Source organism: Coregonus clupeaformis, chromosome 8, assembly GCF_020615455.1.
Source record: "Coregonus clupeaformis isolate EN_2021a chromosome 8, ASM2061545v1, whole genome shotgun sequence".
Lineage (NCBI taxonomy): Eukaryota > Metazoa > Chordata > Actinopteri > Salmoniformes > Salmonidae > Coregonus > Coregonus clupeaformis.
In genome coordinates, this window is record NC_059199.1 from 43299529 (window position 1) to 43371617 (window position 72089).

The following is a 72089-nucleotide window of genomic DNA, read 5'->3' on the forward strand; positions in this document are numbered from 1 at the left end:
TCGTAGGCTCTTAAGTCTGCACGAACCTTACTGATCATTCCGTACCACACAAATTGATTTAATTATCTATTTACTAACTAATTAAAAATGATAACACAAGATACAAACACGTACACGGCATAGGTAGGGATTAGAAATGTAATACAATGAAAACGTTCCCTAGCGGACTAACACAATATGACACTTGTTACAAAAGATGGCGAGTTAAAGAGAGAGAGAGAAAACACTTGGATACACATGGACCTATGCTCACAGTAATCCTAATACTTTGCCCGGAACTGCCGCCCGTATGGGAAGAAAAGCAATGCATGTATTTACGTGTTGGAGGTCTTCGTCGTGTATCTCTGTTGGACCCAGGCCTTAATGGGAAGGGGTCGATTGGGCCTTCTCTTTCGGATGGCCTTTTAGATGTAAGGCTCAGATTGTCCACGAGGTCACAATGTCCTTCTTCTTAGTTGTCTGTTTACTTTCATTCGTTCTGGAAGTGGTCTTCTGAGGACGGCTAATAAAGCTGTGTCGATGATCCCCTGTGGGGTGATGAGAGCCGTGTAGTAGTCGATGGTTTGAAGAGAGTAACAGGATGGTCCCACTTAAATTCACCTTCTTAGATACAGTACTTAGAACAGCTACTCAGCCGTAACATTGATTGTTAGTGGAGGCAACTTTGTCGTCGTGTTGATTTATTATGCACTCTGGTAAAGTGGTGCGTTTCCGTCATACTGACACGCTCTTTGAGTATTATCATCACTATGATTTTGTTAGAAAGCTAAAATCACATTCCTATCTTCACGAAAACATTGTCTTCCTCCTTGATATTTTCCTGTGTTAGCTGTGGTGGATGTTACAGCCTACTGTAGGCCTGTGTTAGCTGTGGTGGATGCTACATTTGTAAACAGACATCTGTATTCATGTACTTGTAGGGCTATTTGATTCCTAAACTATTGAAAAAAGGTGTTTGGTTTACTTATAGAAAATAGGTAATGATGATTAAAGAAGTTACTTGCATACTGGCAGAGTCTTTGTATCCTCCTCCTGGTCGTGAAGATGATATGTGGAAGGAAGAGTTAAGTGCTCTCTATTTCACCAAAAACACAAAACAATCTTTCAACTCCAACCTCATTTAATAATATCATCATCATAAAACATGAAAGCACTTTAGTCATTAAATGGTGTCGTTTTGGAACATTGGACATGCTTTATTTCAGAACTTTCACAATTTATTTAAACATCTCACATATACAAAATAGGTACAATAAACTTTGTGGTTTCGTTTGAGAGAGAGAGAGGCTGCCTAAAATCCATTAAAAATGGATGAAATAATGTGCTGTCAGCATGAACACTGCATTAATGGGGGGAATTGAAGGAGTAAAATGTCTGAACAAAAATAAAACAAAACTTCTAGACCAAACAAAATTATTTAAAATAACAAAGTCAAAACCAGACAAACATCAGACCAGATTTAGGAAAATTCCACCTGCTTAAAATGGGGTTTATCAAGGGGACCTGTGCAAGACTCGTCAAAGTCAATACAAAGTAACACAGTGAGAATGAGAGTGGTTTCCTGCTCTTCCACAGCTGCATGTTTAGCACCATAGATCTCTGCTTCAAGTAATTCAGCACCTTTGATACAGGACAGATCTTGAAGCCTTAGAACTCGTAACATCTACGTTGTGGATCAGACAGGTTCTCAATAGTATTTTCTAAAACACAGGCATGAGGTAGCTTCAACCTTCTTTTTTTTTTTATGAAAAAAAAAAATTGTGGTTTTAAACCTCCTCTTTGGAAGATATACAAAGACCACAAAGTGATGCATACTTTCAGCGTTTTTATTACACTTATTAGATTTTTTACAAAATGATGACATGTCCCACAACATGGTGTTTTCCCGCGTCTCTTTGGGCTGCTGTATTAATTTGCATTGCACAACGCTCCGTTCAGTCCATTGGTCCTCTCCGATAGAGCCCAGCTTAAGCAAGTGGATGCGCAGAGGAAATGAGCATTCAGTATAAAAAAAACCACACAAAGAAGGGCAGAGATGTTCTCTTTTTTTCTTTCTTTCTCTCTTTTTTTAATTTATCATGAGTCTATTTATTTGAAACAGACTGGGCCAATGTCCAAACCAAACTCTTGATCAGCTCCACCAATGTCCAAAGGTGCAATGTCGAGGATGGGCAGGCGAGATGGTTTATTTGTTCTGTATTCAATGACTGTCTTGCTCCACTGGCCAGTGTGTCTCTGCAGAGGTAGGACAAAAGGAGAAACCATGTATCAGAATAGTGCACTCAGTATATCATATCTTGAAAACGTACAATAATACCCTACAGTAGTAGCCTATGATACTTTAAATAAAGAGTCAGGTTCCCAAACTCTTTCACTAACCAGGAAGTTACAGAAAACTTCCCTGAGCCTGAGTTCACCCTTCCACCATGCACTGCATCTACTTGTGGGAGTGAACACAGAGAGAGAACGAACAAAGCTATTGTTCCAGACATTGCGGTGTAAATAAAAAGGGGACTTACAGTGCAGCCATCCTCCAGAACGTTGAAAGTGAAGCGGCTGTTGCCCTCGGCCCTCAGCTCCACGTCGTTGGAACCCTGCAGGAGCACAGCCTTCTTCAGGTTGCCGTTCTCTCCGTCCATGTACGCCACGCTGTTCTTGCAGTGGTACGTGATGTTCTGGGTGGCCTGGTTGGCCAGGAGACGCATGAAGGCCAGCTGAGTGGCCATGCTCTGAGGGCTCAGGGTCTCGTCGTTGTAAGCAAACTGTGAAACAACATAGGAGGAATTAAGACAGGATCAGTGTCAAGATGCAGTCTCAAGCATTTAGAGAAAAACCTTGGTGAAGAATTGGATAGATAGATATCTGATGATCTCTTTCAAATGGAACCAATACATTCAGGTTTAGGGTGCTTGAGATGAATGTAAGCCAATAACATGGGCCTATACTATACTACTAAAATATGCCTAGAATCAAACTGGTGTGCCAATCAAATCAATATATCTTCCTCTAAGATGTTCAAACTGTCCGCTCTTGTCATTAGAATCAGTACAGTTTAAGTCTGCTCACCTCAGTTCCACCGTTGATGGTCTCTCCAAACCAGACATGCTTCTTGTTCTCAGAGCTCCTGTACCAGTTTTTGCGGGCGATGCTCTCGGGGTGAGGGTGGATGCAGGTGTGTCCGGTGGAGAAGTCGCAGTAGGCCTTGATGGCGTCAGCGATGCAGCCCTGGTTAGGGTCGATCCAGTAGAAACCTGCAGGGGAGGACAAGAAAGAATGACATTGATTAGAACTGATAATGTTGTTATCACTATTATTAATACTTCACTGGGGTTTTGCTGTGTTTAGGTGTTGTTTACGTTTTGAGTTTCAGGTTATTATTACTATTCAACATAATACTGTCTATTGTATGGGGTTGATCGCTCAATGAGTGTATTGATAGTGAAATGTAGGGCAATAGATAAAGAGATGGAAAGTTACAGTTAGTCTGTGTTGAGACTAGAATGAACTAGAGATTTTAGTGGTTAAGAGTTTTCTAAGAGAGTGTAAGGGTTCTAAGGCACCTCAGTGACCTGAAACCAATCAATAAAGAGAGACAGAGATGTTTCTGTGCCACCAACTAACCGCTGCTCCATTCGGGGTGGCTGAGTCTGATGTCTCTGCAGGTACGGGCAGGGTTCTTCTTGGAGCCCTCGGGGGTGAGCAGGTTCTCGATCTGGGAGTTCAGGGACTTGATGGTGGCGTCCACCTCATAGTCCTTGGCCCTGAGAGAGGGCTGGTCGGCTCTGTACTCATCGTAACCACCAGACTGGTCGTATCCACCACCAGCGGGACCTGCGGGTCCGGGAAGACCAGGAGAGCCGGGGGGACCCTGTGGGCGAGAGAAGAGAGTTAACAACCTCAACCTTAGTAAGGTGGGTCACTGCTGCTGCTGCTGTAGAGAAGCATCTCATTCGCACTTTCTCATGCTAAAGGTTTAACTTGTATCAGTGAAGTTATTTTTAAGCAAATGATATGTCAACTTAGATCCATTATGTGTTGCTAGTGTCTGCCTTCACACCTTAAACAATCAGCCCCCTTTGTCACCAATACTGTGGCATTTGGCTGACTGACTGACTGGCTGACTGACTGAGTGGCTGCCTGACTGACTGACTGACTGGCTACCTGACTGGCTGACTGAGTGGCTGCCTCACTGACTGACTGACTGATTGAGGCGGGTATGTGAGTACTAGATATACTCACAGCAGGTCCAAGATGTCCAGGGGGACCACGGTGTCCAACAGGTCCGATAGCACCATGACCTCCAGCTCTACCATCCTTACCAGGGGGACCATGGGGTCCGGCGGGACCCTAGAGACAAGGAGAGGGATAGGACAAGGACAGGTGTCAAATACATTTATCTGTCTAGTTAGAGGAAGATACAATGGAGGGAGCGTTTGATGTGGATAGTAATAGTTACTTACTCTGGGTCCAGCAGGTCCAGAGATACCAGCAGAGCCAGTCTCACCAGATGGTCCCTGTAGGGGAGAGATATGGTTAGACAGGAGAGCTCAGGGGAAGCTAAAGTTGGTCCCTGAAGGGGAGAGATATGGTTAGCTCAGGAGTAGCTACAGCATAAGAACATTGTCATACTGTAAATTATTCTGATATTTACGTGAAGTGGCTATAAGGTGTCTATAAATGAATTGGGGAAGCTAATACAAACTTGGGTATATGGGATGGGATATTTCAGGATATGAGATTAGATCATATTGAATGGATCTTGATGGATCTTGATGGATGGTCAGAGCAGTGTTGGTCACAGCAGTCATCATGACTTACGTTAGGTCCGGGCATTCCCTGGAGACCACCATGTCCACGTAGACCCTTCATGCCTCTGTCTCCCTTCTCTCCAGCCACACCCTTCTCTCCACGGGGACCAGCGGGGCCCTACAACACAAGGAGACACAGAACCATTACAGAGGTGCGTTATTTCACATATAGACCTACAGTATAGGCACAACTAGGCTACGGCGATGCATTATGATAGTTGAAATGATTAGTGGAGTTTTAATTCAGCAGTCCGAGTCAAGATGAGGTTAGATAGGGTACTCACGGGGGCACCACGTGCACCAGCAGCACCGACGGGACCACCATTTCCAGTGGGGCCCTAGAGAGGCAGAGAGGGAGAAGATATATACACATCATCACGCAAGAGATAGAACCACAGGAACCATTATTCTGTGTAGAGTAGAAGTTATGTTTCTGTTTCATGTGAATGCTTTTTTTCTATAAGTATTGTAGTATTTATTCCATCCTTATTTTACCAGGTAAGTTGCTGAGAACACATTCTCATTTACATTTACAGCTACGACCTGGGGAATAGTTACAGGGGTTATATGGGTATATGAAGTAGGAGCCTCCCATGGGAAAGCTAGGGGAAATACTGTAACCATGCCATTGCTAACGTGGACTCTACCGTCCTCCTTCTAGAAACCAGGTAAAACGTGCCCTTCGTCACCCCTGTTCAGGGGGTCCAATTTGGGAAGGGGGGGGGGCACTTACAGACTCGCCACGGTTTCCAGGTCTGCCAGCGGCGCCGGAGGGTCCGTTGGGTCCAGGTTGACCAGAGCTTCCAAGGGCTCCAGGAGAACCAGGCTCACCACGGTCACCCTGTGAGGGGGCAAAGTTCAAGGTTCAAAGTTGAAAGTTCAAGACATTATAGTTTCAACTGATATGAAGGTCAGTTCAAATGAATATAATATGTTCCTGAGATGAAGCCTGTAAAATGGAAGCCAAGTGGAACATTTCCACTCCACTACAAGATGGATTTATCCCCATTGGTTTCCATTTTAGACCTGAATTCAGCTCAGGTGAATGGTGTCGTCAGTACTGTGAGGTATAAACTACGCTCCAGGGTGAAGTTTCCCCTAGGTAAAGGTCTAGGATCAGCTTCCCATCCACCAATTGTAACCTTAACCATTCGTGGGGGAAATGCTAAACTGACCCCAGATCAGCGTCTAGGGGCAACTTCCCCCTACAGCATAATTGACAGAGAGGACTGTACCTTGAAGCCAGCAGCTCCGGGACGGCCGGGAGGTCCATCGTTGCCAGGGCTACCCTGTGGGGTGACACAATAGCATGTTAATTGTGTTGCCATGGGAACTGTGGGTGAACTGAAATGTAGAAATTGGGCCATGTGTCTAGAATACAGGCTCTGAGTACTTGTTTAACACATCAATCAATCAATCCTTACCTCACGTCCAGCTTCTCCCTGAGTACCAGTCATGCCGGGCATGCCAATGTTACCAGCGGGACCACGGGGTCCAGAGGCACCAGCAGGTCCAAGTCTACCAGGCTCACCCTGAATGGCACAGAGTATCACAGGGTCAACACAGTACAAACACATACCATAGTAAGCAACTATGTACTGTATCCATAACTCATCAATGGATTGCAGCGCAAACAAATATAGTTGTCTGGGCTCCACTTGTCTGGAATAGCCTATCATTTTCAAGAACTGTGATTTGGCCCATTTGATCAACATCATTTCCATATAATATGACAAATAGCTATTTTTTCTCAGCTTTTTTATTTGTTCTGTGGTCGGATGTGTCTGCTAGGGCAGTTTGAATAATGTTTTGAAATAACAGAAGGTGTGATGTTCTCACCACAGCACCAGGACCGCCAGGAAGACCCTTGTCACCACGGGAACCAGGCAGACCAACGAAGCCAGAGGATCCGAGCACACCTTGAGGTCCAGGGGTACCAGGAGCACCCTGAACAGGGACAGGAGATCAGGATTTGAGAGTGGAGAAAAGCAGAGGACAGAGAAAGAAACACAATCACTTTTCCCCCATCGCCATTAGTGGTGAATGGGGGTGTTTTGTTACGCACCCCAAACAATGTAAAACTCTTTGACACCTAATGAAAAGCTAGCCTGGTCCCAGATTGGTTCTGTGCTGTGCTCTTTTGCCAGCTCCTATGGTCCTATGGCAAAACAGCACAAACAGATCTGGGACCAGGCTAGTGAAAGCCAAAGCATAAATATTTATTGAGAAGAAGCTTACTGAGAGGCCTCAATGGGAGTTATGATGACTTACGGGAGGACCGCTCTCGCCACTGGATCCCTTGTCTCCAGCGATACCAGCAGGTCCAACATGTCCCTGCTCTCCCTGAGATCCAGGGGGGCCAGGATCACCACGGAGACCACGAGGGCCATCCTTGCCAGCGGGACCGGCGGAGCCAGGGGGCCCAGCAATACCCTGTGCGTAGGGAAGAGGAAGGGACAGGTGGTTATTGAGGATAAAAAGTGGGAGGTGTGTCTGTGTATTTGGGTATGTTTGTTCAGTATCAGCCAGGATGTTGTTATCTCTGATAAGAGACTGACAGGAGTGAAATATGAACACAAGGTGGTTTGAATAACTACATGATGTCTAGCCAGCATTATATTGCTTCTAAGTACAGATGTAGGATCTTAATTCGAGCCAATTTGCTACAGCAGGAAAATAATCCTGCAGCAACAGGAAATGTGAATTATTATGTGGATTTTTATGAATGGACATTTTTGTGTAAAGTGTACATTTCAAAGTGTAAATTACAAACTTAAGAAGCCTTTTTAAACCTCAAACACACTACACGTTTTAAATGTGTAAAAGTTATCCTGCAACAGGGTAATCAAATTAAAATCCTACATCTGTACAAAATGGCACCTCAGTGTGTTTGTGTGTGTTGTAGTGTACGTTAACACTACTGCCACACTTACAGCGGGACCGGGGCCTCCAACTCTACCGGCAGCACCAGGGAAACCGGTCAGACCCTGAAGAGAAAGAACACACACAAAGGTCAAAGGTTAGAAAGCAGCCAAGGTCACTGGGACACAGAGAGATGGGGTGTCGTTGTGTGTGTGTGATATCAGTGACAGTACTTACAGAAGGTCCAGCATCACCACGACCACCAGGAGGGCCAGCGGGTCCGCTAGCACCCTAGACAAGCACAGGAAGGAAGACAAGAAAAGTCTACATTATCATCTTCACAAGTAGAGGATTTAATTCCCAGTGAGGATGTACATCATGTAATATATGCCATTTAGCAGACGCTTTTATCCAAAGCGACTTAGTCATGCCTGCATACATTTTACATATGGGTGGCCCCGGGTATCAAACCCACAACCCTGGCGTTACAAGCACCATTCTCTACCACCTGAACCATACAGGACCATGTACTGCACATAACTCTCTGTGTGAATTATTCAGTGGATTCCCATTGAAGTAGGTGGTAAGAATGTGCCTTATGTTGCACATTGGAATTAAGAGAACCAACTAAGTAAGTGACTTACAGAAGGTCCAGATTGGCCAGCAGGTCCAGCAGGGCCGGCGGGGCCGACGTCTCCCTTTCCACCAGCGGGTCCCTTGTCTCCTCTAGGGCCAGTCTGACCATCAGAACCCTGCATGGGATGCACACACACAGGTCAGAACAGAACCCACAGAACAAAGGCTGCAGAAACACAAGGTAGTGTGTTTGTTTGTGTGTGTATGTGTGTAAAGGTCTGTATGTATGAGTCTGTCAGTCAGTGAATTAGTTTGTGTGTGTGTTTCCATGCATCGGTCAGTGAATGAGTAAGTTTGTGTGTATATGTCTCCATGTTAAAGAACATCACTATATTTTGATGCATACATGTATGTGACGTGTTAGTGTGGGGTTTCAGGGTATCAACCGAATGAGTACTTACAGGGGGTCCGGCGAAGCCGGGAGGTCCAGCAGGTCCACCCTCTCCACGCTCTCCCTAAATCAGAGCAGGAACACAGGGACAAATGGTCAGAGGAGCCCCTCCATGTAGAGTAGAGATATACACATTTACATTTTACATTTTAGTCATTTAGCAGACGCTCTTATCCAGAGCGATTTACAGTTAGTGAGTGCATACATTTTCACACATCCACCCAACCATCCAACCAGACAGATAATCAAGCATCAACTAACCACTGATATAACATGACATTGTTGGATTCTATCTTAAAATATACTTATTCCTGTCACCATATAAGAACTTATTGATTACTTTACATCTATAAGAAATGTATATGTTGGAGTCAATGAAGGGTGAATAGAAACTCTGTGTACGGAAAGTTACTGTGTGAGACAAGGAGCAGTACAGGACATTTCTGTCTGTTCAAACATGTTATTGCTGAATATGAATATTTCTACAGAAGGAGGTAAAGAGCAACAGTCTAGTCTCAGTTCCTGATAAGGCAGACCAGTTGCTGTAGAACTAGGACAAGGAGGGATGTGGAACTCAACTTGAGATAAGGTCAACAGCTGAAGAGAGAAGAAACCTCTGGGAGGGGGGGCCAAATGGGCCCACCCCGAAGACCACCTAACTACAGTCCTATCTCTCACACACACACACACACACACACTTCCACGCCTATGAAGATTCTAGACTCATGCAGGGCCATGACAACACCAGTAAGAGGAACAGGCTGAGTTCCTGCCTAGCAACAGAGACAGATTGTTTATCTTAGACATACTAGGAGGTGACTCCACCTAGTCAGAAGGTATGAATATATGCTTGTGTGGCTTTTTCTAGTCGTCCGTTTGAGTTTTTACTCTGTTTGTTTAGAACCTAACAACATGATAGTGTTGACTGACATAACTACTATATTGACATTTTGAAAACTAGATAATGTTAGTCCTTCATTCCTTTGATGAGGGGTGATGAGTAGACATGTTATAATGTGTTATAATGTGTTGTATGTCTTATAGATGCGTTATATGTGTTATTGTAGGTACTTACATTGGGTCCACGAAGACCAGCAGGTCCGGCAGGGCCGAAGGAGCCAGACTCACCCTGAAAGAGAGCAAAGATGAGAATGTGTGGGCTGAATCAATCCAAAATATCAATCCAGTCTGCATAACTTTGATCAGTCAACCCTAGCCCTTCAAGTTCCACAGGATGTCCAGTATTTAAGTTGAAGCGTATTGACTATTTGTTTCCAAAAAAAGGCAAAATAGTTATTACTATGACTACCATCATCAACTGCCATATGCTGGTAGATGAGTTTGAAGTGTGATGGAATATAATGGAGCAGGTGTCCAGGCAGTGTGGTTTCTGCCAGGTTCATGTCCAGTAGACACAGCGTTTGGAGAAAATGTTTTGAAACAGGGTGGTGCTTGTCCAATTAGAAAAGCTACTTTCTGTTTTCCGATGCAAAATGTATAAAGAATATGGGTGCTATGGTGTACCCTCCTGAACATGACCCTGGTTTTCATCCTTTGGAGATGACATCAGCTGTTGTGACTTCGGCAGTGTGCATCTGCAAACTGCCCAGCAGATGGCGAGGTTGAGATTCTAGCTTCACAAGCTGTGGCAGGTGGTGTGCTCATAGTCCTTCTCTCTGGTCTGGAGTAGACAGGCATTTGTTGTTGTCCAAATATTAAGAATGACCACACTCAACAATATGGTCCAGTCCAGATCTTGATCACTTGTGGAGAGCCAAAGAGTCTTGAAATGGCCATTGACGTCATTGCTCCTCTGTAGGTCAATGAACATTAGGCCTACTCCATCTTGGATTTCTTGGATATGCATAATCGTTGACAAATGTTCCCTAAGTGAGCCCCACAATATTTCTCATCATCTGAACCAACGTATTTCCTTAATCCTTAGATATCCTTTCATGTGTTGAGGCCAAGGGAGCCGATATTCAGGCTGTTTACCTTTTCACCATTAGCACCGGAAGGTCCAGGGGGTCCACTTGGTCCGGGGGCACCCTAGAATGAGACACAAGGCACAAAGTCAGACTAAATCACAATAGAGACAGAATAACAATTCATTGGATGTTGTTTTCACTGTGAAAGTGACCAAATGAGATGGGAGAGGAACTTACACGGGCGCCATCTCTTCCCATGTTACCCTCAAGTCCTCTGTGTCCACCCTCACCCTAGATTGGAAAGGGGAAAAATACATGTTACAGTCACTCATTTAAAATAGCCATTATATACAGTTGTTTTTAGTCTAGGTCTATCTGATCAAATCTATCAGTATTTCACATTCTCCCAATGTTTGTACTGTAGGACAACTTTACCAAGCACTGCATTTCACATCAGCATATCAGAAATGATCACTGACATCAATTACAGTGTTTATGCAACTTTCACATGATTTCAGTTTTTCTTGTGAAATTGAACTTTTTTATATGTTTACAGGCGGCATATTCTGGGGGGACTTACCTTCTCACCCTTGGGTCCAGAAGTACCACTGGCACCGCGCTCACCGGGCATACCACCGGGTCCTTGGTGTCCGGCGGCACCAGCAATGCCGACAGAACCAGGCTCTCCCTGAAACAGAGACATTGGTGAAGAATGGTTCCACCTATAAGCTATCCAACTCATGGAGCAAGCCCATGAGTGGTTAAGAGCTTCATCTGATTACAGTGCTTAAATGAACAGTGGTGTATTTCTCATACAGAATACACCAGTACTATCAGATCTATCGTTCATATATTTTGGTTTTACCTACTGTAGGGCCAGGAGGATTTCCAGACCACATGACCTGACCAGGTGACCAGGAAAAACTCTGGGCCTTGTTTATAACGATAATATGGTTCAAAGCCCTTCATAGAGCTGTGCTCACCTTGCCACCATCGGGGCCAGGAGTTCCAGCGGGTCCACGAGCACCAATGGCTCCCTGAGATCCGGCAGAGCCAGCAGGACCGGGGTTTCCACGCTCTCCCTAGGAACAGATAGAGAGAGAGGGTGACTGTCAGCACCAGGGCTCTGTCATGGGCACACCACAGTATGTATACATTACAGGTGTGTGGATGTGAGATGTATATAAAGATAGGGTCTAGTTAAGGCCTATATAGGGCCTTCGTCCTACTTAAGAGTACAGGTAAATGGGTGAACAGCAACATGTGTATGGTTGACCAGCTGTCAGAAGATCATACTTAATGTTCTGTGAGAGGGATTCGTGAGTGGACATACCTTGACACCAGCGGGTCCTGGGAGTCCCTGGTCTCCAGGCATACCCTGTTGAGAGATTAATGCTTTGTTAGTGCAAAATATTACAAAGCAATACTTTGTTAGTGCAAAATATTACATAGTGAGAATACTATTAAAATAAAATATACTGAAATGAACAGTAAGAGGTAACATTTCTATGAACAAAAATATATTTTGCAGTTAGTGTTTTTGGGAAAATGTTGGTTTGTTATGGCTTTGCGGATGTAGGTTTGTTCTAGGTTTGTGGATGTACACTGGGTTTGTGTTACAGGTCAAGGTTCTAGGTTTGTGGATGTACAATGGGTTTGTGTTACAGGTCAAGGTTCTAGGTTTGTGGATGTACACTGGGTTTGTGTTACAGGTCAAGGTTCTAGGTTTGTGTATGTACACTGGGTTTGTGTTACAGGTCAAGGTTCTAGGTTTGTGGATGTACACTGGGTTTGTGTTACAGGTCAAGGTTCTAGGTTTGTGGATGTACAATGGGTTTGTGTTACAGGTCAAGGTTCTAGGTTTGTGGATGTACACTGGGTTTGTGTTACAGGTCAAGGTTCTAGGTTTGTGGATGTACACTGGGTTTGTGTTACAGGTCAAGGTTCTAGGTTTGTGGATGTACACTGGGTTTGTGTTACAGGTCAAGGTTCTAGGTTTGTGGATGTACACTGGGTTTGTGTTACAGGTCAAAGGTTTAAGGTTTGGTTACTCACATGGTTGCCAGCTTTGCCAGCCTCACCAGCAGGTCCAGCGGGGCCGGGCAGACCCTGGAAACCAGGAGCACCAGAGGGTCCCTGCTCTCCCTTCTCACCAGTGTTTCCCTGTAGAAGAGGAGAGCATCAAGTTCAATCAAATCAAATACAGTTCACTGTAAGATAAGATTCTAGTTATTACATGTGTGTATTTAAAGGAAATAGGGTAGACTACTTACAACAACTCCAGCCGGGCCGGTGGCTCCATTGTTGCCATCGGCACCGGGGCTGCCCTAAGCAGAGACAGGGAGAGAGAGGTAGGTGAATGATCAACGATCCATGATAGTTCTGTCCGAGTTTATCCTGGAACTCATGATTTGAGGAAACACAACTCTATTGTAATGAATGACTATACGTCTAGAGTAATTAATACATTTGTTTTGACTGTTTGGCTCTGTCCTGTCAGTCATACGAGGTCACAGATTCAGGATACTCAGCTTTACCAACTGCCAATTGGAGAGATATCTACCATAATAGTAAATTAATTTCCTTTAACAGTAGAGAGTTGATCATGTAATGAATGTTGTCTGATGCGGGGGTACTTACTCTCAGACCAGTTGCACCAGTAGGTCCCTTATCACCACCCTTGCCAGCCTCACCCTGGAGGGAGAGAAGGAAGAAGAGACCATGGAAACGTCAGATGATCATAATTTCATGTTGATGGACAGACCATCATCAAGATAAAATCACATTCTGTCCATATTTGATCCTTCAATATCACTTCCTTTTTACTCTTTTGATCATAATCTGTCCATAGCAAATTGCAACAAGACCCCAGCTGTCTCTCTCACGGTCCAATCTCATGCTATCAGGTCATCCTCTAGCAGATCTCCTTCCTGGTTTTACTTCCTGGTTCTACTTCCTGTTTCTACTTACTCCAGGTCCCTTGGGGCCGGGGAATCCGATGTTACCGGGCTGGCCTCTTGGTCCAGTTGGGCCGGGGGGACCAGTGCGGCCATCCAGACCAGCAGCACCCTGGAAGAGGACACACACAACACAATGGGGATCAGATATGGCACAACACCACCAGGTGGGTGTTAACATTGGTGGTGGATGGGATGGGTTAATGTAACCGTACTACCAACACAATGGAAGCGCTTTGAACCAATCCATTATGATGGCCACCAGTTTTATTGTATACTATTTTTTATGATGTAGAGCGTTTGAAAGGATCAATATTGGAGATGATGTGTTTCATCACTTACAGCTGCGCCTTCTTTACCTTGGGGTCCACCCTGTCCAGAGTTTCCGGGGAGGCCCTATAAACAGACAGAACGTGTTAGTCATTCAGCATCACAGCTAGAGAACACATGCTATATTTGGTTCAGAGACTAGACAATCAGAGAATCCATTACACATCTGATTAAAATATTTTGATTGACAGGTGCGTGTGACACTTACTCTGGCTCCAGTCAGACCAGACTCGCCAGCACGACCGGCATCACCAGGGGGTCCACGGATACCACCAGGGCCGGTGGCTCCACGAGCACCGGGCATACCCTGGCAGAGAGAGGAGGAAGGAAGAGCAAGCCATGAGTACAGAACAGTCACTATCTTACAAGGTAAAAGTCACTATTTTCTTTCTGCCTATGAACAATCGTCATGGTAAATCATATTTTTGGTGACTTACAATGGGACCACCTCTTCCCTCCAGACCAGGCAGACCACGAGTTCCAGCACCTCCCTATGAGACAAACACACAGAGACATGATTCAACCATAACCACTCATCTGCACCTTATAGCAAAACACACCAAGAAATATACCCCCAGACTGGGTCTGGTATGATATACTCACTCTTGCTCCACGCAGACCAGCGGGCCCGGTGGCACCAGCCTCGCCAGTTGAGCCTCTCTTGCCCTCCTCACCAGCGGGACCAGCGGCACCCTGGACACCAGAGTGACCCTGAAGGAGAAACCAGAGACATTAGAGACTGACACAAACACACACCATGTACTGGCATAATGATACAGCACAACTATACTGCTAAACAGAAGTAGCATGGATACTTACAGGCTCTCCCTTAGCACCAGAATCTCCCTTTTGTCCAGAGGGTCCAGGGTCACCCTGCAGTCAAAGAGACACAGATACATGATCAATACCTCAATATTCATACAGATTGTGTGAATAAAGTAAATGTTCTGTGAATAAAGTTGTGTTGTTGCATTGGTTTTTAGGTCCAGCGGTACTCACACCAAGGCCTCTAGCGCCAGTGGATCCTTGGGGGCCCTGGGGGCCGGGACCTCCTCTTGCGCCTGGGAAACCAGGGGCTCCAGCAACACCGGGGAGACCCTAGAACACACACACACACACAGGATGGAAGAAATGGTGAGTGAGGAGACAGCTGAAGCACCTACTGCATAAACTTTACCATAACATTACCTTATCACATTACCCAATATCCAGTGGTTTCACTACAACAGTTATTTATGGCTAATATCACATGTATGTAATGTGGGAACAACTGAATTAAGTTCTGTATATCATGAATTCTAAAGCTAAAGTGATTCATTGTTGATGCTATTTGAGTGCTATTTGCTGTTGTGCTACATTCATAACTCATATCATACCTACACAAGTTCAAGGATCAAGTGAACAAGATTTTACATCTTGACATTTGTCTGGCCCTAAATAACCTTTGAGCTGTCAATCTAGTCTACCCACAATGCAACTATGGCCAGAATACTTACAGCAGCTCCCTTGGCGCCGTTGATACCGTTGTTACCAGGGTTACCCTACAAGGAGAGGAAAATGAAAGAGTGTGTTACAAACAAGTGTGTAGAGGTGCCAAGGCAACAAGAAACCATGATGCATGATGCAAAATAATGACGGTACATACAGTACATCAGGAAAAGATAACCAGAAAACAAGAGAGAGCCTTCAATGCGACATGTTTCACACTGTGAGAATGTTGTGGTTTGTTGGTATCTGTGTCTACTTACATTGGGACCGACAGGGCCAACGGCTCCATTGATACCGGGCTCTCCTCTGCCTCCCTGAGGTCCGGATGGGCCAGTGGATCCAGCAGCTCCAATCTCTCCCTGTTACAGAACAGGAACATGCTGTCTGAGTCACACTATCCAGTCAGATGGGTAGTGGGCTGTTTTATGATGCTATATAGATGTTATATAGATGTTTTATGTTATATAGATCTTCATGGGAATACTATGTATGGAATCATTTGTTTGGTCAATGTGATTGGTCCCTTTAGACAGTAAACCAATCAGATTATCGGATAGTGATAACCAATTAGAGAGTCATGATGTTTTGGGTGTGGAGAAAGCTCCTTAGATGTGCCTCTACAGTTCCCAGAACTGGGAATCTGGGAATCTTCCTTGGTGTCCACACTAATAATGTCCATGACATTCTACAGATGATATTCTACAGATGACATTCTACCGGTGATATTCCAAGGATGATATACTAAGGATTGTGATCATGAAGAAATGCTCTGGAGATGACCATGATGACATCACACTCACCTTGGGGCCAGGGGCACCAGGGAAACCAGGGGGGCCAGCTGCTCCAAGGGGACCCTGGGAAACAGGAAATAGAGAGAGGACATAGTGAAATAGAGGTCAAGGGTTACAGTAAAGGGTTGTTAGATGAAGCTACCCCTAGAAGCGGACGATCTAATTTCAGTTTTAGCATTTCCACCTTTAATGATTTAGGTTAGGATTAGGGGAGGGATACGCTGATCCTAGATCAGATCTGGGCCTAAAGGTACAGTGACTTCTATCATTATATTACACTACAGAGGGGTCAGATGTATGTGATCCATTAGGTTAAGGGATCAGAGGTTATTGGGTCAAAGGGGGAGCCGGACTCACAGCAGGGCCGGCGGGTCCAGAGCTTCCATCAGCACCACGGGCACCAGCTGGTCCAGCAGGGCCGGCACGCCCTCTCTCACCATTCAGACCACGAGAACCCTGGGGTGGGGAAGAGAGAGAGGGAGAGAGATTGAGAGATTGAGAGAGAGAGAGAGAGAGAGAGAGAGAGAGAGAGAGAGAGAGAGAGAGAGAGAGAGAGAGAGAGAGAGAGAGAGAGAGAGAGTATAGGACAAGTGCACTGGGATTTTGTCAAGTGTGTGTATGTAGTGAGTATGTGTTGTATATAATCTATTACTGGTTGTACAAAAAATGTATGTCCTCATCTCAGCTATGTGAATGCAATGTATTTTGAATGTGACAAATGGTAAAGAATCAACGTGAGGAACATTCAGACTTTATGTTTCATTAGTGATACATGCGCATATGCCTTGCCTGGCACCTGACAACATGCTGTCGTTGACACTTCCCAATATGAGGTAAAAGACAAGGGTGAAGTAATGTGTGAACTCACAGCTGCTCCGGGTGTTCCGTTAGCTCCATGGGCACCAGTCTCACCCTATGGGAGAAGCAGAAGAACACATATTCAGATGACAGGCACTCATGGGAGGTAGAAAGTTATGATGAGTTTGAACACTGGGACATATCTAGATTGATAAGCATGAGTGTCATAAAAAATGTATTCTCTGAGATTTAGAAAAAATATGTAGTACTACGTATGTTAGTGGTAAAACAAACACTGACATTTGAGTAACTGCTATCAATGTAGAGTGATTGCGACTAAATGTGCACTAAAATGTGCTACTGTATGTGAAACTCACTTTACATTTAGGTGTTACAGGGCCTGTTTCCTGGACCCAGATTAATCCTATACGTGGAGTAAAAAGCTTGCACAATGGATCTCTCCATTCAAAGTGTTTTTCAGTCCAGGACTAGGCCTAATCTGTGTCCGGGAAACCAGCCCACAAAGATGAAAGCTAAATCTCTGTTACACCCCTGTATTAGGCCTCTTGTGAAATCTGTTAGATTTGCCAGCGGTAAGAGAATAAATTGTGATTGAGGAAGATGTAGCTGCAATGTTACCTTGGCACCAGCGGTACCAGGCTCTCCCTTGCGTCCATCCAGACCATTGTAACCCTGGAGCACAATGAGAACAGGTTAGCATCCTGAGACAATACACAATTATTATAGTCTAAAATCAATTAAAACTACAACATTTATATCAAATGATATTTTTTTCCCTTATCATTCAGATCATATTGATTATCTGGTGAGGGAATTTTTTATTTGAGCATTATCTAGAGATGTCTGCTTCTTGCATTCTATATGATATGGGATGCATTTTCGCTCAGTTTCATGGGACAACTCCTCCTAATTTCCCATAATCACCACAGTTTTACCTTCATATTACATGCTATTCCCTTCATAGTGCACTTGACCAAAGCCACATAGGTCAGAAGTAGTGTTGTAAATAGGGAATAGGGTGTCATTTGAAATGAGGGATTTATGTGCAAGAGGAAGCAGGAGGAGATATGTGGGATGTGAGATACCACGAGATACATCTTTCCAGAACATGACAGGGTCACATTCCGTTGGGGTGCAACGTTACAGAACATCCAGATAGAAATGTATTACATAGAACATACATGCTTCTCTGGCATGTGGAATAGGGAATCATGCCAGCTCTATATAAGTCACCTCTATCTGTAACCTTCAGAGCATTGCACCCTCCTGAAGGCGTTGGGAGGACATTAGGAGTGGCATGGCCAGGCAGGTATTTATGTAAATACTCACTCTGTGTCCCTTCATTCCAGGAAGTCCAGGAGTTCCAGGGAATCCACGAGCACCCTACAGAGGAGCGAGAGAAGAGGTTAGAAAAACAGTGTGTGTGTGTATCTGTGTCTACATGTTTTACATGATAACACTTAGTGGGTTCATGCATATTTAGTGTAAAATGTATATTTAGTTAAGAAATCTGTCAGCTCTGGACATGGCCCTTACCTGAGTTCCGGGGCCACCTCTGTCACCAGGCTTGCCAGGTCTGCCGTTGTTACCCTACAATTGAACAGACAAGCTGCATTAGATGTGTCTACTGTCTACTGTATCATGAAAGCATTTGTCTGTAGTATTTTCCACATTCACTTATCGCCCCATTAAGCAAGTAGTACCACAGTTAATTATTTCAAATGTTAGACCAAAATAACACAGATGGTTTTAACTGTTTACTTACATCCTCACCGGGCTTGCCAGCGGCTCCAGTGGGTCCACGAGGACCAACGGAGCCCTTGGATGAGAGAGAGAGGTCACAGGTCAGAGGTCAGGGTTCAGGGTTAAGGTCACAGTCAAATTCTAAATTCCAGGTTCTAAGTTCTAGGTTGCCTTTCTGTGTATGTAGTAGTGTTAATTAGTCAAAGGCTTGATGATTAGTTGACTAATGGAATCAGGTGTGCCAGCTCAGGTTAGAGTTTCCATGAGAGAGTTATCTTACAGTCTGTCCAGGTTCTCCAGGCTCTCCTGCGTGTCCTGTGAATCCTTGAGGTCCCTGTTGATGGGAAAACGACATGACAGGAAGTCATTTTGTCCAAATGAGACAATGAAATAAAACAATGTGATCAGTTAGGTGTAATGAGGAGAACCAGGAGTTATTCCATCCTGACCATGTGATCTGACCAGGGAAAACAGGGGCTGTACTACGGCCAGTGGGCTTTTTTTCTGATCAGGTCACTTAGTCAGGAAGACCTCCTGGCCTTTGTGTTGAGTTTATATGAGAGAAAGACACAACATTGAGTCATTTGACATTTTCCATTAGTGAACTACTTACAGGGGATCCGGGAGGTCCGTTGGGTCCTCTAGATCCCATTAAACCCTGAGGAGAGAAAGACAAATCAGATTCAAATCAGATCAAACAAAAGCATCTACATCATCTCAATACTGTTCAATGAAAGTGCACATCCAATTTAGATATAAATCAGTGTAGGGGGGAATGCAATTGGAAATATGGCAACCCAAAACGTTTTTCATAAAATTGGAGAATGCATGCCTATAAACCGAGAAATATATGAGATCTTATCCGAATTGAAACCTTCAATGATTTGGGATGAAGGGGAATACAATTTGAAGAGAATACAATCATTCATGTGTACTGAATTGGTATTCTATTGGTAAACACTTAGCTATGTATCTTCATGTATCTCTCTACAGAGTAGAGAGGGGTCACAGCAACAGATGAAGTAATAACTGCAGTGCACCTATCATGTCCAGAGTTTGGTGTAATATTCTGACAGCTGCTCCATGCTGGACGATGAAGAGGTTATGATCAGTGTCGTAACAGTGCATGATCTACAATGATCTATTTCACAACTTTGTTTCTGGCTGAATTCCAATATAGACCCATAGGCACTGAGAAGATTATGAATAGGTAGAAGCCTTACAGTTATAACTCTATCTTGCCCTCTCATAGGCCAGGTGGAATTTTCACGACATTGCTTGCTTACATCCATCTTATCAGATCCACACAAGTGCCTAGGGGCCAGGGGCTAAGCAAGGACTAGTGCCAAATTTATGGGCTAAGTAGGGACAGAGCCAGGGGCTAGTGTCATGTAGGTGGTGGCTACGGGATAGGGCCAAGGGGTTAGGGGCGAGGGTTTCATTTGGGATAAATTCATGGTCCCCCTCTCCCTCTTGTGTTTGGGGGCCTCACCATTGGTCCAGGTCCGGGGTCGCTGCCCTTTCCTCCATCAAACTGAGCAGCAAAGTTCTGGCAAAAGAAAAACGGGACACAAATCATTAGCACACAAATGAACAATTAATAAAAGCCATGTTTAGGTAATTATGATAATATACATGTATTGTGACAAATAATAATCGCATAGTAGTCATAAATTCCATTTGTTAATCCCAGATGTTCGGTTGAGGGTCTTGAGACATGAGAGTAGTAGTCCTTAGTGTCAACCATGATGAAGCATACTGAACAATATTTACAAACTGTCTCAGTATTGAAAATGTATTTTTGGTCTAAAACTAAATAATCTCAGAATATAAACTCACTGGAACGTACAATCACCATGTTGTGTTTAATAACATGGTAGTAACTATGTAACAACAACACTGGCAGCCATGTTTATGTTTTACTGTGTCACAGGGTCATCGTGGGGTCAAATGGTCATAGGCCACAGGGTCAAAGGTCAACAGGGTATGAGGTCATCAGGGTATGAGGTCATGGGGTCAAGACCATCCAAATTGAACCATCCCTAGTGAGTAAGGCATACTTTGAACACTTTTAATATGGCTGATTTGAAAGAGGAACCAAGTGCCATGCCCTGGAACACACCATGCCCCGGAACACACCGTGACCTGGTAACACACCAGAGCAGATGGGTGTTGTTGGGTGAAAAATGTCTGCCATCTTCTGAGAGAAAAATTAAGGCCAGTAATTTTCTGAGTTACAGAACTGTCAGACATTTGTAGAGTGGAAAAATTAGGGAGATTTTCAGAGTAACAGAGCTGTCATTTAGAGAAAATTAGGGAAATGTTTGTGGTGAAAATAATTATATAGGTGAACTTACTCCTCCAAGTCCAGGGGGACCAGGGGGGCCGGCAACGCCGGGGAGTCCAGGTTTACCATCTCTTCCATTAGGACCTTGGGGACCCTATCAGACAGAGAGAGAGAGAGAGAGAGAGAGAGAGAGACAGAGACAGAGACAGAGACAGAGACAGAGACAGAGACAGAGACAGAGACAGAGACAGAGACAGAGACAGAGACAGAGAAATACACATTTTTAAAGATAAAATACTTTATATTCTATACATATTTATAATGTAATTCCGCTGGAAATGTTTTTCATCCTCTGTTGTTGTTGATGTTGTTTATGATGACTTTCTATTTCTGTTTTGTTTTCTGTTTTGTTTTCTGGTGTGATAGTCCCAAAGTTGCACTGTCCTGTGACATACTGTAAGAGCTCTACTGTACACTATAGACACATGGGAAAACATATTACATAAGCACAATTATTACAAAATGATTATATGATTTACATAATGATGTATAATTGATTTAAAATAATCTAAAATAATATGTCATTGCTAATATGTTTATAATATATCTGGGTAAAAATACATCGAATAATATTGTTGTCAATATCAAGGATGTAGGCCTCTGTGCCATGACAACAAGGGTTGTGGCCACACAGGGTCAAAGTATGTCATGTAGCCCTCTCCGAAATGTGCATTTAAACAAGCGTAGTGACTCGGAGACACCTAACATACAACCTCTATACAGCAAACGAAAATTACAAGAATTATTGAACAAGGAAAATGGCAAAGCCTTTAAAAGTTCATACAAAACAGCTGGGTTTTCTTTGCTTACCCTGTTACCTCGAGGCCCCTTCTCTCCTCTTGGGCCCTATGGTGGGAAAATATCTCAATCAGACAAACATACAAGACAAACGTTTTAAAAGCTTATCAGTGCCTCTAGCAAAGCAGGTCATAGACCCTAATCTCAAATGAATGATTGCATCAATGTTAATAGAGTTATAGCATTTAAAGGTAGTCTGCTATGTGTCATAATGTGTACGTATATGTACGTAATGTGTACATAAACAAACTTGACCATACGGTTTAAGGACAAGCATATCCACACATTAACTTGACTGTATGAGTCAACAGTGCATGCTGACTAGGCCTCAACATTTGATCTTTGATCTTTGAGTTAGCCTGAGCCTCAAAGTTAAGATATGTCACACTTTTCTATACTAGTAAATGACACATAAGAACTTGTTTGCTCACCTTGAGTCCCCCCTAAAAGAAGATAAATAAATGTAAGATTTATTTATTCAGTCTTTCCCACCACATTTCTTATGTCATTCAACGTGTAGGCTATATCAACTGTATATCAGCTTTTCTCATCTCTCTTATTTGCCAAAAAAGCATATTAGTTGCCAGTGTCATAAAACATTATTGCATGCATACATGTATATTTTAAGCCACATGCTCGTGCAGATAACTACAGCAAATATCAAACACATAACATCACATACAGATCTAATTTGATCTTATTCACAATTGCAGAGAGATGTTTAAAGGATCACTATGGAGCTGGTTAACTGGCTGAATGCCAACTCCAGATTGATGTTGCATGGCAGTAGGCTATGCAGGGGTATAGGCCAATCAGTCAATCAATCAATCAATTAATCATAATCTATCATAATCAATTCACCTTATAGATCCACTGCCCCTTTAAAACATCAGAATGCCAATATAACTGCTGAGAGCAATTGTAGCAATCTCAACTATACCAGACAATTCTGAACAGGCCAAACTTCCTTCATACTGTAAAAAATGTCTGATAAAATAGACATGACCATCGTCCATTCCAAATCGAGGGCCTATGTATTCAAAACAATTATCATAGTAGGAGTGCTGATCTAGGATCAGGTCTCCACTGTCCACATAATATTTTTCATTATGATCTAAAAGGCTAAACTGATCCTAGCTCAGCACTACTCTGAGACTTAGTGAATATGGGCCTGGAATGTCTCTGCCATGTTTAGCTTTCAAACCTCTTCCTGATCCTATTAAAGGACCTCTTGTGCCCAGCGGCCCCATGGGTAAACCAGCACCAGAACGGGCGGTTTTAACTTTCACTGACACTACTCCTGACCAATAGGACCCTCACCTATTCATTGGCAGAAAGTGAAGAAAAAAGGGGTAGCCTAAACTAAAACTGAAATAGTCTGCTATAGTTGAGATCGCTCAAATTGTCGACAGAGGGGTCTTTTCAACGAATATCAGCTGGAATTTAGAGCGAACAGACAAGATGCAAAAGGTAAAATATCTTCTTAAAGCTGTTTGATAGATAATATCATGCACATGTACTAACCGCTGTGATGTTGCAATAAGGAGGAAGAAGAGGAGGAGGGGAGGAGGAAGAGGAGGAGAGGGAAAAAGGGATACTCAGTTAGAACATGATAACTTTAGGAAATCAAATGTCTGAAATTTGAAGTATAATCGTTATATTCCAACCATTTGTTCAACTCAAATGGCCCTTTTCATTTCTTTTAGAGCAAATTACTGTTATGTATTCTATGATTCTATAATATAGACAGAAATTGATTGAATCACTGAGATGAAAGGGAACATGCCCTAGCCTACATACAACATTATAAATAGATGAATAAAGATTAGCATTATAAGCATCTAAAATCCTATCTGACAAAAACAAACAAAACCATTTAAAAGTGAAAGTGATATCCAAGCTGGCCATATAAATCTGCTAATAGAGTTTGTCAACACATTTGGGTTTCAGAAGGCCTGAGGTTTTCTTCAGGGCCTATACCTCTGTAATCATTGGCTAAATACACATACTGCTAATAAACTAGTTTCTACAGTTAAGCAGCAGTTGTCTCTCAGGAAAATAAAAAATCTTCAAACATGTCTAAAAACCATTATAATCTTCTGCATTGTTTACAACATCCCACTGAATGTTCATTTCAGTGTGAATCAAACACTAGCTAATGAGCCAGCAGTCAGGTGATTACAGGCCTGTACTCCCACATCCCATAAGGACAACAACTTGGCATTGTGGTGGAGAGGAGACCAGAAATAAGTATTGTGTTATTAGTTATGTGGATGCACAACTATAACTCAAGTGAGAAGTGTTTTGATAATACCTGAGCAAATTATATCCTGTCCTATGCTATCCTATTCTGTTTCATTCCATCCTTCCCAATTCTATCCTATAAAAGGCAACTTCATTTTGAGGAGTTCAATTTGGTCTAAATGACTAAATTAGTTGAATAAAGATTTAATTCAAGAACCATTCTTAATAGTTTTGAAGAACTATCATCTTATGTTGCTGGTGATGACCAATCATGACCTAAGCTTTTCCTGTACAAGCCTCAGTGGTGTCCTCAATTTGATGTGACATAACAACTGGTTATTGTTCTACATTTGGTCCTGCTCTGCTTATGATGGAGCGGCATTGCACCTCCTCTGAAATACTGCGGCGTCAGGCCCTCACCACTAGGTGACGCCTTTGGACACTAAAAATAATATAATCATGGAAAATATTGTTTTAACTTATATTACTTGTAAATATAACTCACATGTCGTGTTTATTGCTTTAAACTAATGACTTATATTCTTATAATATTGATAATAACTTCATTTTAACGAAATAGCCCTAACCCTAACTACACAAGACCTTTTCTTCCACAAGGCCCAGAAAATAAGCCATACATTGCGCTAAGTAACATCAATAATATGTAGAAATAATTCTGGGATCGAAAATATATACATTTGTAAAGATCTGTATATATTTCTACAGAAAAGACATCGAAGAGGGTTGATGCCAAAAGGTATCCTGTTCAATATGACCACTAGGGGGCGACCTTTCAATTCCCTATAATAAAAGTTAATTCGCTGGACTCCTGGAAAAGTATGTACAATGCCCCAAACTTTTACAGATAAATTCAATTTGTAGTCTAAATGGTGGTAGTTCCACTGGGCTAAAATCTATTCAAAGTCACTACATTAACAACTTTAAACAATTCCTTCAAGGCTGTGATAACTTTTTTTGATCAGGGCGTTTCTCTCTCTCTCTGAGACTAATCAAATTGGCAATTGTATCCACGGAAAAATAATGAAGAATCCACCGAAATGACCAGGATCCGTTCGGTTTTATACGGGATAGCCAGAGGGAAGCCCTCAAAATAACTTTTAGCTGTCCTCGGGTTGATTTCCAAGTAAGTTCCAAATAAAAACCCAAGCATAAGAGTCCTCCCGAACTCTTAAAACGGGACCAAAAATCCTCGGTAAAACACTGAAAGCAGATATCAAACTTACATTGGCATGATGCTAGCAATGAAGTTACTGCAAGCAGCAACAGAATCCGGTTATCCACAAAGCTGAGCATGTCTAAGCAGACATGCAGACTCCTTGTGCTGCAGTGCCCTGTTTTAACTACTTCAAGCAGGCATACAGTTGTGGTGACTAGAGTAACTCCAAGCTTGGAAACCTGCTGCCGTGATGCTAGAATAATAAAGACTAATCAGTCCTATTTATATGGCAGGAGGTTCCTTTGTCTGCGTGTCAAGAGTTCGCCCCCGGACCAATAGGAGAAGTGAAATCCTATGACTCCCATCCCATCCCAGCCCCAATAAGTCATGTGGTCCTACATCTCCAGCCTTCTCTCAGAAACGTTGGCAATGCTTCGGCGATGATGACGAGTGCAACGGTTTAATTAGATCAATTCTTGAGGACGTGGACAATGTAGACGTTTTAAAAGGAGCAAGACCTGCATTTTTTTCTGACTTTTTGCAAGGTAGTTCATCACACTGGACGTGTAGCCGAGAGGGAAGGGGTAGTTCAGTCAGTGCGTCGGGGCTGAGTGAAGGCGCGTTGGGCATCTGACTGTCACCTTGCGCTTTGCGGGGTCGGGTCTTGTGCGTAATATGTCCAGTGCGGTGCGCGCAGGAATGCATGGGCACTGGGGCCGTGCATATTCTTTCGATCGGATTTAAAGAAGCAAATTCCATACAGGGAGAGGATGCAAGAGATTTTTCTTTTTTTTTATAATTCATTTAATTTCGATGTGGTCTGTTTGTACTTCAAGTTGTATTTGTTATGGCGAATTTCGCTTGTATTTGACTTATTTTCCACGAAATGCCGGCTGTATTCACTTTCTTTAATGAAATTATGCTCTGTTTATTATAATCACTATTTACTGTATGCACAATCATTTAACTGACTTCACACACAGGCCTCTCCCTGCCAGACAACATTGTAAAGCTTCCCTAAATGGTCTAAATTACTCCTAGATAAAATAAAGCAATTTCAGTTAATCCAAGCAGAAAATTAATGAATAGCATTTTGTTTCCAAATATTTGATATGTCTATCTGAGTGAATAAAACCCCATGTTTAATGACAGATCACCCCCTAGCAACATTCATTACAGTAGAGTATATGGGTGTTGCTGCTATCAATTATAACACATCTGTTAATGAATTAATAAATTATAACACAGGTGTTGGTGGATCCGGTGTTCAAAAGGTACTAAGCCCTGTATTCAGGAAGAACCTGTGCATTGCCATGGAATGAAATGGAGATTGTCGACTGCTTAGGCTGAGTATACAATGGGCAGGTGAGAGGGATCTAATTTCAGATGGCCACATGACCAGACATGTCAGTAGTCACACTACTACCTCAATATTGCTATCTGTACCTCTCACAGTCATTTGGCCTCTTCAAAGATTTTGCACATTAAAGATGTTGATATTATCTTACATTCAATAGTAAATAAGTGGTTACTATAAAGACAGACATGTCCTTGCCACATCAAAGTTGTGAAAGTCTATATATGTACACTACCGGTCAAACGTTTTAGAACACCTATTCATTCAAGGGTTTTTCTTTATTTTTACTATTTTCTACATTGTACAATAATAGTGAAGACATCAAAATTATGAAATAACACATATGGAATCATGCAGTAACCAAAACAGTGTTAAACAAATCATAATATATTTTATATTTGAGATTCTTCAAATAGCCACCCTTTGCCTTGATGACAGCTTTGCACACTCTTGGCACTCTCTCAACCAGCTTCATGAGGTAGTCACCTGGAATGCATTTCAATTAACAGGTGTGCCTTCTTAAAAGTTAATTTGTGGAATTTATTTCCTTCTTAATGTGTTTGAACCAATCAGTTGTGTTGTGACAAGGTAGGGGGGTATACAGAAGATAGCCCTATTTGGTAAAAGACAAAGTCCATATTATGACAAGAACAGCTCAAATAAGCAAAGAGAAACGACAGTCCATCATTACTTTAAGACATGAAGGTCAGTCAATCCGGAACGTTTCAAGAAGTCGCAAAAACTATCAAGCGCTATGATGAAACTGGCTCTCATGAGGGCCGCCACAGGAATGGAAGACCCAGAGTTACCTCTGCTGCAGAGGATAAGTTCAATAGAGTTACCAGCCGCAGAAATTGCAGCCCAAATAAATGCTTCACAGAGTTCAAGTAACAGACACATCTCAACATCAACTGTTCAGAGGAGACTGTGTGAATCAGTCCTTATGGTCGAATTGCTGCAAAGAAACCACTACTAAATGACATCAATAAGAAGAAGAGACTTGCTTGGGCCAAGAAACACAAGAAATGGACATTAGACATGTGGAAATTTGTCCTTTGTTCTGGAGTCCAAATTGGAGATTTTTGGTTCCAACCGCTGTGTCTTTGTGAGATGCGGTGTGGGTGAACGGATGATCTCCGCATGTGTATTTCCCACCGTAAAGCATGGAGGAGGAGGTGTTATGGTGTGGGGGTGCTTTGCTGGTGACACTGTCTGTGATTTATTTTGAATTCAAGGCACACTTAACCAGCATGGCTACCACAGCATTCTGCAGCGATACGCCATCCCATCTGGTTTGGGCTTAGTGGGACTATCATTTGTTTTCAACAGGACAATGACCCAACACACCTCCAGGCTGTGTAAGGGCTATTTTACCAAGAAGGAGAGTGATGGAGTGCTGCATCATATGACCTGGCCTCCATAATCCCCCGACCACAACCACATTAAGATGTTTTGGGATGATTCGGGCCGCAGAGTGAAGAAAAAGCAGCCAACAAGTGCTCAGCATACGTGGGAACTCCTTCAAGACTGTTGGAAGAGCATTCCAGGTGAAGCTGGTTGAGAGAATGCCAAGAGTGTGCAAAGCTGTCAACAAGGCAAAGGGTGGCTATTTAAAGAATCTCAAATATAAAATATATTTTGATTTGTTTAACACTTTTTTGGTTACTACATGATTCCATATGTGTTATTTCATAGTTTTGATGTCTTCACTATTATTTGACAATGTAGAAAATAGTAAAAATAAAGAAAAACACTTTTGACCGGTAGTGTATATCATTTATGGAAGCTGCATTCCCTGTAAAGTAAAACAGACTTAGTTTAATGTAGTTTGGAAAGGATGAAAAGTAGGCCATAAAGACTGTTTTCTCAGAGAAGAAGAGTGAATCACACATCACAGACACCCCAAAGACACACATTCCTACAATAAGACTTTATACATCCCCTTAGGGAAATGAGGGCCTACTTCATATGGCTGTCATGTTCAGCTTCACCAGAGAGGAACATGATTACAGTAACATCTATGCAGACTCATATCAGAACTACTCATATGTTTTAACTTGATCTAACTAACCACAGTTGCCAACGGTTTGGCAGTTATATGTTTGACAAGTTTCGGCCCATATCCGGACTCTCTCTTGATAACATTCGTGGCCTTTCTCCACCCTGACAATATTCCACTTGTATTGTCATGTGCTGGTTTATTCATTGTGTTCATGTATTGATTCATGCATTTATACCGTCATTCAATCAGAAGTCAAATGAGAACACAGTTATTTTTTGCAACAAAGCAGATATAATTTACAAGAGCAAATGTCCTCTTTTCCATTAGGAATACCTCCTCTGATATCTGTGCTATCTCTAATAAACCCAGGCAGTGCAAACAATATAGGAAAGATGTGGACCATGCACTGTAATGACGCCAACAGTCTTAATACAGAGAAAATAAACTGGGTATGAATGTTGGGGCCTTAATCTAGCCACTGATGTAGCCTAGTCTGCCTCAAAATGGCCGATGCGCTGTTCTTCTTTTTCCATGGACCTCCTCCACTGGCCTCCCCTCTCCTCCCTGAGCAGTGCCAGAAAAAAATGTGTCATCGCTGGAATAGCCAGACAACCCATACTCAAATATCTCTCCCTGAGTGAAAGGAGAGGAGAGATCAGAGAGGGGAGGGGCGAGTACTGCAGGGATGAAATGTGTTTGAAAGATGGTTGCACGCCCAATGCAGTGCAGCTCAACATGGCTCATGTTCTCTGACTGAGACGCTGGAAATCTTGAACTACTTTGAGACCAGCCTGCGTTCATGAATATAAAATGAAAAATGCTCCCTGCCTGCAAGACTCCAGTATCTTTTCATTAAGAGAGAGTTGACAACAAATACAGGTCTACGTGTAAAAACATGACTCCTCGTTTGAGTAGTATTTAGAACAAGAGTTCTGTTGATATCTATGTATAGTGTTTGATCTGTCTAAACATCAAGCATCAACAACCAGTATTTGAATCAAGAGATGCTCATAAAGGCCTAAATCAAGTCAAGACCTAATGTACTGTATATGAGTCACCATAGGTGGTAATGCACCTTAAACATTGACTTTCAATGAGTCATCATGTCTTGATAGTTGTTTAGACAAAACTTTCTCAGAGCATTAGTGAATAAGACTTGTGTTCAAACACTATTTAAAATAATTTTAAATACTTTATCTGGCTTCCCTGGTTTAATGGACCAATAGAATAGCCCTAAAACTGTAAGCCCCGCCCATCTGGCACATCCAGGCAGCCAAAGCAAACGCTGAAAGTATTTTAAAGATTTTAAATAGAATTTGAATCCAGGTCTCTAGTGGATGGTGGATAGTGGTTGTCTGGTCCAGCCTAAAGCCCTGGAATGTGATGTTCCCTAAGGGTCAGAGTGTTTATCATTAGGACCTGTCACACAGTTGAAGATCTCCCCAGGATTCCCAACTGTTTCCCTTCAAACATTAATGCAACAATCAGTCATGCCATTAGACTCAACTATGTCCAGTCTGTGTTTGAGGATGATGTGATGATTTCTCTGACCTATGAAAACTAAACATTGTGTTTAATTCCTGGGTGTGGTACATGTTGGTCATAGATGGGAATTGAATGTCCACAGTATAAATTGAGATTTTGCCCTTTCATTTGAATGGGTGAAAAACTCCAGTCCTGGAGGGTTAATCAGTCCTGCTGATTTTCATCCACTTGTAGCACATAATTGATCACTGTAATGTAATTAATTAGCTAAAGAGTTCCAGTCTAAACTCCATATTCTCTCCTACTATAAGTCCTTCTCAAGTTAACAAGGAGAATTCCCTCATTCTATTCTTCTTGCTGTCAGCCATTTTGCTGAAACGTTTCTTTTTATTTTCCTCTGTTGCCTCCAGCCTCTGTCTCTGTGTCAGGCTTGCCAGAACTGCCTGTAGTCAGATTCCAGATGTTCTGTGTTCTGATTGGCTAGCGTTAGTGTGTCGTCTCGCTGGCCCCTATCACGGTGTCTCATATTTCCCCAGATCCAGAAGCAGGCGCTGAGGATTATGGGATAGATGCATACCTCCATGTCAGTGGCGTTTGTACACCTGCCAGTAGGTACACGAGAAAACAACAAGAGAACATCTTATAAGACATGACTTCCATCAGTTTCAGATGATGTAGCTTGGATGCCAACACTACAATATTAATGATACTCAAGGTACACATTGGACTCGTTGATATGCATCTACTAAAACAACCTTGTTAATTGGGTAGGAAAATGTATTCTGCAGCCTCAAACTTTCATTAGTAAAAGGCAACAAGGCATCAACCTATGATCAGTTTTATAGCACATTCTGTTTGACAATGGATACAATAGTGAGTGTAGAAACACCCATACGTTTTCATACACACATTAGACAAACTCACAAAGGATGCCTACAGGAGACCTATTTAAGACTGCCACTAGAGCTGATTCTTTGTTCCTGAACCTGACTGTGTTGTTAGAGTGAATATATAGCCTGGGGTATACCCTGTATACTCCCTCACACTCCTTCCTCTAAGCACTGGGGCTGACACTCATCGACACACCCTGAGGAGGCATACTTAATGAACCCATGAACCATTCTCCGCTGCTCTGATCAGTCCCTACACCCAAACGAGGGCATTGCGTTCATCCACCTCTGGCCTGCTGGCTCCCCTTCCTCTGCGGAAGCATAGCTCCCGCTCAGCCCAGTCAAAACTGTTCGCTGCTCTGGCACCCCAATGGTGGAACAAGCTCCCTCACGACGCCAGGACAGCGGAGTCACTCACCACCTTCCGGAGACATTTGAAACCCCACCTCTTTAAGGAATACCTGGGATAGGATAAAGTATTCCTTCTAACCCCATTTTCTTCCACATGTAACAAAAACATAGTTGAACGGATGTGTTTAAGACAGGCTACACTCTTAGAAAAAAGGGTTCCAAAAGGGTTCCATAGGAGAACTGTTTTTGGTTCCAGGTAGAACCCTTTTTGGTTCCAGGCGGAACTCTTTTGGGTTCCATGTAGAACCCTCTGGGGAAAGGGTTCTACATGGAACCCAATAGGGTTCTACCTGGAACCAAAAGGGTTCTATCTGGAACCAAAAATGGTTCTTCAAAGGGTTCTCCTATGGGGACAGCCGAAGAACCCTTTTAGGTTCTAGACAGCAGCTTTTCTTCTAAGAGTGTATAGCAGTGACTTTGTGAGATCATGTTGGTTTTAGATTTATTTCACATTTCCCCCAATGTGTGATGCAAAGAACACAATGTTGTAAATAAATGGATGGCATAAGAAAGCATTAACAGTTATTTTCATTGTGTGATTGATTTCTTCCTTTGAGCCCACATTGTTTGACATTTTGAGAATTTGGGACTATAAGGTTCTATCTGCATTTCTGTCAAAATTGAGTTATTGACATAGCCTTGATCTGTTCAATGTTCTCTACCTATATAGTACTCTAAATACCCCCAATTCATCTTGTTAAGTTCAAAAGATAAATATTGCTGACATCATTCAAACCAATGAGGGTTCGGAACTTTAACTCCAATGATCCAAGAATCATCTTTTTGCAGATAGAACCTTATTAGTCCTAAGCTCTCGATTTGATAAATTATGTGTATTTTACATTTACATTTTAGATGCGCTTAGGCAAAGTCAGGGTCACAAACAGCAGACAGGTCAAGAGCAGGGCCGTAACCAGTGTCTGAGTTTTAGTGAGATGTGGACAACTTTTTAAAGAAAGTTGAAGCTCATTTACTGCATTTCTATACAATTTAAAAGCTCTAAAATGCTATTTGGAGAACAGCAAAAACAAGCAAAAATGACCCCAGCCATTATCACATTGGTTGCGTAGCTTTATTCACCTCAGTCAATCTACAAATATATAGCCTATTAGCTATATCATTAGCTGCTATACATTAATTTACATGAACTCAGCACCGGGATTAAAAACTATAATTTAATACCTACAGAGGGATCTGTTAGCAGAAAATTATTATTATATTTTATTAACAAAAAGTGAGTTTGCTTGACAGATTTTTTGTTATTGTTGCAGTATTTTTAAAGCTAATTTCCTGCAATTCTACACATTTTGCCATTGGGGTCGGATAATTTTTTGCAGTTTTAAAGCTAATTTCCTGCAATTCTACACATTTTGCCATGGAGGTCGGATCATTTTTAGCAGTTTTAAAGCTAATTTCCTGCAATTCTACACATTTTGCCATGGGGGCGGATAATTTTTTGCACTTTTAAAGCTAATTTCCTGCAATTCTACACATTTTGCCATGGGGCTTGGAGAATTCTTTGCACTTTTAAAGCTAATTTCCTGCAATTACACATCATATAGCTGTCTAGACTAACTAGACTAATGCCTAGATTCAATTAGATCAAGTGTTAACCGGAATAGCTGACACCTGCATTGCTGATGTTTTGGCGGTGTCGGAGGTGTAACTGCGCTGGAGCTGTCAAATCGGTGAGCAGCTGCTCTTGATCATTGTCACAAAGCCACACCCACCCCACTCGCGTTAGAAGCTCGAGTGTAGGCTATGTAGAAATTATGACGCTCATATAGAAAATCATTAAACTAAATTATGAGGATTTCTATCAGCCTAATCGAGGTGTAGATTACATCTCACATTCCAGTGTTCGAACTTGTAAACAAGGCTGCATGGGATTTCTCTTAATGCATCTCAGTGTAGCCAATGGCAATGTCTGCTTTAGGTATAATGCCAGGAGCCACCTGTGGATTTGACAGCTCTAACACAGTTCCACCTCGGCTAAAGCGGATCTGATTGAATCGGGCCCTAATTTACCTATCTAAAAAAAATTGAGTGGCTGTCAATGAGTGACATACAGTATTGTGTGACAAGAGGAAACTGCTGATGCACAACTAAGTGTAGTTATGGCCCTGAAAAGGAGTTCCCAATAGGGGGAGGGTGATGAGAGAGAGAGAGAGAGAGAGAGGGGGAGAGAGAGAGAGAGAGAGAGAGAGAGAGAGAGAGAGAGAGAGAGAGAGAGAGAGAGAGAGAGAGAGAGAGAGAGAGAGAGAGGGATATGAAATATTGAAGGCAAGAATCTGCAAGGAAATGTCTACTGTGAAACTGTGTACTGAAGCAAAATACATTCACATTTCTGCTGGCAGCACCTTTTTGGCAGTACTTGGATGCACTCTAGGAATATTAACAGTTGTTCAACAAGATGCAACTTTAGGTACTTAAGTCTACTATATTAACAGTTATACCATCCTGTAGAAAGTATTGCCATTTAAAAAAATCTTTGTTGCCTTGGCCCAAGATAGGCCAAAAGGCAGTAACAGATGATCAGCTGTACAATATTCCCCTGCATTCTTTTGATATCAGTGCAGTAAGGCAGGACCTCTGATAACTTCCCTACTGTACTGTAGGAGGTTGCTGGCACATGCATGAGTCTTTAAGCAGCATCAAACAGTGTGTCAAAGAATTCAACGCATTAGACCAACAGGCCTGAGCGCATATCAGAATGCTGGGGCCACTGGCATGCTGTTCCCAGCTCTACCTATACAGACCAGGAAGGAAGGAGCCAGGGGTAAAAACGAGTCAAAACCGCCACACATTTTAAGGAGCGCTTATTTATTTTATGTGCTTCAAATTATACACCTCCAAGTCTGTAAGTGGCATTTTCTACCTCCCCAATTCTCTCTCTCTCTCTCCCTCTCTCTCTCTCTCTCTCTCTCTCTCTCTCTCTCTCTCTCTCTCTCTCTCTCTCTCTCTCTCTCTCTCTCTCTCTCTCTCTCTCTCTCTCTCTCTTAACATATTTCTCTCAAACGTTTCAGAGCGCTGTTTCTAAGAGAGTGAGGGGGGTGGGGTTATTGAGGAGTTATTATCGTAGGATGAGGTGGGGGTAGGGCCTGTGAGTATAAAACTTACATAAACAAGGGTGAGAGCGGACTGGGAACACTTGATTGTCCCGTTGGAGGCTCAGAACACAGTTGTTTTTCCTCTCCAAAGTTCTATGTTCAAGAAGCTCTTGGAGCCCTGAAGCTGTCTGAATGTCTGCTCATTGCATTGCTTTTCTGTAATCTCACAGTCAAAGAAAATCATTCACTTTTATTGGGCAAAATACCACCCAGGGTATCCAATGGTGATCCAACAACAATATGGGAACTATCCCTATCCTTGTCTGTGAGAGCTGAATTTTAGTGAGAGAAAGTGTGTGTCTTGCAAGAAAATCAAAGTTGGGAAACACCCTTGGTTCTGCCTAACACATAGTTATCTTCCCTCTGTGTCCACATGACTCATGGTCTGGTCAGCAAAGGCATAATAAACGTGACAGAAATATCCGCACACAATGTCACTGGAGTCCAGAGCAACAGACAAATTGGTGGATAGCTCTGTCTGTGGTTTCAGAGAAAAACCTGCAACGCATAATAGGATTTAAGTCCTGTCAGAGATTTATTTATAAAAGTCTAGCGGTCATGAACAAATACAAAAAGGACATCTCAGTTCAAGTTCTAAGAATGTCAATGATTTTACAAGGGTTCAAGCCCTACTATTGTCTTGCTGGACATCCAAAGACATGAGGTTCACATACTCTTTGGATATAAGGTTAGTTGGGGCAAGTTTGCTTGGATTGTTCCCGCACTAGAGAGACTGTTTCAGTTTTATCAATCCAAATTCTTACAGGTTGTGAGGATGTCTAAGTCAAAAATATAAATTAGCATGTCAGTGTCACTTTGGGAGATGCCTTCATAACCCGCCACTAGGAGCAACAGTGAGCGCTATTACCATCAAGTAGGCTTGGTTTTTGCTTTAAAAAATAAAATAAACAAATTAGGGGGTAGTTCAGCTTTAATATTGCAGATAGATTGTAACTTCCATCAATGTAATTGTCTGCATTACTTCCAATCCCCCATATGTTTTTTCTCTCTCGCAAATATATACAGTGCCCTCCACTATTATTGGCACCCCTGTTTAAGATGTGGTCGAGGACTTCCAAAAATTCTCCTTTTTTTTTAAACAACATAGAACCCAAATGCAAAAAAATAGAAAAATCCAACCTTTTATTTAAGTACATTACTTTGGTGTTAAAAAAAAAAATCACACATTTAGAGAAAAAAAAACTTGAAATCATGTGTCCCACAATTATTGGCACCCCTAACAATTCCGCTGAAAATTTTAATTGATTTTTTATAAAATATATTTTTCTGTAGTTGCTAAAGTTGGTCAGGGTATCTAGGAACTTTTAATTAGTAATTAATGACTTCCTGTTTCCCTGGGGTATACATATGACGTGACACAGAGGCCTAATTCTCTTACCCATTTGTCAACATGGCAAAGACAAGAGAACACACCATTCAAGTAAGGCAGATTTGTGTCGACCTTCATAAGTCAGGCAATGGCTACAAGAAAATAGCCACTCGCCTTAACTTGCCCGTATCTACAGTCAGAGGAATCATTAAGAAGTTTAAAACAACTGGAACAGTGACAAACAAGGCTGGAAGAGGTCCCAAGTTTATCTTGCCACAACGCACAGTGAGGAGGATGGTAAGAGAAGTAAAAAAAAGTCCTAAGCTCACTGTCACAGAATTGCATCAAAGAGTGGCATCTTGGGGTCACAAAGTATCCAAAACAACCATCAGACGCTCTCTACATGCCAACAAGCTGTTTGGGAGGCATGCAAGGAAAAAGCCTTTTCTCACTAACACTCACAAACTTAAACGTCTGGAGTTTGCTAAGCGGCACTGGGACTTCAACTGGGATCGTGTGCTTTGGTCAGATGAGACTAAGATTGAGCTTTTTGGCAACAAACACTCTAAGTGGGTCTGGCGTAAAACAAAAGATGAGTATGCCGAAAAGCACCTCATACCCACCGTGAAGTATGGTGGAGGATCTGTGATGCTGTGGGCCTGTTTCTCTTCCAAAGGCCCTGGGAACCTTGTTAGGGTGCATGGCATTATGAACGCTTTGAACTACCAGGACATTTTAAATAAAAACCTGATGGCCTCTGCCAGAAAGCTGAAGATGGGTCGTCATTGGGTCTTTCAGCAGGATAATGATCCAAAACATGTGGCAAAATCTACACAAAAATGGTTCAGCAGTCACAAACTCAAGGTCCTCCCATGGCCATCTCAGTCCCCAGACCTCAACCCAATCGAAAACCTGTGGGGCGAGCTAAAGAGGAGAGTGCATAAGAGAGGACCCAGGACACTGGATGATCTAGAAAGATTGTGCAAAGAAGAATGGTCAAAGATCCCTCTCTCTGTGTTCTCCAATCTTGTGAAATGTTATAGGAGGAGATTAAGTGCTGTCTTGTTGGCAAAAGGGGGTTGTACAAAGTATTAACATCAGGGGTGCCAATAATTGTGGGACACATGATTTCAAGTTTTTTTTTTTCTAAATGTGTGATAATTTTTTTTACACCAAAGTAATGTACTTAAATAAAAGGTTGGATTTTTCTCTTTTTTTGCATTTGGGTTCTATGTTGTTTAAAAGAAAAGGTGAATTTTTGGAAGTCCTCGACCACATCTTAAACAGGGGTGCCAATAATTGTGGAGGGCACTGTATATATATATATATATATACAGTGGGGAGAACAAGTATTTGATACACTGCCGATTTTGCAGGTTTTCCTACTTACAAAGCATGTAGAGGTCTGTAATTTTTATCATAGGTACACATCAACTGTGAGAGACGGAATCTAAAACAAAAATCCAGAAAATCACATTGTATGATTTTTAAATAATTAATTTCAATTTTATTGCATGACATAAGTATTTGATACATCTGAAAAGCAGAACTTAATATTTGGTACAGAAACCTTTGTTTGCAATTACAGAGATCATACGTTTCCTGTAGGTCTTGACCAGGTTTGCACACACTGCAGCAGGGATTTTTGGCCCACTCCTCCATACAGACCTTCTCCAGATCCTTCAGGTTTTGGGGCTGTCGCTGGGCAATGCGGACTTTCAGCTCCCTCCAAATATTTTCTATTGGGTTCAGGTCTGCAGACTGGCTAGGCCACTCCAGGACCTTGAGATGCTTCTTACGGAGCCACTCCTTAGTTGCCCTGGCTGTGTGTTTCGGGTCGTTGTCATGCTGGAAGACCCAGCCACGACCCATCTTCAATGCTCTTACTGAGGGAAGGAGGTTGTTGGCCAAGATCTCGCGATACATGGCCCCATCCATCCTCCCCTCAATACTGTGCAGTCGTCCTGTCCCCTTTGCAGAAAAGCATCCCCAAAGAATGATGTTTCCACCTCCATGCTTCACGGTTGGGATGGTGTTCTTGGGGTTGTACTCATCCTTCTTCTTCCTCCAAACACGGCGAGTGGAGTTTAGACCAAAAAGCTCTATTTTTGTCTCATCAGACCACATTACCTTCTTCCATTCCTCCTCTGGATCATCCAGATGGTCATTGGCAAACTTCAGACGGGCCTGGACATGCGCTGGCTTGAGCAGGGGGACCTTGCGTGCGCTGCAGGATTTTAATCCATGACGGCGTAGTGTGTTACTAATGGTTTTCTTTGAGACTGTGGTCCCAGCTCTCTTCAGGTCATTGACCAGGTCCTGCCGTGTAGTTCTGGGCTGATCCCTCACCTTCCTCATGATCATTGATGCCCCACGAGGTGAGATCTTGCATGGAGCCCCAGACCGAGGATGATTGACCGTCATCTTGAACTTCTTCCTTTTCTAATAATTGCGCCAACAGTTGTTGCCTTCTCACCAAGCTGCTTGCCTATTGTCCTGTAGCCCATCCCAGCCTTGTGCAAGTCTACAATGTTATCCCTGATGTCCTTACACAGCTCTCTGGTCTTGGCCATTGTGGAGAGGTTGGAGTCTGTTTGATTGAGTGTGTGGACAGGTGTCTTTTATACAGGTAACAAGTTCAAATAGGTGCAGTTAATACAGGTAATGAGTGGAGAACAGGAGGGCTTCTTAAAGAAAAACTAACAGGTCTGTGAGAGCCGGAGTTCTTACTGGTTGTTAGGTGATCAAATACTTATGTCATGCAATAAAATGCAAATTAATAACTTTAAAATCATACAATGTGATTTTCTGGATTTTTGTTTTAGATTCCGTCTCTCACAGTTGAAGTGTACCTATGATAAAAATTACAGACCTCTACATGCTTTGTAAGTAGGAAAACCTGCAAAATCGGCAGTGTATCAAATACTTGTTCTCCCCACTGTATATATATATATATATATATATATGCAGTGAGGGAAAAAAGTATTTGATCCCCTGCTGATTTTGTATGTTTGCCCACTGACAAAGAAATGATCAGTCTATAATTTTAATGGTAGGTTTATTTGAACAGTGAGAGACAGAATAACAACAACAAAAATCCAGAAAAACGCATGTCAAAAATGTTATAAATTGATTTGCATTTTAATGAGGGAAATAAGTATTTGACCCCCTCTCAATCAGAAAGATTTCTGGCTCCCAGGTGTCTTTTATACAGATAACGAGCTAAGATTAGGAGCACACTCTTAAAGGGAGTGCTCCTATTCTCAGCTTGTTACCTGTATAAAAGACACCTGTCCACAGAAGCAATCAATCAATTAGATTCCAAACTCTCCACCATGGCCAAGACCAAAAAGCTCTCCAAGGATGTCAGGGACAAGATTGTAGACCTACGCAAGGCTGGAATGGGCTACAAGACCATTGCAAGCAGCTTGGTGAGAAGGTGACAACAGTTGGTGCGATTATTTACAAATGGAAGAAACACAAAAGAACTGTCAATCTCCCTCGGCCTGGGGCTCCATGCAAGATCTCACCTCGTGGAGTTGCAATGATCATGAGAACGGTGAGGAATCAGCCCAGAACTACACGGGAGGATCTTGTCAATGATCTCAAGGCAGCTGGGACCATAGTCACCAAGAAAACAATTGGTAACACACTACGCCGTGAAGGACTGAAATCCTGCAGCGCCCGCAAGGTCCCCCTGCTCAAGAAAGCACATATACAGGGCAGTCTGAAGTTTGCCAATGAACATCTGAATGATTCAGAGGAGAACTGGGTGAAAGTGTTGTGGTCAGATGAGATCAAAATTGAGCTCTTTAGCATCAACTCAACTCGCCGTGTTTGGAGGAGGAGGAATGCTGCCTATGACCCCAAGAACACCATCCCCACCGTCAAACATGGAGGTGGAAACATTATGCTTTGGGGGTGTTTTTCTGCTAAGGGGACAGGACAACTTCACCGCATCAAAGGGATGATGGACGGGGCCATGCACCGTCAAATCTTGGGTGAGAAACTCCTTCCATCAGCCAGGGCATTGAAAATGGGTCGTGGATAGGTATTCCAGCATGACAATGACCCAAAACACACGGCCAAGGCAACAAAGGAGTGGCTCAAGAAGAAGCACATTGTGGCCTAGCCAGTCTCCAGACGTTAATCCCATAGAAAATCTGTGGAGGGAGCTGAATGTTCGAGTTGCCAAACGTCAGCCTCGAAACCTTAATGACTTGGAGAAGATCTGCAAAAAGGAGTGGGACAAAATCCCTCCTGAGATGTGTGCAAACCTGGTGGCCAACTACAAGAAACGTCTGACCTCTGTGATTGCCAACAAGGGTTTTGCCACCAAGTACTAAGTCATGTTTTGCAGAGGGGTCAAATACTTATTTCCCTCATTAAAATGCAAATCATTCTTTGGGGATGCTTTTCTGCAAAGGGGACAGGACGACTGCACCGTATTGAGGGGAGGATGGATGGGGCCATGTATCGCGTGTAACGATCCCGGCTGTCTGAGTCGGGTCCTGTCTGGTGACTAGTGTTCCGGTTCGTAATCTCCAGTTTCCCGAGGGTTCGGGAACGCTCCGGGGAGCGCTCTTGTTTTCCGCACCTGCATCCCATCAGCAATCTGCACACCTGGTCCTGATCATCACCCTTCTTAGGCTCTGGCCTAACATCCAGTTCCTGCCGGATCGTTAGCTATGAACAGTATGTTTGTCAGCGTATCAGCCTCTGAGCCATTAGTGTTAGTTTTGTTGTTTTGCACCTTGTGACTTGCTGTGTACTGACCTCCGTTTTTGTTCTGTCTGCAGTCTCTCACCCGGAACCTTCACCCAACCTCTGCCTGATGGTCGGCGGCTGCCGAGCCAGTACCGGACCAACCACTGCACCCTCAACAACCCATCCACGCCACCCGCTCCGTTCCCTGGATTATTCAGCCTCACTCGGAATCTAATTAATAAACACTCACCTTTCTCTCAACGTACCTTGTCCTGGTCTGCTTCTGGGTTCTGGCATAGTAAACCGTGACAGAACGATCCGGCCAGTAATGAACCCAGCGGACCTGGACTCTGTTCGCCATGCTATTACCCAGCAGGAGAAGATGTTGGGCCATCATAGCACGGTACTACAGGAGATCGCGTGGTCAGTTCGGAACCTTTCTACCGGTCTGACGGAGGTCCAGAACCAACGTAAGTGTCCGGTGGAGGATCCACTACCGGTTTCACCCATCTCGCCTGCCGCTTCTGAAGCTGTGTCCATCCGTGAGCCCAAGGTTCCGACGCCGGATAAATATGAGGGGGAGCTGGGAAGATGCCGTTCCTTCCTTATGCAGTGTGGATTAGTGTTCGATCTACAGCCCTACTCTTATGCCACAGACAAGGCTAGGATAGCCTTTGTGATTGAGTTGCTGCGTGGTCGAGCGCTGGAGTGGGCTTCAGCCGTTTGGGAACGACAGGATCCCTGCATGGCTTCATACCAGGGGTTCACGGCCGAGATGAGGAAGCTCTTCGACCATTCCGTCCGAGGGAGGGACGCAGCTAGGCGCCTGTTTTCGCTTCGCCAAGGTACTCGCAGCGTGGCCGACTTCGTGATCGAGTTCAAGACGTTGGCTGTGGAGAGTGGGTGGAACGAGGAGTCTCTGCAAGCGGCCTTTTACCAGGGTCTGTCGGAGCAGCTCAAGGATGAGTTGATCTCCTATCCGGAGCCTAGTGACCTGGACAGCTTGGTAGCCTTGTCTATTCGGGTGGATAATCGAGTCCGAGAGCGAAGGAGGGATAAGCAATGGGGTCCGTCCAATCGATCAGCTTCTCAGTTCCCAGTCGGGTCGGGTGGTGGACCAGAACACGTCGATCATTCTCCACCACAATGGATTAGTGGAGAGGTCCTCTCTCCCGATTCTGAACCCATGCAAGTGGGGCGGCACGGGTTAACCAAGGAGGAGCGTCAACATAGACGTAAGACCAACTGCTGCCTCTACTGTGGTAGCTCGGGACATTACATCTCCACTTGTTCCCGGCGGTCGTCAAACTGCCCGGCTCGCTAAAGTTGGGAGGACTTTTAGCGAGCCAGTTTCAACCTCTCAGTACCTCTGTCAGACCCCCGTTTCCCGGCTACCCTTGTGAACAGGAATCAGAGCTTAGCGCTTAACGCTTTTATCGATTCAGGTGCCGATGGAAGCTTTCTTGATGCCGAGTTGGTGGAACAGCTGGGGCTTTCCAAGGAGCAATTGCCGGAAGCCATTGAAGCGACCACTCTGAACGGCAGTAGTCTGGCACGTATCACGATGAGGACTGAACCCGGTTAAGATGCGGTTGTCGGGGAATCATTCTGAGATGATTTCATTCTTCATTCTGCCGTCTTCCCATGTTCCTCTGGTCCTTGGATACCCCTGGCTGAAGGAACACAATCCCACGTTCGATTGGGTGACGGGCAAGGTAACGAGTTGGAGCCTTGATTGTCATGCTAACTGTCTCAAGACTGCCTGCCCCCATTCGGTTCCCAGTCAGGTGATTGAGGCTAAACCCCCAGATTTGTCCCTGGTTCCCGAGACATATCACGATTTGGGGGAAGTTTTCAGTAAGCAGAAGGCTCTGTCACTCCCTCCCCACCCGACCATATGATTGTGCCATCAACCTGGTCCCTGGAGCTGTCTACCCCAAGGGAAGGTTATACAGTATCTCCCGACCTGAACGTGAGGCGTTGGAGACCTACATCAAGGAGTCCCTAGCTGCTGGTCTCGTTCGTCCCTCGTCATCACCCCTGGGGGCAGGATTCTTCTTTGTGGGTAAGAAGGATGGCTCTCTTCGACCGTGTATTGATTATCGGGGGTTGAATGACATCACGGTCAAGAACAAGTATCCCCTGCCCTTGATGAGTTCTGCCTTCGACTCCTTACAGGGTGCTACGGTGTTCACCAAGCTAGACCTACGCAATGCGTATCACCTGGTCCGGATCAGAGAGGGGGACGAGTGGTTGACGGGTTTCAATACACCGATGGGTCACTTCGAGTATCAGGTGATGCCGTTTGGACTGACCAATGCTCCAGCGGTATTCCAGAGTATGGTGAACGACGTCCTGAGAGATATGATCGGTCTCTTTGTGTTTGTTTACCTGGATGACATTCTGATCTTCTCGAAGGAACCTTCCGACCACGTCCAGCATGTCCGGCAGGTTCTGCAGCGATTGTTGGAGAATCGCCTGTTCGTGAAGGCCGAGAAGTGCGAGTTTCACGCCCACACGACATCCTTTCTCGGGTACATCATCTCCAGGGGAGAGATTAGGATGGACCAGGAGAAGGTTAGAGCGGTTCTGGAATGGGCCCAGCCCGGTACGAGATTGCAGCTCCAGAGATTTTTGGGGTTTGCGAATTTCTACCGCAGATTCATCCGGGATTACAGCCGTGTGGCCGCTCCGTTAACTGCCTTGACTTCCAGTATCAGGACCTTCAAGTGGAATCCGGAGGCGGATCGAGCGTTCTGGATTTGAAGAGGCGATTCACCAACGCACCGATTCTCTCTCAACCGGACACGGCCCGTCAGTTCGATCGTTGAAGTGGACGCGTCTGATGTGGGAGTTGGCGCCATCCTGTCGCAGCGATGCTCCACGGACAGTAAACTCCATCCCTGCGCCTACTACTCTCGTCGCCTTTCGCCTGCGGAGAGGAATTACGATGTGGGTAACCGGGAGCTTCTCGCGGTGAAACTTGCCTTGGAGGAGTGGCGCCACTGGTTGGAGGGGGCGGAGCAACCGTTTATTGTCTGGACCGACCACAAGAATCTTGCTTACGTGCAATCGGCTAAACGTCTCAACTCCCGTCAGGCCAGGTGGGCGTTGTTTTTCGGACGATTCAAGTTTGCCCTGACGTTCCGACCTGGATCTAAGAACGGCAAGGCGGACGCCTTGTCCCGGATGTTCTCCAAGACGGAGGAGAGTGGGTCCAAGACCGAGACAATCCTCCCCCGGAACTGCGTCGTGGGAGCAGTTATGTGGAAGATTGAGGAGGAGGTGCTGGCGGCCCTTCGGACTCAGCCCGGTCCCGGTAACGGTCCACCCGGTCGGTTGTTTGTGCCTGAGTCGGTTCGTCCTGCTGTCCTCAAATGGTCCCACGCCAGCAAGATGGCTTGTCACCCTGGCGTGGCTCGGACAATGGCGTTTCTTCGCAGACGTTTTTGGTGGCCTGCCATGGCCGAGGATACTCGGGGTTTTGTTGCTGCCTGTCCAGTGTGTGCGCAGAATAAGAGTACCAATCGGCCCAGCTCTGGACTACTTCACCCCCCTTCCTATTCCCCGGCGACCATGGTCGCATCTGGCCCTGGACTTCGTCACTGGGTTGCCCGGCTTCTGAGGGGAACACGGTCGTTCTGACTATCGTGGACAGATTCAGCAAGTTCGCCCACTTTGTGCCTATTGCCAAGCTTCCCTCTGCCTCGGAGACGTCCGAGATCCTGGTTAGGGAGGTTTTCAGGGTCCACGGTTTGCCCAGTGATATCGTTTCCGACCGTGGCCCTCAGTTTACCTCTGCTGTCTGGAAGTCCTTCTGTTTGGCCATTGGAGCTACAGTCAGTCTCACATCTGGTTTTCACCCCCAATCCAATGGTCAGGCGGAGAGAGCCAACCAGAAGATGGAATCCACGCTACGCTGTCTGGTCTCTTCCAACCCCACCTCCTGGGTCTCTCAGTTGCCTTGGGTTGAGTATGCCCACAATACTCTTCCTACATCTGCCACTGGGATGTCTCCCTTCCAGTGCCTGTATGGCTACCAACCCCCCCTGTTTCCTTCTCAGGAGAAGGAGCTCTCAGTGCCTTCTGTTCAGGCCCATATTCGTCGTTGCCACCGGACCTGGCATCGGGCCAGAAAGGCACTCCTTAGAGTTTCGGACCGGTATCAGCTCCAGGCGAATCGTCGCCGGATCCCCGCTCCCACCTATACCATCGGAGATAGGGTTTGGTTGGCCACACGGGATCTTCCGTTACGGACTGAGTCTAGGAAGTTGTTACCGAAGTTCATTGGTCCGTTTGTGGTGGAGAAGGTGATCAATCCAGTGGCAGTTCGACTCAAACTACCGAGGACGCTCAGAGTCCATCCCACCTTTCATGTCTCCTGCCTCAAGCCTGTCTTCCTCAGTCCTCTGTTGCCTCCTCCGCCTCCTCCTCCTCCTCCTCGGATGATCGGAGGTGGTCCTGCCTACACGGTGCGTCGCATCATGGATTCCAGACGGCGGGGCCGGGGTTTCCAGTATCTCGTGGACTGGGAGGGGTATGGCCCTGAAGAGAGGAGTTGGATTCCGCGGCGACAGGTCCTAGATGCGGACCTCATCAGTGACTTCTACCGCCTCCATCCTGGCGCTCCGGGGAGTCCGCCCGGTGGCGTTCGTCGGAGGGGGGTACTGTAACGATCCCGGCTGTCTGAGTCGGGTCCTGTCTGGTGACTAGTGTTCCGGTTCGTAATCTCCAGTTTCCCGAGGGTTCGGGAACGCTCCGGGGAGCGCTCTTGTTTTCCGCACCTGCATCCCATCAGCAATCTGCACACCTGGTCCTGATCATCACCCTTCTTAGGCTCTGGCCTAACATCCAGTTCCTGCCGGATGGGTAGCTATGAACAGTATGTTTGTCAGCGTATCAGCCTCTGAGCCATTAGTGTTAGTTTTGTTGTTTTGCACCTTGTGACTTGCTGTGTACTGACCTCCGTTTTTGTTCTGTCTGCAGTCTCTCACCCGGAACCTTCACCCAACCTCTGCCTGATGGTCGGCGGCTGCCGAGCCAGTACCGGACCAACCACTGCACCCTCAACAACCCATCCACGCCACCCGCTCCGTTCCCTGGATTATTCAGCCTCACTCGGAATCTAATTAATAAACACTCACCTTTCTCTCAACGTACCTTGTCCTGGTCTGCTTCTGGGTTCTGGCATAGTAAACCGTGACATCGCGAGATCTTGGCCAACAACCTCCTTCCCTCAGTAAGAGCATTGAAGATGGGACGTGGCTGGTTCTTCCAACAACCCGAAACACACAGCCAGTGCAACTAAGGAGTGGCTCCGTAAGAAGCATCTCAAGGTCCTGGAGTGGCCTAGCCAGTCTCCAGACCTGAACCCAATAGAACATCTTTGGAGGGAGCTGAAAGTCTGTATTGCCCAGCGACAGCCCCAAAACCTGAAGGATCTGGAGAAGGTCTGTATGGAGAAGTGGGCCAAAATCCCTGCTGCAGTGTGTGCAAACCTGGTCAAGACCTACAGGAAACGTATGATCTCTGTAATTGCAAACAAAGGTTTCTGTACCAAATATTAAGTTCTGCTTTTCTGATGTATCAAATACTTATGTCATACAATAAAATGCAAATTAATTACTTAAAAATCATACAATCTGATTTTCTGGATTTTTGTTTTAGATTCCGTCTCTCACAGTTGAAGTGTACCTATGATAAAAATTACAGACCTCTACATGCTTTGTAAGTAGGAAAACCTGCAAAATCGGCAGTGTATCAAATACTTGTTCTCCCCACTGTATATATATATATATATATATGCAGTGAGGGAAAAAAGTATTTGATCCCCTGCTGATTTTGTACGTTTGCCCACTGACAAAGAAATGATCAGTCTATAATTTTAATGGTAGGTTTATTTGAACAGTGAGAGACAGAATAACAACAACAAAAATCCAGAAAAACGCATGTCAAAAATGTTATAAATTGATTTGCATTTTAATGAGGGAAATAAGTATTTGACCCCCTCTCAATCAGAAAGATTTCTGGCTCCCAGGTGTCTTTTATACAGATAACGAGCTAAGATTAGGAGCACACTCTTAAAGGGAGTGCTCCTATTTTCAGCTTGTTACCTGTATAAAAGACACCTGTCCACAGAAGCAATCAATCAATTAGATTCCAAACTCTCCACCATGGCCAAGACCAAAAAGCTCTCCAAGGATGTCAGGGACAAGATTGTAGACCTACACAAGGCTGGAATGGGCTACAAGACCATTGCAAGCAGCTTGGTGAGAAGGTGACAACAGTTGGTGCGATTATTTACAAATGGAAGAAACACAAAAGAACTGTCAATCTCCCTCGGCCTGGGGCTCCATGCAAGATCTCACCTCGTGGAGTTGCAATGATCATGAGAACGGTGAGGAATCAGCCCAGAACTACACGGGAGGATCTTGTCAATGATCTCAAGGCAGCTGGGACCATAGTCACCAAGAAAACAATTGGTAACACACTACGCCGTGAAGGACTGAAATCCTGCAGCGCCCGCAAGGTCCCCCTGCTCAAGAAAGCACATATACAGGGCAGTCTGAAGTTTGCCAATGAACATCTGAATGATTCAGAGGAGAACTGGGTGAAAGTGTTGTGGTCAGATGAGACCAAAATTGAGCTCTTTAGCATCAACTCAACTCGCCGTGTTTGGAGGAGGAGGAATGCTGCCTATGACCCCAAGAACACCATCCCCACCGTCAAACATGGAGGTGGAAACATTATGCTTTGGGGGGTGTTTTTCTGCTAAGGGGACAGGACAACTTCACCGCATCAAAGGGATGATGGACGGGGCCATGCACCGTCAAATCTTGGGTGAGAAACTCCTTCCATCAGCCAGGGCATTGAAAATGGGTCGTGGATAGGTATTCCAGCATGACAATGACCCAAAACACACGGCCAAGGCAACAAAGGAGTGGCTCAAGAAGAAGCACATTGTGGCCTAGCCAGTCTCCAGACGTTAATCCCATAGAAAATCTGTGGAGGGAGCTGAATGTTCGAGTTGCCAAACGTCAGCCTCGAAACCTTAATGACTTGGAGAAGATCTGCAAAAAGGAGTGGGACAAAATCCCTCCTGAGATGTGTGCAAACCTGGTGGCCAACTACAAGAAACGTCTGACCTCTGTGATTGCCAACAAGGGTTTTGCCACCAAGTACTAAGTCATGTTTTGCAGAGGGGTCAAATACTTATTTCCCTCATTAAAATGCAAATCATTCTTTGGGGATGCTTTTCTGCAAAGGGGACAGGACGACTGCACCGTATTGAGGGGAGGATGGATGGGGCCATGTATCGCGAGATCTTGGCCAACAACCTCCTTCCCTCAGTAAGAGCATTGAAGATGGGTCGTGGCTGGTTCTTCCAACAACCCGAAACATACAGCCAGGGCAACTAAGGAGTGGCTCCGTAAGAAGCATCTCAAGGTCCTGGAGTGGCCTAGCCAGTCTCCAGACCTGAACCCAATAGAACATCTTTGGAGGGAGCTGAAAGTCTGTATTGCCCAGCGACAGCCCCAAAACCTGAAGGATCTGGAGAAGGTCTGTATGGAGAAGTGGGCCAAAATCCCTGCTGCAGTGTGTGCAAACCTGGTCAAGACCTACAGGAAACGTATGATCTCTGTAATTGCAAACAAAGGTTTCTGTACCAAATATTAAGTTCTGCTTTTCTGATGTATCAAATACTTATGTCATGCAATAAAATGCAAATTAATTACTTAAAAATCATACAATCTGATTTTCTGGATTTTTGTTTTAGATTCCGTCTCTCACAGTTGAAGTGTACCTATGATAAAAATTACAGACCTCTACATGCTTTGTAAGTAGGAAAACCTGCAAAATCGGCAGTGTATCAAATACTTGTTCTCCCCACTGTATACATACACATATACATATCCTTTAAAAAAATATATTTTCCTTTATTACTTTCCAACCCCACCACCCCTTCCCTATGTCAGATGAACCGATGTGGATGTGGTGGAGGAGTCAGGCGCAGGACACAGAGGCTTCGTCCAACAGACTTTACTAGTCAAAAGTGCAAAAATACAATACACGGCCTCGAAACAAACAGAGGCGAGTGAATACGTAAACCATGCGTAAACACTAAACAAACAAACAGAGCGTCAACACGCAGCTCCGAAATACAGGCAGACAACAACACACAATCTAACCAATACAAAACAAGGAACTTATAGGACACGTAATCAGAACACAAACAGACACAGGTGTACAAGACAGACCAAAGCAATCACACCACGAAACATTCAACGGTGGCAGCTAGTACTCGGGGACGGCGAACGCCGAAGCCTGCCCGAACCAGGAGGAGGAGCAGTCTCGGCCGAAACCGTGACAGTACCCCCCCCTTGACGCGCGGCTCCAGCCGTGCGCCGACCCCGGCCTCGGGGACGGCCAGGAGGACGCGGACCCGGGCGCGTGGGATGCCCACGGTGGAACTCAGTCAGGAGGGATGGATCTAGGATGTCCCTCCTAGGCACCCAGCACCATTCCTCCGGACCGTACCCCTCCCACTCCACGAGATACTGGAGACCACTCATCCGGCGCCTCGAGTCCAAGATGGTCCGGACCCTGTACGCCGGGGCCCCCTCGATGTCCAAAGGGGGCGGAGGGGTCTCTCCTATCTCATCTTCTTGGAGTGGGCCAGCTACCACCGGCCTGAGAAGAGACACATGGAACGAGGGGTTAATATTCTTGTACTCAATAGGCAGTTGTAACCTGTAACACACCTCGTTCAATCTTCTCAGGACTTTAAAGGGCCCCACAAACCGTCGACCCAGCTTCCGGCAGGGCAGGCGGAGGGGCAGGTTTCGAGTCGAGAGCCAGACTCGATCTCCCGGTGCGTACACCGGTCCTTCACTGCGGTGGCGATCGGCGCTCGCCTTTTGTTGACGGATGGCCCGCTGCAGATGGACATGGGCAGCGTCCCACGTCTCCTCCGAGCGCCGAATCCACTCGTCCACCGCAGGGGCCTCGATCTGGCTCTCGTGCCACGGTGCCAGGACCGGCTGATACCCCTAAAACACACTGGAAAGGTGTTAAATTGGTGGAGGAGTGGCGGAGAGAGTTCTGGGCCATCTCTGCCCAGGGGATATACCTAGACCACTCCTCCGGCCGGTCCCGGCAATAGGACCTCAGAAACCTACCCACATCCTGGTTGACTCGTTCAACCTGCCCATTGCTCTCTGGGTGGTACCCCGAGGTAAGGCTCACCGAGACCCCCAAGCGTTCCATGAACGCCCCCCAGACTCTGGAGGTGAACTGGGGACCTCGGTCAGACACAATATCCTCGGGGACCCCATAGTGCCGGAACACGTGGGTAAATAGGGCCTCTGCGGTCTGTAGGGCAGTAGGGAGACCCGGCATTGGGAGGAGACGACAGGCCTTGGAGAACCGATACACAACGACCAAAATGGTGGTATTCCCCTGGGAAGGGGGTAGGTCGGTTACAAAATCCACCGAGAGGTGGGACCATGGTCGTTGTGGAACGGGCAGGGGATGTAACTTACCCCTGGGCAAATGTCTAGGCGCCTTACACTGGGCGCACACCGAGCAGGAGGAGACATAAACCCTCACATCCTTAGCTAACGTTGGCCACCAGTATTTCACGCTAAGGCAGTGCACTGTCCGGCCAATACCTGGATGTCCAGAGGAGGGTGATGTATGAGCCCAATAAATAAGACGATCACGAACCTCGAGCGGAACGTACGTCCGCCCCACAGGACACTCGGGGGGAGTAGGGTCGGTACGCAGTGCCCGCTCGATTTCCGCATCGACCTCCCATACCACCGGAGCCACCAGACAAGACTCCGGCAGTATGGAAGTAGGCTCAATGGCCCTCTCCTCTGTGTCATACCGCCGGGACAGGGCGTCTGCCTTACCGTTCTGGGACCCTGGGATGTATGTGATCTTAAAAACAAACCGGGTCAGGAACATGTTCCACCTAGCCTGACGAGGGTTCAATCTCCTAGCTGCCCGGATGTACTCCAGGTTACGGTGATCAGTCAGAATGAGGAAAGGGTGTTGAGCCCCCTCAAGCCAATGCCTCCACACCTTTAGGGCCTGGACTACAGCTAACAGCTCCCTGTCCCCAACGTCATAATTGCGCTCCGCCGAGCTGAGCTTCTTGGAGTAGAACGCACAGGGGCGGAGCTTAGGTGGCGTGCCGGACCGTTGTGACAGGACTGCCCCAATACCGGTCTCGGACGCGTCTACCTCTACTTGGAATGGTAAAGAGGGATCCGGATGCGCCAGCACCGGGGCCGAGGTGAACAGGTTCTTCAGTTTGACAAATGCCCTGTCCGCCTCAGCTGACCACTGCAAACGAACCGGACCCCCCTTTAGCAGGGACGTAATGGGAGCTGCAACCTGTCCAAAGCCCCGGATAAACCTCCGGTAGTAATTAGCAAAACCCAAGAACTGCTGCACCTCTTTTACAGTGGTTGGAGTTTGCCAATTACGCACGGCCGACTACACGGTCTACCTCTATCTCCACACCAGACGCGGACAACCGATAACCCAAAAAAGGAGACGGACTCCTGGAAGAACAGGCATTTCTCTGCCTTGACATACAAGTCATGCTCCAACAGTCTTCTCAACACTCGGCGCACCAGGGCTACATGCTCGGCTCGTGTAGAAGAGTACACTAGGATGTCGTCGATGTACACTACCACACCCTGCCCATGCATGTCCCGGAAAATCTCGTCAACAAAGGATTGGAAGACTGAAGGAGCATTCATTAACCCGTATGGCATGACGAGATACTCGTAATGACCCGAGGTGGTGCTAAATGCCGTTTTCCATTCATCCCCCTCCCTAATGCGCACCAGATTGTACGCGCTCCTGAGATCCAACTTTGTGAAGAACTGCGCTTTGCGTAATGATTCTGTCATAGTCGCAATCAGTGGAAGAGGGTAACTGTACTTAACCGTGATCTGATTGAGACTACGGTAATCAATACACGGGCGCAAACCCCCGTCCTTCTTCTACACAAAGAAGAAACTCGAGGAAACCGGGGAAGTGGAGGACCGTATGTATCCCTGTGCCAAGGACTCGGCTATGTAAGTCTCCATAGCCGCAGTCTCCTCTTGAGACAGGGGATACACACGGCTCCGCGGAAGTGCTGCTCCTGTTTGGAGATTTATCGCACAGTCCCCCTGTCTATGAGGTGGTAGCCGTGTTGCCCTCGTTTTGCTGAACCCAAGTGCTAAGTCCTCATACTCAGGGGGAATGCGCATTGCGGGCACTTGGTTCGGACTCTCTACCGAGGTCGCCCCTAAGGAAACACCTAGACATTTCCCTACACACTGGGCAGACCCCTCCATAAGAGCCCTCTGTTGCCACGCAATGGTAGGATCATGGGCGCTTAACCAGGGAAGCCCCAGCACCACGGGGTACGCAGGAGAGTCAATCAGATAAAACTGAATGATCTCCTCATGACCCCCCTGCGTCGTCATCTTAAGTGGTGCTGTGACTTCTCTGATCAGCCCCGACCCCAACGGCCGGCTGTCTAGGGCGTGGACAGGAAAGGGGGCTTCTACCGGCCGTAGGGGAATTCCTAACCTATAACAAAATGCACGATCAATAAAATTCCCAGCTGCGCCTGAATCTACTAGCGCCTTATGCTGGGAATGAGGTGCCACCTGTGGAAATCTCACAGGAATAATCATGTGACCAACAGAGAGCTCTGGGTAAGTGGGGCGCCTACTCACCTGAAATGACTCCCCAGTGCGTGACCTGTTGTCCCCTCTCCCAGGAGACCCTCCCCAGCACCTGGTCGCGGTGTGTCCTCCACGGCCACAGTTGGTGCAGGGGATGGCCCCCCTCGGGTTCTCTCTCCTCCTCTCTCTAGCGCCAGCACCCCCGAGCTCCATGGGAATTGGCTCGGAGGTGCTGGAGGGTGGAATGGACGACCCCCACTCGGGATGTCCGCGGGTAGCCAGCAGGGTGTCGAGACGGATGGAGATGTCCACCAACTGGTCGAAGGATAGGTTGGTGTCCCTGCAGGCCAGCTCACGATGAACGTCCTCTCGTAGGCTACACCGGTAATGGTCGATGAGGGCCCTCTCATTCCACCCCGCATCCGCCGCGAGAGTCCGGAACTCCAGGGCGAACTCCTGTGCGCTCCTCTTCCCCTGTCGGAGGTGGAACAGACACTCCCCCGCCGCCTTTCCCTCAGGTGGGTGATCAAAGACAGCCCTGAAGCGGCGGGAGAACTCCGCGTAGGTGATGGTAGCGGCGTCCATTCCCCTCCATTCGGCGTTGGCCCACTCCAACGCCTTGCCGGATAGACAGGAGATGAGGGCGGAGACGCTCTCATATCCCGAGGGCGCTGGGTGTAGGGTAGCCAGGTAAAGTTCCACCTGCAGGAGGAACCCCTGACACCCGGCTGCAGAACCGTCATATGCCCTCGGGAGCGAGAGCCGAATGCCCCTGGGTTCCGGTGCTGAGAGAGGAGGACTGGCCGTTGGTGATGGGATGGTGTAAGAAGACGTGGGCACCTCCCCAGTAACCAACCGGCGCAGAGTGTTGGACACCTCGTCCATGGCGGACCCAAGTTGCCGGATCATGGTGTCCTGATAGCTGATCCGTTCCTCCAGCGACTTGGGTGTCGCAGCTGCTCCTGCTGACTCCATGGTTGGTGTGTTGTTCTGTCAGATGAACCGATGTGGATGTGGTGGAGGAGTCAGGCGCAGGACACAGAGGCTTCGTCCAACAGACTTTACTAGTCAAAAGTGCAAAAATACAATACACGGCCTCGAAACAAACAGAGGCGAGTGAATACGTAAACCATGCGTAAACACTAAACAAACAAACAGAGCGTCAACACGCAGCTCCGAAATACAGGCAGACAACAACACACAATCTAACCAATACAAAACAAGGAACTTATAGGACACGTAATCAGAACACAAACAGACACAGGTGTACAAGACAGACCAAAGCAATCACACCACGAAACATTCAACGGTGGCAGCTAGTACTCCGGGGACGGCGAACGCCGAAGCCTGCCCGAACCAGGAGGAGGAGCAGTCTCGGCCGAAACCGTGACACCCTAATTGGAGTAAACTAGTGAACAACAATGCTTAGGCCTCTACTTCCAGCTTATACATACTATATACATTTTATGGACACAGTCAATTTTACAATAATTATATTTTGTTTGTTCCTACTCCTGAACTTCCTCTACCCTCAACCTCACCGATCATTTTCATTATGTCCATACGGTTTGCTTCTATGTGCCATATATTTCTAACTGTGCTCTATCACAAAAGCCCTCAACCTATAACCTATATACTTATCATGGACACAGTATGCTTTACATTATTAGTTATCTTGTTGTTATTAGTTGTTGTTAGTTGTTATTAGTCCCATCCTTCAACTTCATTCAACACCACCCATCTATCTCTTAACACCATCCATATTGGATTTCTATTTGCCATATATTTTTCAACTGTACTGTGATGTTTTACAAAAGTTCTGAACCTTTCTATTCTCATTGTTTCTACAGATTGTAAATTGAAAATAAACATTTTTGCTAAAAGTATTATTATATTATTGATCGATTGACTATGACTTTTCAGATCACCCAGTAGTGCTATCTGCAGGGTTAGCTCCAGGTAAATATTGCAATCCTTTAGCCATTCCTGGACCTGTGTCCAAAAACAAGCTACAAATGGACAGTCCCAAAACAAATGATCTAATGATTCTGTCTCTTCGCAGCAAGATCTGCAGAGCTGGGAAGATTGTATCCCCCATATAAATAGCATTCTATTGGTAGCAAGAATTTCATATAATAATTTAAATTGAAAAATTATATGTTTTGAATACGGCGTCGTTTTGATTATCAGTTCATAAACACCATGCCATGGAATCGGTACGTCAAAAATCTCTTCCCAACTATTTTGCAATCTATATGGGACGGCTGTCAATCCTTTGGTCCTTAAATGAAACTGGTATTCTTTTTTATTTATCACAATTTTCTTTAACCAATTATGTTCTTTAATGCAAGGCCAACAGACAAGTTAATTACTTTTCCCCCCTTCCACTTTCCTCTTCCATTTTTGCGGTAATGCTGCAATTATTTGGTTGTAATTTTGGGTAGAGCAGACATTTCATATGTTTTTATTAGCTGCATGTGCGACATAACTCCACCAGTCCTACCGATGATATCATTTACTAAGATTATACATTTGTAAACATTTTGTCCCAAAAAAATTATTATATTTACTATATTTGAGTTGAACTACAATATTTGTTGCATTATTTGTTCTGTCATTTCTGGAGGATTAAATTGAAATTGCAACCAACTTTCTATGGCTTGTTTTAGAAATATTGATATCTGGGAGATGATTTCCTTTTCAAATAATTGAAAGTGAGAGGTTTTGATCTGAATAAAGGGAAAAAGGCCATTCTTGAACATTGGGTGAGACAATCTTACTAATTTGCTAGAGAACCAGTTCGGATTTAAGTATAACTTTTGTAAGACTGAAGCTTTTAGTGATAGGTCTAATGCTTTAATATTTAATAATTTCTGTTCTCCGAATTCATATTAATTATATAAATAGGCCCGTTTAATTTTGTCTGGCTTGCCGTTCCAAATAAATGGAGAAAGAAAATTCTCATATAATTAAAAAAACTGTTCGCAAGGCGTAGGCAAGACCATAAGCAAGTAGGTAAACTGGGATAATACTAAAGAATTAATCTGGGTGATTTTTCCACAAATTGACAGGTATTTACCTTTCCATGGTAGCAAGATCTTATCTATTTTTGCTAACTTCCTATTAAAATGTATTGAAGTGAGATCATTTATTTCATTTGGGATATGTATTCTGAGTATATCCACATCACCATCAGACCATTTTATTGGTAAATTACATGGTAATGTAAAATTGTATTTTTTTGTGATCCAATACGTAATATAGTACATTTATCATAATTTGGTTGTACTCCAGAGATGTTAGAAAATGTATCTAGATCCTCTATGAGGCTGTGGAGGGATTCAAGCTGTGGATTTAAAAGAAAACATTAATCATCAGCGTACAATGACACCTTTGATTTTAAGCCTTGGATTTCAAATCCCTTGATATTATTGTTGGATCTGATTTTAATAGCTAACATCTTGATGGCCATAATAAATAGATATGCCGATAGTGGACAACCTTGTTTCACTCCTCTTGACAGTTTAAAACTCGTCGTACTTTATCAAATGCCTTTTCGAAGTCTGCTATAAATAGCAGGCCTGGTTTCCCAGATTTTTCATAGTGTTCTATTGTTTCCAGTACTTGCCTTATATTATCTCCGATGTATCGTCCATGTAAAAAACCTGTCTGATTAGAATTAATCATGTCCGACAATAACTTTTTAATTCTATGCACTATACACTTTGCTAGAATTTTTGCATCACAACGCTGAAGTGTAAGGGGCCTCCAATTTTTTTAATGGACTGGATCTTTATATTTTCCACTTGTATCCTGTTTCAGTAATAATGAAATCAGACCTTCTTCTTGAGTGTCTGATAATCTACCATTTACATAGGAGTGGTTAAAACATGCTAATAACGGTCCTCTGAGTATATCAAAAAAGGTTTGGTATACCTCGACTGGTATGCCATCCAACCCTGGAGTTTTCCCGGACTTAAAGTCTTTAATTGCATCCAGAAGTTCCTCCTCTGTAATTTCACCTTTACATGAGTCTTTCTGTATGGCTGTTCATTTTACATTATCAATAGAAAAAAATCTCTACAATTAGCTTCAGTTAGAGGAGATGGAGGCGACTGAAACGAAAACATATGCTTAAAGTACTTTGTTTCCTCCTTCAAAATATAATTTGGTGAATCATGGGTGACTCCGTCATTTGTAACCAGTTTCAGTAAATTATTTTTGGTAGCATTCCTATGTTGAAGATTAAAAAAGAATTTGGTGCATTTTTCCACACATTCCATCCAGTTTGCTTTATTTTTATAATATATTACACTTGATCTTTCTTGAATAGGTTTCTCCATTTCTTTTTGTTTTTCCTCTCATTTATTCTGAGCCTCTATGTTACAGTTTTTATTGCTATCTATCTGTTCTGTTAGACCTTCTATTTCCTTTGTTAGTATGGACTCTTTTGACCTAAATTGCTTTTGTTTTTGAGATGAGTACTGAATTGCATGGCCTCTAAAGGCACATTTAAATTTTTCCCATACAATAAGGGGATTTGCTGTACCTATGTTATGTCGGAAAAAATCAGTTATAATGTCCTAGTTAAAAACAAGTTATCATCCAATAGGCTTTGATTACATTTCCAATATCCTCGCCCACGTGGAAATTCAGTAAGAGTAATGTATATGCCAATTATATGATGGTCCGACCACATTCTGTCCCTTATCAACACTTTTTAATATTTTGGTGCCAACGAGAATGACATAAGAAAGAAGTCAAGACGACTAGCTTGATTGAGTCTCCGCCATGTATATCTCACTAGATCAGGATATTTAAGCCTCCATATATATACTAGTTCTAAAGTATCCATGACATAATTGATTTACGAATGCATATACAGTTACAGCTGTTTGAGAAAGCATGCAAGATTGAGCAAAAATTGACAACAATGTGAGATTTGATTAATCTATTTAATCTATGTCAAGTCCTAGGTGATGGAGATCAGATCCATCCTCTTCACCTGAGACACAAACACTCTGGTCCCCTGTTGTAACCATTTTCCCAAGCATCTCCGTGCAGTCAGACCTTTGATTATTTTGTGCCACCTGGGCCACAATAATAAGCCCCCTCTCTGATTGTCCGAGTGTGACCCCCTCCCCATAGGTTACTGCAGCCAGTGTTGCCAGCACTGCCACTACCTGGGTGGGTGTACCCCACCGGAATCCCCACCGGCTAGGTACAAGTTCGTCAAGGTTCTCATTAGCAGCTTTGAGAATTTCCTTGTATATTATGCTCTCCCATCAGGGGGCTCTGGCTTTGTAGGACCAACCCTGCCAGGCAGGCTCAGAATCTTGAGGGGGTGGTGCTGCTCAAGTAGGTCTGACCGCATTTATTTTTATTTTATGCATATAGGCAACTCACAGCAGGTCCATAAAACAGATGGGACTTCTCTTTGGTGTATGGGTCGCTCAGGTGGGTGTCTAGGATATAGGGTTGGGGATCGTTCCATCATGATAGGACAATAAAAAAATAGATTAGATGTATACTATATTTTAAAATGTATATCCCTCATCTGCACAAAATTGAAAGCTCTCTCTCACAACCCCTGCTCACAGACACACGTTGGTTCTGGGATATGCATCCATTTCCTTTCTCACTCACTTAACGCCACACTTTTTCAAACACAAAAACGCACACCACACCTTCCATCATAATTCATCCACACATACCCACATACTGTGCCTTCTATGTCTTCTGTTTGCTATGTTTTTATCTCCACTATGTTGATTGAGTACTTGTGTTCTAATTAGTTGTATCTGAAGATGTATTATTTTGCTTGTTATCTTTTCTTGTAACACCGTCTTATCCCTTTATAAAATACTATACATACTATAAATGTGCTTTATTCTTACAATCCCTACCATGGCTAGTATTGGGTGTTCCATTATTCGACTCCTCTATTAGAACTTTCAGAATAGCCATGGAGTAGTCTTTGTGTCGCGGAACTGTCAATATACAGTTTATCGACAATGAGAGCAACACGCTTCCCTTTTAATCTATTTTCCTTGACGATTGGGTACAGAACTTTGCACCGTTCTGCAATCTCCATCGGCTTTGTGGATGGGGATAGCGGATGGGTATAAGCTGCGAGCTCTGAGGGTTGCGTCTTCAGCCTCCGTGCTAGGCAGTCATTTTTTGGGTTTAATCCTTATCCCAAACTTTAAAGGCCAATTCAGTCACTTTCAACCTTATATTCATTATCTCCAGCACAATAACTAGTGTCTACATATGTGAAAACAGTGCATTTCTTTGATATGTGGTTAAAAAGATAAGGTCCTAAAAATTGCTTCTCTGTGACATCACATGGTAGGATTAAAAGAACGAAAAACAGTGGACCTGCAATGAGTTTCTAGCCAGAGGGAAGGTATTTTCTTGCTCCCCATGTCACCCCAAATCTCATAGTGTTTGAAAATCACTGTTTTTTAAAACTTTGATGATGTCATCAGGTAGAACTTTTAACTTTACATTTTTTTTCTACAAAACGTGGAAATGTGCAAGTTTTCACATATGTAGACATTGGTATTATGCTGGACATAATGAAAATGAGGTTGAAAAGTGGTGGGGTTGCCCATTAACCCTTAACTTAACCATTTGGAATGAATGCCTAAAGTTAACCATTGAGTTGTTTTTGTTTTAACCCAATCCCAAACCTTAACTCTTAACTTTACCATATGGAATGAGAGACAGCAGCTGTGCAACCCAGGGTGCAGCTACAGCAAGAGGAACAATCCAGCGTGTCCAAAACATGTCAAGATTTGATGTTTGCAGCAACTTCAAAATGTGAGGTTTGGATAAACATGGAAAAAACATCAGGATCTGAAGTCAAATTGGTAAAACCGTGAGATCTTGTTGGCCTACTGTTTAAGTTGCGGTTTAAGTTCATGTCAATGATACAGTTTAAATTCATGTAAAAGTTCATGTAAAACGTTGCTGCTTGAAACAAATTGCTACCTTTACCTTCATATAGGCTATACCAAAAGAAAATCTCAAACAATTCTACCAGTTGTTATCTCCCTTTAATTACTACACACATTAATTACTCCCTTTATTGGGAGAATATTAGGAGTCTGTTCATGAGTCAATTTATAATGAATGTAGGTTAGAGTAGCATGTGCTTACTGTACATAGGCCTCAGTATGGAATAGGTGTATGTGTCTGCAGTACCATGAAAGGGTTAAGTCAAGCCAAGGCAGTGTGAGAGAAGTCGAACACTGACATTTTTTCCATATTACGACACACATGAGGAACAGATTTAAGTGAGTCCAGCTGTCTGGAGCGTCTCTCTGTGTGCGTTTTAAATGGTACCCTATTTATTATGTAGTGCACTACTTTTTACCAGGGCCCATTGCACTACATAGGGTGCCATTTGGAACACGATCTCTCTCACTGGCAACAGGGGGAAAGTCCAGAGCAGCGCAGTATATCATTACACATCTGTGAAACACACTGACTGAAAGGCAGTCTGGACTGGTCTGGAAGATACAGGAGAGAGAAGAGACAACTCGCTCTATCCGAAACCAGCTTTTTTGAAAAATACTTTAGAGCTGAAAAGATGAGCCGAATAAACATAGAAGAGTAAAGTAAAGTAGTCGGTTGTAAACGAGTGACTAATACTGTATTGAACTCCATAAACTTGCTGAATTACATTGAGTGACTAATACTGTATTGAACTCCATAAACTTACTGAATTACATCCATTTGTGGTCCGATATTATGTGGGAGGTAGTGAGAGCTGGTGAGGTTGTTAAGGGGGTTAAGATGAGCCACAAGGGCCTGTTCTCATTGGTTGTGTCACGGCAACCGTGCTGTCTTTTATAGAAGGTGGCAGGGAGGTTGCCATCAGGCTCCGCCTTCTTCGTCTGTACGCAAAAATCATGAGCGGGAAAGATGGCGTCATCATTAATATTAATGTTGATGGGAATGTGAAAACCTACTCTTTGCCTCGTCCTATTCCTTCTCTTTGATAACTCCTCCCCCTTTAAGTGGTTGCCCTGGTTTCTCCGCTCTCTTTTCATGTGTCTGCAATAGATGTTCATTGGCTCAATTTTCATTACAATATGGTAAATGTTGTTGCCTGGCTGTCTCAGCGTCACATACCACAATAATATCCTTTCCACAACTTCAACTGCTTCATCTAGAACTGCAGTGCTGCTGAGCATTTACTTCAGTCAATGTTGGAATACACACACACGGGCACACACCAAATCTGCTCCCCACCCCCACAGAGGGTCTCCTCTCTGCACCCAGATGTAAACAGCAGGAGAGGGTGGGTCACCATCAAGAGTTATGGAGGGGAGGTCAGAGATGAGAAAAAACAACAACAAGAAACCCCTGCATGAGCTCGTGTTCCGCCCCCATGCCTGACTTTAACTTCAACTTCCTGTTCACAACTGAGGGGTTTGTGGTGACTGTGGAGACCCCAAAATAAACTTCCTCATCTTGCACTTTCTCGCTGCCTCTCTCTCTCTCTATTTCCTCCTCTTTCTTTCTTTTTTAAATTTATTTTTAGGGGGTCGATCAGCTTTAATATTGCAGAGAGACTGTAGCTTCCATCTATGTAATTGTCTTCATCACTTCCAATCCCACAGTACCAGTCAAAAGTTTGAACACACCTACTCATTCAAGGGTTTTTCTTGATTTTTTACTATTTTCTACATTGTAGAATAATAGTGAAGACATCACAACTATGAAATAACACATATGGAATCATGTAGTAACCAAAAAAGTGTTAAACAAATAAAAATAGATTTTATATTTGAGATTCTTCAAATAGACACCCTTTGCCTTGATGACAGCTTTGCACACTCTTGGCATTCTCTCAACCAGCTTCACCTGGAATGCTTTTCCAACAGTCTTGAAGGAGTTCCCCAATATGCTGAGCACTTGTTGGCTACTTTTCCTTCACTCTGCAGTCCGACTCATCCCAAGCCAACTCAATTGGGTTGAGGTCAGGGGATTGTGGAGGCCAGGTCATCTGATGCAGCACTCCATCACTCTCCTTCTTGGTAAAATAGCCCTTACACAGCCTGGAGGTGTGTTGGGTCATTGTCCTGTTGAAAAACAAATAATAGTCCCACTGAGCCCAAACCAGATGGGATGGCGTATCGCTGCAGAATGCTGTAGTAGCCATGCTGGTTAAGTGTGCCTTGAATTCAAAATAAATCACAGACAGTGTCAACAGCAAAGCACCCCCACACCATAACACCTCCTCCTCCATACTTTACGGTGGAAAATACACATGCAGAGATCATCCTTTCACCCACACCGCGTCTCACAAAGACACGGCGGTTGGAACCAAACATTTCCAATTTGGACTCCAGACCAAAGGACATGTTTCCACATGTCTAATGTCCATTGCTCGTGTTTCTTGGCCCAAACAGGTCTCTTCTTCTTATTGGTGTCCTTTAGTAGTGGTTTCTTTGCAGCAATTCGACCATGAAGGCCTGATTCGCACAGTCCCCTCTGAACAGTTGATGTTGAGATGTGTCTGTTACTTGAACTCTGTGAAGCATTTATTTGGGCTGCAATTTCTGAGGCTGGTAACTCTAATGAACTTATCCTCTGCAGCAGAGGTAACTATGGGTCTTCCATTCCTTTGGTGGTCCTCATGAGAGGCAGTTTCATCAAAGCGCTTGATGGTTTTTGCGACTGGACTTGAAGAAACTTTAAAAGTTCTTGAAATTTTCCGGATTGACTGACCTTCATGTCTTAAAATAATGATGGACTGTCGTTTCTCTTTGCTTATTTTGTTCTTTAAGCAATGGCATTTTTCTGGCCACTCTTCCGTAAAGCCCAGCTCTGTGGAGTGTGTGGTTTAAAGTGGTCCTATGGACAGATACTCCAATCTCCGCTGTGGATTATCTTTGGTCTCTTTGTTGCCTCTCTGATTAATGCCCTCCTTGCCTGGGCCATGAGTTTTGGTGGGCGGCCCTCTCTTGGCAGGTTTGTTGTTGTGGCATATTCTTTCCATTTTTTTATAATGGATTTAATGGTGCTCCGTGGGATGTTCAACGTTTCGGATATTGTTTTATAACCCAACCCTGATCTGTACTTCTCCACAACTTTGTCCCTGACCTATTTGGAGAGCTCCTTGGTCTTCATGGTGCCGCTTGCTTGGTGGTGCCCCTTGCTTAGTGGTTTGCAGACTCTGGGGCCTTTCAGAACAGGTGTATATATATACTGAGATCATGTGACAGATCATGTGACACTTAGATTGCACACAGGTGGACTTTACTTAACTAAATACATATGCACGCACCACTTTTCTGTTTGAAACAAGTTATTTTTTTCGTTTCACTTCACCAATTTTGACTATTTTGTGTATGTCCATTACATGAAATCCAAATAAAAATCCATTTAAATTACAGGTTGTAATGCAACAAAAGAGGGATGAATACTTTTGCAAGGCACTGTACATACATAAACACATATGCATACATATACATACATATATATACATATCCTTAAAGAAATAATCCTTTATTACTTTGTAACCCTACCACCCCTCCCCTAATTGGAGTAAACTAGTGAACAACAACGCTTAGGCCTCTACTTCCAGCTTATGCATACTACATACATTTTATGGACACAGTCTATATTACAATAACTCTATTTTGTTTGTTTTTACTCCTGTCCCTCTCTCTCTTTCTCTGCTCAACCAATCCCATCTAGAGGAAATTCTCCCTTTTCTCTCAGATGTCATTTAATCAATTGTTCCACAGTCTAACAGCATTTCAAACTTTCCTTCTCCAACTTTCAACACATCTGATCTCATTGGAATGGACTGGGGCACATCACCCTTCACTCCTATTCTACCAAAGGAAACATTATAGAAAAGTCAAGTGTAATGTGTGGCTTAGACCTGAAACAGTTGAGAGAATTCTACTTATTTTCCACCAGCTCCATCTGAAAGTGCTGAGAGTAACATCCAACATCCAACATCACCACAAATTCACAAATGTATCCAATTAAAGGAATTCAGACATAGATTAGTTTGAACACAATTTCTCTATGTGTATATTTTCTAACTATTATTAGTGTTAAGAATTCCAGGTTTCCTGTTGCAGTCTGTGTGTATCCCTCCCTGAGGGGTGAGGATCTAGCCTCCTGCTTTAAGGCTGCTGTGACACTCTGGCTCCGGGACTTTTATATTTGAGCCAGGGTGTATTTGTTTTGTTGGGTTTTGGTTTGGTTATGTTGGGTTTTGGGTGTATTTCTATGTTTGCAGTTCTGTGGGGTTTATGTCTAGGTTTGGTCAATGACTCCCAATCGGAGGTAACGAGTGTCAGCTGTCGGCTCGTTATCTCTGATTGGGAGCCATATTTATTCTGATTGTTTTCCTGTGGGTATTGTGGGTTTTTGTTCCTTTTGGTCAGTGTACCGTGGACTTCATTGAGTCGTCTTTTGTTTGTAGTTCGATAACGTTTATTTAATAAAGTCATGTTTCTTGGACACGCTGCGCCTTGGTCATACTTGGACGACATAGACGATCGTGACAGAAAAACCCACCGTAAAAGGACCAAGCAGCGTGTCAAGCGGCAACAGGACCTACCTACACAGGATTTATGGACGCCTATCAAGGATTCATGGACTTGGGAGGAGATACTGGATGGAAAGGGTCCTTGGGCACAACCGGGAGAATATCGCCGCCCTCGTGAAGAGCTGGAGGCAGCTAAAGCCGAGAGGAGGTGGTACGAGGAGGCAGCACGGAGTCGAGGCTGGAAGCCCGTGGGTACTACCCAAAAATTTCTTGGGGGGGGGCTAAAAGGGAGTGTGGCGAAGTCAGGTAGGAGACCTGCGCCTACTCCCTGGACTGACCGTGGAGAGCGAGAGTAGCGGGCAGACACCGTGTTACGCAGTAGAGCGCATGGTGTCTCCTGTACGCAGGCATAGCCGGTTCGGTACATTCCAGCTCCACGTATCGGTCGGGCTAGATTGAGCATTGAGCCGGATGTCATGAAGCCGGCCCCACGCATCAGGCCACCAGTGCGTCTCCTCGGGCCGGCTTACATGGCACCAGCCTTACGCATGGTGTCCCCGGTTCGCCCACATAGCCCGGTGCGGGTTATTCCTCCCTTCCCGTACTGGTCGGGCGACGGGGAGTATACAACCAGGTAAGGTTGGGCAGGCTCAGTGCTCAAGGGAGCCAGTACGCCTGCACGGTCCGGTATTTCCGGCGCCACCTCCCCGCTCCAGTCCAGTACCACCAGTGCCTACACCACGCACCAAGCCTCCTGTGTGTCCCCAGAGTCCTGTGCGTCCTGTTGCTGCTCCCCGCACTAGCCCTGAGATGCGTGTCCTCAGCCCGGGACCACCAGTTCCGGCACCACGCACTAGGCCTTATGTGCGTCCCCAGGGTCCAGCATGCCCTGTTGCTACTCCCCGCACTAGCCCTGAGATGCGTGTCCTCAGCCCGGGACCACCAGTTCCGGCACCACGCACTAGGCCTTATGTGCGTTCCCAGGGTCCAGCATGCCCTGTTGCTTCTCTCCGCACTAGGCCTTATGTGAGTCCCCAGGGTCCAGCATGCCCTGTTCCGGCTCTCCGCACTAGCCCTTATGTGCGTTCCCAGGGTCCAGCATGCCCTGTTGCTTCTCCCCGCACTAGCCCTGAGATGCGTGTCCTCAGCCCGGTACCTCCAGTTCCGGCACCACGCATCAGGCCTACGGTGCGCCTCAGACGGCCAGAGTCTGCCGTCTGCCCAACGGCGCCTGAACTGCCCGTCTGCCCAACGGCGCTTGAACTGCCCGTCTGCCCAACGGCGCCTGAACTGCCTGTCTGCCCAACGCCGTCTGAACTGTCCGTCTGCCAAGCGCTGCATAAGCCGCCCGTCTGCCATGAGCCTTCAGAGCCGTCCGCCAGACCGGGCCGCTAGAGCCTTTCGCCAGACAGGATCAGCCAGAGCCTTCCGCCAGACAGGATCAGCCAGAGCCTTCCGCCAGACAGGATCAGCCAGAGCCTTCCGCCAGACAGGATCAGCCAGAGCCTTCCGCCAGACAGGATCAGCCAGAGCCTTTCGCCAGACAGGATCAGCCAGAGCCTTCCGCCAGACAGGATCAGCCAGAGCCTTCAGCCAGCCATGAGCAGCCAGATCCGTCGGCCAGCCATGAGCAGCCAGATCCGTCGGCCAGCCATGAGCAGCCAGATCCGTCGGCCAGCCATGAGCAGCCAGATCCGTCAGCCAGCCATGAGCAGCCAGATCCGTCAGCCAGCCGCGAGCAGCCAGATCCGTCGGCCAGCCATGAGCAGCCAGATCCGTCGGCCAGCCATGAGCAGCCAGATCCGTCGGCCAGCCACGAGCAGCCAGATCCGTCAGCCAGCCATGAGCAGCCAGATCCGTCAGCCAGCCATGAGCAGCCAGATCCTTCAGCCAGCCATGAGCCGTCCAGCCAGGATCCGCCAGAGCCGTCCAGCCAGGATCCGCCAGGAGCCAGCCAGCCAGGATCCGCCATTGAGTCCGGTGCTGTCCCTTAGCCCGGTGCTGCCCCTTATCCTGGTGCTGCCCCTTAGTCCGGTACTGCCCCTTAGTCCGGTGCTGCCCCTTAGTCCGGTGCTGCCCGTTAGTCCGGTGCCGCCCCTTAATCCAGTGGGGTGTAGTTGGGGGTGGTCATATGGAGGAGGCTACGGAAGCGGATAGTGACTAAGGTGGGGTGGGGACCACGACCAGGGCCAGAGCCGCCACCGTGGACAGACGCCCACCCAGACCCTCCCATAGACTGTATGCTGGTGCGCCCGGAGTTCGCACCTTTAGGGGGGGGTACTGTGACACTCTGGCTCCGGGACTTTTATATTTGAGCCAGGGTGTATTTGTTTTGTTGGGTTTTGGTTTGGTTATGTTGGGTTTTGGGTGTATTTCTATGTTTGCAGTTCTGTGGGGTTTATGTCTAGGTTTGGTCAATGACTCCCAATCGGAGGTAACGAGTGTCAGCTGTCGGCTCGTTATCTCTGATTGGGAGCCATATTTATTCTGATTGTTTTCCTGTGGGTATTGTGGGTTTTTGTTCCTTTTGGTCAGTGTACCGTGGACTTCATTGAGTCGTCTTTTGTTTGTAGTTCGATAACGTTTATTTAATAAAGTCATGTTTCTTGGACACGCTGCGCCTTGGTCATACTTGGACGACATAGACGATCGTGACAGCTGCTGTAGCCACCTACGTCCCAGGAAGTAAATGACTCCTCCAGACCTCTCTCTCGGTGTGAGTAGTTTTACAGATGGAGATGGGGGAAAGAAAATGGTCCTCTCAAGAATGAGACATAGGAACGGGAAAGACCCCTGGTAGTACCACTCACTCTCGTTTGCTTATGTCTGGCTGAAGTGCCAGATGGGTGGGGTTTGCAGTTTTGGAACAGGCACAGATTTTTCGGGAAACCTAGGTCTGTACTGATTGTATGACGATCAAATTGTTGTTATATTACTATGACATATGGAGTGTAGTTGGGTTAAGAAGCATCTAATTGGACTGCATCTGCCCCTTCATTTCAGGGTTATGGGCTGAAACTAGAAGCTCAAACGTCTTCCACCTGTTTAAAATCAAACCCTCACCTGCTAGCTATATAAAACCTGTGAGGGCACTTGCTGAAGACACTCTGGTTTTAAACATCTCTGAGCTTGTGGTAAAGTTATCACATTTTACCCTAAGGCTAGACAGATCCAGTGCTATAACTGCACAGGTGGAATTATTTTGCTTTATATAACATGGAGCACTGTTACAGTGAGGTTGGTGTGCTTCCTGATACAGTATGGGCAGCGTTATGCTACACTCTTAGAAAAATATATATATTTAGAACCTAAAAGGAGAACCCTTTGAAGAACCCTTTTGGGTTCCATGTAGAACCATGGAACCCAAAAAGGTTCTACCTGGAACCAAAAAGGGTACTCCTATGGGGACAGCCGAAGAACCCTTTTGGAACCCGTTTTTTCTAATAGTGTACTGTTGTTAGCATTGCTACTGTTGTTGGCAATGTTGTTGCTACTGTTGTTAGCGACTTGTTGTTATCTATTTTTTTAGCTACTGTACCGGTTTGATATTTATATGACAAAAGCATTGCACAGTTGCGTTGGTGTCAAGCTACTGATAACCAAATGATGGGAAACATACAGGGGCGGTTTCCTGGAGATAGATTAAGCCTAGTCCTGGACTAAAAACTCCTTTCAATGAAGATTCTCCATTGAGAAGGCTTTTTGGACCAGGAGTAATCTCTGTCCAGGAAACTGCCCCATAGGGTACATAGCTAAAGCTCCTACAGTGGCTTTCGAAAGTATTCACCCCCCTTGGCATTTTTCCTATTTTGTTGCCTTACAACCTAGAAATAAAAGGGATTTTTGGGGAGTTTGTATCATTTTATTTACACAATATGCCTACCACTTTGGAGAATATTTTTTATGATGAAACAAACAAGAAATAAGACAAAAAAGCAGAAAACTTGAGCGTGCATAACTATTCACCCCCCCTCAAAGTCAATACTTTGTAGAGCCACCTTTTGCAGCAATTACAGCTGCACGTCTCTTGGGGTATGTCTCTATAAGCTTGGCACATCTAGCCACTGGGATGTTTTCCCATTCTTCAAGGCAAAACTGCTCCAGCTCCTTCAAGCTGGATGAGTTTCGCTGGTGTACAGCAATCTTTAAGTCATACCACAGATTCTCAATTGGATTGAGGTCTGGGCTTTGACTAGGCCATTCCAAGACATTTAAATGTTTCCACTTAAACCACTAAAGTTTTGCTTTAGTAGTATGCTTAGGGTCATTGTCCTGCTGGAAGGTGAACCTCCGTCCCAGTCTCAAATCTCTGGAAGATTGAAACAGATTTCCCTCAAGAATTTCCTTGTATTTAGCGTCATCCATCATTCCTTCAATTCTGACCAGTTTCCCAGTCCCTGCCGATGAAAGACATCCCCACAGCATGATGCTGCCACCACCATGCTTCACTGTGGGGATGGTGTTCTCGGGGTGATGAGAGGTGCTGGGTTTGCGCCAGACATAGCGTTTTCCTTGATGGCCACAAAGCTCAATTTTAGTCTCATCTGACCAGAGTACCTTCTTCCATATGTTTGGGGAGTCTCCCACATGCCTTTTGGCAAACACCAAACGTGTTTGCTTATTTTTTTCTTTAAGCAATGGCTTTTTTTCTGCCCACTCTTCCGTAAAGCCCAGCTCTGTGGAGTGTACGGTTTAAAGTGGTCCTATGGACAAATACTCCAATCTCCACTGTGGAGCTTTGCAGCTCCTTCAGGGTTATGTTTGTTCTCTTTGTTGCCTCTCTGATTAATGCCCTCCTTGCCTGGTCCGTGAGTTTTGGTGGGCGGCCCTCTCTTGACAGGTTTGTTGTGGTGCCATATTCATTCAATTTTTTAATAGTGGATTTAATGGTGCTCCGTGGGATGTTCAAAGTTTCAGATATTTTTTTATAACCCAACCCTGATCTGTACTTCTCCACAACTTTGTCTCTGACCTGTTTGGAGAGCTCCTTGGTCTTCATAGTGCCGCTTGCTTGGTTCTGCCCCTTGCTTAGTGGTGTTGCAGACTCTGTGGCCTTTCAGAAAAGGTGTATATATACTGAGATCATGTGACAGATCATGTGACACAGGTGGACTTTATTTAACTAATTATGTGACTTCTGAAGGTAATTGGTTGCACCAGATCTTATTTAGGGGCTTCATAGCAAAGGGGGTGAATACATATGCACGCACCACTTTTCCGTTATTTATTTTGTAGAATTTTTCGAACAAGTTATTTTTTTCATTTCACTTCACCAATTTGGACTGTTTTATGTATGTCCATTACATAAAATACAAATACAAATCCATTTAAATTACAGGTTGTAATGCAACAAAATAGGAAAAACGCCAAGAGGGATGAATACTTTTGCAAGGCACTATACCTATTTGACTCAGATCAAGTCCGTTCACATGTAATCCCAAACATTGTCCTCCTCAGTCATTAGCTTTCACATACTGCTAAGTCACTGGATCACTTTGTAAATGTGATCCCATTCCTTTGATACAATGATCTTCTTCCATGGAAGAATGTGCTGTTCCTCTCACAAAGACAAGCTTGGCATGTGTGGTTGTATCTGCATCTGTTTCAATAGAGGAGGAAGTTCAGTTCCCATCTGTCTCAGTTTGTCTTTACGCCTGCAGGTTTGTCTGAACGTTTTGGTTTCACAGTCAAGGATGTGATTCTTTATTTATCCTTCACATCTCTGTTCTCTGTCTCAGACTGGAGAGAAGGTGTAGAGGTATTCAAACAAAATCCTTAGGCCTAGAAAGAAAACTATGTAGGGTTTAAAAACACTTTCAAGTGTCAACAATGCCTTTTAAAAGTCAAGATTTAATGCACAGTTTATTTTGTATTAGGAGGCATATATGAGTTTAGTTCTGTACATGAGGCCTGGCCTATAGGGCTAGAAGAAAAACTGTGTGGGCCATAAAACTAACGCCAAGGTAGTGGGTTCGATCCCCGGGACCACCCATACACAAAAAAATGTATGCACGCATGACTGTAAGTCGCTTTGGATAAAAGCGTCTGCTAAATGGCATATTTTTATATTATAAAACAAATGTCAGCAATGCTTTTTCAATTTCCAGTGTTTAAATGTACTGTTAATGCTGTTTAAGGATTGCTGTACGTAGTCTATGAGTATCAGTAAAATAGTCTCTGAAGTGATATCTGTGAGGAGTTACCACCAGATTCTGCTCTGCTGCTCTGTCATTTTTTCCAGCCTATAAGCCAGATGGAAACGGAGGGTTTGAGTTGAGGGTTGAAGCTGTGGGGGCATGTAGGATAACTGCTATCATCTGCCTCACACGCACTCTTTCTTTCTCTTTCTCTCTCTCTCTTTCTTGTCTCATTTTCTTTTCTCTCTCTCTCTCTCTCTCTCTCTCTCTCTCTCTCTCTCTCTCTCTCTCTCTCTCTCTCTCTCTCTCTCTCTCTCTCTCTCTCTCTCTCTCTCTCTCTCTCTCTCTCTCTCTCTCTCTCTCTCTCTCTCTCCCCCTCTCTCTTTCTCTATCCTCTCTCTCTCAATGATTTCCTTGGTCTCTTTCTCCCCCTATAAATGTAGCATTTAACTTTTTCAAAGATGCTAGTTTAACATCATAACCATCCATCCTCCTCCCTCCGTTTCCTCTGTCTTTCTTCTTTCCTTCTCTCTCTTCTCTCCCTGCTGCTCAACATGTCTGAATCTTTAGCTTTTGGAGAGCCAGTCCAAATGTTAGAGTTTGGTTTCCAGAGAAAAACAACCTACAGAGCCAAGGCTAGCAGAGGGATGAAAAAAATGGAATGAGGCACTGGCAGAGAAGTCTGTTCCCCACTCCGCACCCTATAGTTTGAGGTGCAGATTAAAGACTGAACTCTGTTTGCACTTAATAAGAGTACACAGTGCTTTGTGTCAAGGTAGAAAAACGTGGCATGCTTGGGTACCATCCATTTATAGCCTGTGTGGGAAGAGAAGAAGAGAAGGAGAGCTGCTGTTTGGGGACTCTTAGCTCGGAGTCTGTCTTGGGTTTGAGAGGAAACACATGGTGAGCTAATTACAGCATCCCCAAATAAAAAGTGCAGCAGCTTTCGGTCTCTTTTACCATTCAAACTCCCTGCTTGTGATCTGTGACACCACAGGACAGTCGTCCTTGCTTAATGGGGTAGTTCAGTTAAAAACATTTTGTAAAAGATATGAGTTCATAGCTGGATGCTCTCAGCTGTAATGACATTTAGTTTGGCGACTTTGGGTCTTTTGAGCATCATGCTATACTGTTTAACTGTCAGCCACCAGTGCTGGCCATAACCCTGTATAGGCCACCAAAGCACTGCCCCCTTTCTTTACTGATTTATCTTAACTATTGTCTATTGTCCTTGAGAACTATGATAAAATCATTGTTTTGGGCGATTTTAATATTCATGTTGACAAGGAGACTGACTCCAAGGCCACTGAATTTATGAATCTTTCGAGCTCTCTGGACTTTATCCAACATGTTACTGGGCCCACCCATAACCGCGGCCATACTCTGGACCTGGTTATTACCAAGGGGTTTCTATTGACATATCCTCTATTGTTGATGTTGCTTTATCTGATCACCACTGTGTCTTTTTTACTACCTTGTTGCCCATAGTGCAGGGTAATATTGAACGCATTATTAAGAAACACTATCTTACCTCTGAAGTTGCTACAGATTTTGTTGAGTGAATGAAAAATACTCCACCCCATATTCCACCTTCCTCTTGTGATGATTTAGATGATAACTGTATCACAGAGGCTCTCCGCACTGCTAAAGCTAACTCTCTCTCCTCTGCTCTTGTCCTTCTAGACCTGTCTGCTGCCTTTGATACTGTGAACCATCAGATCCTCCTCTCCATCCTCTCCGAGCTGGGCATCTCCGGCGCGGCTCACTCTTGGATTGCGTCCTACCTGACCGGTCGCTCCTACCAAGTGGCGTGGCGAAAAGCTGTCTCCGCACCACGTGCTCTCACCACTGGTGTCCCCCAGGGCTCAGTTCTAGGCCCTCTCCTATTCTCGCTATACACCAAGTCACTTGGCTCTGTCATATCCTCACATGGCCTCTCCTATCATTGCTACGCTGACGACACACAACTAATCTTCTCCTTTCCCCCTTCTGATAACCAGGTGGCGAATCGCATCTCTGCATGTCTGGCAGACATATCAGTATGGATGACGGATCACCACCTCAAGCTGAACCTTGGCAAGACGGAGCTGCTCTTCCTCCCGGGGAAGGACTGCCTGTTTCATG

The 72089-nt window shown here is 44.8% G+C and overlaps 1 protein-coding gene across 3 annotated transcripts; it reads right to left on the bottom strand.

The window, feature by feature from the left end:
- Positions 1-1102: 1102 nt before the first annotated feature.
- LOC121572093 (collagen alpha-2(I) chain) lies at positions 1103-25580 on the bottom strand. 3 transcript variants are annotated; one of them, XM_041883997.1, is made up of 50 exons: positions 25387-25580; positions 23423-23424; positions 22330-22341; positions 21911-21946; positions 21111-21194; positions 20246-20302; positions 19367-19411; positions 19034-19087; positions 18776-18829; positions 18547-18600; positions 18340-18393; positions 17629-17682; positions 17060-17104; positions 16549-16647; positions 16201-16254; positions 15661-15759; positions 15409-15453; positions 14912-15010; positions 14732-14785; positions 14516-14623; positions 14350-14403; positions 14121-14219; positions 13925-13978; positions 13596-13694; positions 13266-13319; positions 12899-12952; positions 12681-12788; positions 11959-12003; positions 11609-11707; positions 11206-11313; positions 10863-10916; positions 10693-10746; positions 9773-9826; positions 8708-8761; positions 8315-8422; positions 7908-7961; positions 7742-7795; positions 7080-7241; positions 6648-6755; positions 6233-6340; positions 6044-6097; positions 5542-5649; positions 5093-5146; positions 4819-4926; positions 4461-4514; positions 4240-4347; positions 3622-3868; positions 3067-3251; positions 2520-2762; positions 1103-2235 (listed from the first exon to the last, which is right to left on the bottom strand). In XM_041883997.1, the coding sequence occupies exons 1-50, from the start codon at positions 25454-25456 to the stop codon at positions 2089-2091; spliced, it is 4071 nt and encodes a 1356-aa protein (XP_041739931.1). In that variant the 5' UTR covers positions 25457-25580; the 3' UTR covers positions 1103-2088. The 3 variants fall into 3 exon arrangements, with proteins under 3 accessions (XP_041739931.1, XP_041739932.1, XP_041739933.1); XM_041883998.1 differs by lacking the exon at positions 22330-22341; XM_041883999.1 differs by lacking the exon at positions 7908-7961.
- Positions 25581-72089: the final 46509 nt, after the last annotated feature.

Bases quoted from the DNA above. Each gene is read 5' to 3' on its own strand.
- LOC121572093 (XM_041883997.1), bottom strand. From the start codon at position 25,456: ATGCTCAGCTTTGTGGATAACCGGATTCTGTTGCTGCTTGCAGTAACT. The intron at 11,314-11,608 runs GTGAGCACAGCT...TCTCTGTTTCAG, and splicing joins CTGGCCCCGATGGTGGCAAG to GGAGAGCCTGGTTCTGTCGG. The intron at 8,762-9,772 runs GTAAGTACCTAC...GCTCTGATTTAG, and splicing joins CTGGTCTTCGTGGACCCAAT to GGAGAGCGTGGAGAGGGTGG.